The sequence below is a fragment of the Nomascus leucogenys genome, chromosome 12 (genome assembly GCF_006542625.1).
Source record: "Nomascus leucogenys isolate Asia chromosome 12, Asia_NLE_v1, whole genome shotgun sequence".
In the NCBI taxonomy this organism is placed as follows: domain Eukaryota; kingdom Metazoa; phylum Chordata; class Mammalia; order Primates; family Hylobatidae; genus Nomascus; species Nomascus leucogenys.
The window spans coordinates 45,111,394-45,179,619 of NC_044392.1; the positions used below are offsets into that span (position 1 = coordinate 45,111,394).

The following is a 68,226-nucleotide window of genomic DNA, read 5'->3' on the forward strand; positions in this document are numbered from 1 at the left end:
TTTGCCCTCCAGGTGCCAGGCTCACATCTGCTGTGAAGGAAATTTGTCTGGAGTCCCAATGGGACCCTGAGGGTGGACATTAACTTACCCAGAGGGCTGATTCATTCTTGTTGGTGGGTCAGGGACGAAGTGGGTCCAGTAGGGACCCTGCCTCACCCACCCCACCTTTCAGCCAGCCCCTTCCCCATTCAGCAGGTGGCCCCCTCCCCACTCACACATACTTGTTTCTGCCCTTTGTTTTCCTCCCTGGCCAAATCCCCAAGGCTTCTTTGGTCATTAACCTCCTGCTTTAATTAGCTTAGTGGGGAGGAAATCAGAGGCAGGGCAAGTTCAAGGTGGGAGTCTGGGGGGAATCTCATTTCAGTGGGGACAGGAAGGCTCAGCCCAGCTGGTGGCCCCACAAAAATGCCTAGCACACAATAAGTCCTATGCAACTGTTTGCTATTTCTATTAATGTGAAAGATAGTCACCTGGTCCACAAAGCAAAACTTTCTCCCAAAGAGACCCCATGGTCCCCAGTACCACAGTCTCTGCAATCCAGGTTCCTGGGGCATACGGAGGGGACAAGAGGCAGAAACAGCCCACTCTCCAGGGCGCTGTCTCTCCAATTCTTCCTCTTTCACTCTTGCTTGGTGGCAGTAGCATCAAATCCCACAATAAAATTTACTGTTGATCTTATGTTAAATCCCCAGTCCAGGGGGCAAACTTCCCCAACTCCAGGACCCTCCCAGGTTCCTCAGTCAAGGTTCTCCTTCCCTGGATCTTCTGCCTAGCAAAGGAAAAAAAGCCCTCAGTGTGCCAACTGCCCCCCTACCTTCTGAGATCCTCAGCTCAGGTTCCAGCGCTCCCATTAGTGTGCAAATTCACTCTTTCCAAGAAACAGTTTAGGGAACTGGGCTAAACAGCTCAGCCCTCAAGGCCCGACACTGCTAAGTCTGTGAAGTCAATTCATCTGTTTCCTTGCCTCTCAGCAGGACTTTATCTTACAAACTAGTTCAGATTTTTGTTTTTCAAGTCACTCTAGAAAAGGACACCTTACCACTGTGGCTCACCCACCCACTATTATAAAACTCTTTATGGAAGTTCTTCTTCAAGTCTGACCTCAAGCCCTCAAGCTGCAGTGCCATCCCTTCTTCCCTTGGGAAAGATCCAGACATAAAAAGGGTGATATAAAATAAATGCAGAAAATATGGGGTAAAGGGAGAAGAAAAAATTGCATTACACTCCACCTTCCTGAAACTCTAAAAGTGCCTAACTCTCCAAGCCTTAAAAACGTATTTTCATTCTCACCGGATTTCCGGAGTCAACCGGGACTGAATGGTTTTTTTTGTTTGTTTGTTTTGCTTTTGTTTTTGTTTTTTGTGGGGGGGGGACGGAGTCTCACTCTGCGATCTAGACTCACTGCAACTTCCGCCTCCCAGGTTCAAGCAATTCTCCTGTCTCAGCCTCCTGAGTAGCTGGGACTACAGGCGCCTGCCACCATGCTCGGCTAATTTTTGTATTTTTAGTAGAGACGAGGTTTCACCTTGTTGGTCAGGCTAGTCTCGAACTCCTGACCTCTGGTGATCCACCCGCCTCGGCCTCCCAAAGTGCTGGGATTACAGGCGTGAGCCACCGCGCCCGGCCCTGAATAGGTTTTCAATGGCAGAGGGGTGGAGGAAACAGAGTGGAAATCACGATGAGTGCTAAAGAACAGATCACCCCAAGTGTATTCACAGCCCAGACCTGAAGGAAGCCTGGGTTCCCAGTCCATCCCGGTCTCTCCTCCCTCCTTCTGTCATACCCAAAGCTCAAGGCCCTCACCCCAAACGGTTAAGTCACCCCAGGCCTTTAAGACTTTTCCTGCCTCCCCACTCTCCGTCCGACCCCCATTTCTGTCCCTGCACTCCCTCAACCTCCGCACCTCATCACTCCACCGCCCTCCCGACCCCCTCCACCGAGCAGAAGGACGTGAACTAACTCACCTCCCAGTCGGTGCCTCTGAGATCTCCGAGACTGGGGGGGCGGGGGACGGGCGAGGGGAGATGGCTTGCTGTTTAGAGATGAGGGGACCCCATCCTTTGCCAGGGGGTTACAGCCCCAGCCTGGCACCCTTTCCTGGCCCCCACAACGCGCAGAGCCCAGCTCTCCCCCCATCGCTGCTGCGGGCTTTGTCTTCTCTGCCGGGAACCTCTCCCCGCTGCCGGGCTCCGGGATCTACTCTGGGAGAGCGGGAGGGGGAAGCGGAGAGGGAGCGCGGCAGGGAGGGGGAGAGGGGAGCCAGAGAGAAAGCCGCAGTGAGCAAGCGGGGACGGCTCCCCGCCCCCAGCCCCCCCTCATTTCCATAAAAAAGCGGGTCCCCAGGACCGGCCGGCGCGGGGAAGGAGCGGGTCCTGGGAGGGGGCGCGCGGCGTTAGCCAGCTTCAAACCCGCTCCGTTTCCGCATACTACCTCTTCTCCCCGCACCCTCCCCTTACAAAATTAGGGACCTCGACTTCCATCCCACCCCTAGCTTGCCCCAGAGCTGCGAGGAAAGACCGAAGGGCACATCTCTATCCTCCTCGGGTCAAGGAATTTGTCCCCGCGCCCCCAAGGGCGGGAAACTACAACTCCCGGCATGCCCTGGGCGCCCCCGGCGCGCCCCCCTCCCGTCAGTTCCATGCTGCTCCATCCAGTTCATTTAAAACAAAAGAGTTTGAGCGCTGGAAGGGGTGGGCTCTATTGGGGGCCACTGAGCGCCGCTCCCGGACTGGGGCGCGGTGCGGGAGCCTAACGGGGGCGCCTGGACGGCGGGGGCTAGAGACTCCCAGGTCCGAGGCGGGAGGGGTGGAGGCAGAGATCCTGCAGCCCCCCGCCCCCCGTCACCCCCGGAGAGGAGAGGAGATCTGCTTTCTTGGTTTTGCTTCTCTTTCCCCCCACCCCCACCCCGGGGGCTGGGGCGAGGGGAGTCGGGTTACAGGGTGTTTGGGGAGGGGGGCTTAGGGGGAGGGTCTATCTTTCTATCTCGCTTTCTTCCCCCCTCCCCAGTTCTTTGTTCCCCCCTCCCCACACACCCCCTCCTTTCCTCTCTCCTCCCCTCCTCTCTCCTCTTTTCCCTTCCACCACCTCTCTCTCTCTCTCCCTCTCTCTCTCCCCCAGCTTTTGTTTCGCCATGCCTAGTCTAGTGGTATCTGGAATAATGGAAAGAAATGGGGGCTTTGGAGAACTAGGATGTTTCGGGGGAAGCGCTAAGGACCGAGGGCTGTTGGAAGACGAGCGCGCCCTTCAGCTGGCTCTCGATCAACTCTGCCTCCTGGGTTTGGGGGAGCCCCCCGCCCCCACGGCGGGCGAGGACGGGGGAGGTGGGGGGGGCGGCGCCCCCGCGCAGCCGGCCGCCCCCCCGCAGCCGGCCCCGCCGCCGCCGCCCGCGGCGCCCCCGGCCGCCCCGACGGCGGCCCCCGCGGCGCAGACGCCCCAGCCCCCCACCGCCCCCAAAGGGGCGAGCGACGCCAAGCTCTGCGCTCTCTACAAAGAGGCCGAGCTGCGCCTGAAGGGCAGCAGCAACACCACGGAGTGTGTTCCCGTGCCCACCTCCGAGCACGTGGCCGAGATCGTGGGCAGGCAAGGTAAGCGGGGTGCCGGGACCACTGAGAGGGACTGTAGTGGGGGCACCCTCGTCCCTAGCGCGGAAAGTTCATTTCTTCCCTTCTTGCCCGCCTCCGGCTCTGTCCCTTCCCCACAAAGGGGGACCCGCCCCCTACCCTGATTTCCAAGTGCCACAAAGTTCCCTGTTACCCCTAGTCGGGACGGTTCTCCAGATCCTTCCTCCCCCAGGACTCTGCCCTTAGACAAAGAAATATCCTCGCACTGGAAGAGGGAAAGGGGAGGGGATCGGTCTCCCAATCCAGGGAGGCTGTCCTGAGGGGGTGTCCACTCCTAACCAGAAAAACTGACGGAATGTGCAAAGAGTTACTCAGAAGCCCGTACTCTGGTATCTGCTCCTAGGTTGGGGAGGGGGCATCCCTGGGGCCCTCAGCCGCCTGGAGTTACAGACTTTGGGGGAGACCTGGCCCTCGAAGCCAGACTGAGTATCTGTCTCTTTGTTGGGCTGAGTGTAGGAATGGAAGGGGGTGTGGCCCAGGGGAGGGTCCCAGCCTGGGGAAGAGGCGGTGAGGGGGGCTGCTGAGAGGAGGGGGTCCTGTGGTCACCCACACCCCAAAGTTGGACTGTCTCTGGGGTTTTGGAAGGGGTGTCTCCAAGGAAGTGCTACGTCCTGGCTTGGACCTCTCCTCTTCCCTCTCTGGCTTTTGTTCTGGGCTGGCCACGGCCTTGGGCCAGAGGCCTAGAGAGGGTTCTCTGGTAGTGAAAGAGTAGGACAGGGTAGGAGGGGGAATGCTGGGGGGTAAGAAACCTTCACCTGGAAATTTGGTGGAGGGCGTGTGTCTGGATGTGTTGTGAGGGGGTGCAGAATTAATCCAGCGTAGTATGTCTGGTACCACACCCTCTGCTGCTCCAGCATCCCTGGGTGGGTGGGTGGGGGTGTTGGTGAAGGTCCAAATTGAGCAGACGGGATCTTGGGGACCCTTCCCTCTCCTGGTTTCTCAAAGGAGAGTGGGGGGGGCAGGATTTGGAAATTGCAAAGAGGCTGGGCTGGGGAGGTGTGGGGTGGGGGAGGAATGGGGGAGGAGCTGTCCCACAGTGGGGAACAATAGAGGAGCTGCATTCCGGCTGGGAGTGCAGGAGGAGGCCGGCTTCTGGCGGAGGAAAAGGGGAGGCGGGCCAGGGGGGCCCCTACTCCACATCCCACCTCATCCACTGGGAGTGCTGGGGGTTAGGGGGATTTCACGGAGAGATCCAGAATGGAGGAGGGGAAGATGCCACTCCCCTGCACAGCCCTCATCCCCCTGGGGCACTCCATCTCTTGAAATTTCTGATTTAGAAAGTTGGATTTCCTCTTGTCAGAAACTGGGGATCCAAAGCCCTGGAATTGGGTGGGGACGGACATTGCTATCTTTTCTTGGGTGTGGGGGTGGTCTTGGGAGGCCCCGGAATTTAATGGAGTCATTCTTTCCTCTTCTGCCTCCGCATCAGATGGGCTTGTCCCTCATAAAAGTAGGGGGATTTTTTATTCACAAAAGATAAGCCTGCCCCTCAGTCAAGTATATGGAAGTCCTCCCTGTTGTCTAACCTCCCTCCTCCTGCTGCAGTGTTAGTGCTCCTCTGTTTGACCTCTAGGAAGGTGAAGCCCAGTGGGTCTTCCCTTCAAGAGATGCTTCTTTGGGGTTGCAGAACCCAGGAAGAGGCCCACCACCAGTTTTGCACCTCCAGGCCTCTAGCGTTTCTTCTTACTCGATGCCTTGGCCTGTCCTCCTCACCCCAACCCCAACCGCTAAAGATACCTAGCTCTCATTTAAGTTTTTGGACCCAAAACTTAGAGCCAGAACCCAGGTGCCCATCAAACGATATGTGAGTAGAAATGGTAGGAGAAGGGAATTCACTGTTTTGCGACCCTCCATACCTCGAAAATAGAACAATCATTTACGGACATTAAAGCAGCAAGGATGTGGGCTGGACAACAGGTAGGACTTCGTAACTGCCAAGAGGTCTGAAGACAAGAGGGAACAAGCAAATTCTCCTTCTTAAGGTCTTTTAAAAGTGAGGGGAGGGGGTAGGGTGTGGTGGCTCACACCTGTAATCCCAGCACTTTGGGAGGCTGAGGCGGGTGGATCACCTGAGGTTAGGAGTTCAAGACCAGCCTGGCCAACATGGTGAAACCCCCATCTCTACTAAAAACACAAAAAGTTAGCCGGGTGTGGTGGCAGGTGCCTGTAATCCCAGCTACTCGGGAGGCTGAGGCAGGAGAATTGCTTGAACCCAGGAGGCAGAGGTTGCAGTGAGCTGAGATCATGCCACTGCACTCCAGCCTGGGTGACAGAGCAAGACTCCATCTCAAAAAAACAAAAACAAAAAAAGTGAGGGAGGGGCCCCCAACCTACTCTCTTCCCCTCACCCCCTAATCTACCAGCGTTGAAGAAGCAGCCATCTGGAGTGGAGGAAGGAGGAAAAAATGAGCTCACCTCAGGTCTCAGGTTGGAGGGTTGGAGCAGAGGCAGAAAAGTAGGACCACTTGGTTTCGGTTGGAGAGAGAAGGGGAGTAGTGAGTTGTGCTCAGAGATCATGTGAATGGGAGTGAAAGTCATGGGTGTGGGTGTGTATAGGAATGTGCTGTTTGTGTGCTGGGGAGGATGGGGATGGACAGTGGGATGTATGAAAGGCCGAAACACAGGGACTTGATGTGTGTGTGAAAAAGGTGTATAAAAGTGTACATTAGATTGGCCCCATAAGTATTATTTAGATAAAGGCACACTTCTTAGGTACATGTGTGTGAACTCACACACGTGATGTGTGCTTCCCAAAAGGGTATGAGTCTTGGAAGCTCTGTGTGAAGCTAGGAGCAGGGAAGAGGAAGGTGGGTAAGGAGGAGAGGGACTTGTCCAGACCCCCAGGTCAGCAGCTTTTAGAAACAGAGTAGCCCTTACTTTTCTCTCTAGGCTTCTCCCTCTTTGTCTCTCTTTGTCTCATTTTTCTTCTTTCTCTTCCTACCTTTCCCTAACCTCCCAGCTTTAACTCACTTCTACTTCAAAGCAGGAGTGTGGGTCCAAAATACCTCTCCCTCACCATACTCAGCCCCAGCCCACCTCAGCTGTCTTGCCCCCAGGGGACAGGGGGACAAGAGTGACACGGGGTTTGGCACTGTTCCCTCACGCAGAAGTTTCTTTAACTCCATACTCCTCCTTTCCTCCTTGGAATTATGATTGTCAGACCCTTCCCAGTCCCCCAAACTCTACTCGTTGCTGCAAACTCGCTATGAATTTGAGGCCCACTGAGAGAAACTACTGAGTGGAAGGCATGTGGGGTGGTCATAGAGCAGATAGACTTCAGTGGTCCCTAGGTAATTTGGAGGACACTTTTAATGATCAAGGGTCAGATGAGTAGATTGTGAGGTTACTAAGCACAGTGGGGTTCTGTGGAAAGATCAGGGTCAGTGACAGATGTGGGGGGTGATTAAGTGATTTGGAAGTTTGTGAGTAGCCAGGAATCAGTAGAGAAATTGAAGGAAGAGCAAATGTTGGGGGAAAGGAGTGTAGTTTGTGAATGGATTTGAGTTACCAGCTTGTATGGGAGTGTCAGTGATTATTTGGGGGTTTTGAGGAGTGAATGAATTTGGAGGGCCCGGAATGGAACTCAGGGAAAGTTAGTACATTTTGAAATCTGTGGCTGAGAGAGACATTAGGTACATCTGAGATCTGATAAATGGGTTCTTCAAGTCAGGGTGGATTGTGTGTGCAGCAGTGGGCATTTCAAAGGGTAGACTGAAGTGTTCCTGGGAGGCTAGGTATTTGGATGAGGGTCAGGAATTTATTGGTCCCAGCACAAACCTTGCTGTGTGCGTTTTTTTGTCTCTCTCCTTCCCCGCCCTATCCCAGGCTGCAAGATTAAGGCCTTGAGGGCCAAGACCAACACCTACATCAAGACACCGGTGAGGGGCGAGGAGCCAGTGTTCATGGTGACAGGGCGACGGGAGGACGTGGCCACAGCCCGGCGGGAAATCATCTCAGCAGCAGAGCATTTCTCCATGATCCGTGCCTCCCGCAACAAGTCAGGCGCCGCCTTTGGTGTGGCTCCTGCTCTGCCCGGCCAGGTGACCATCCGTGTGCGGGTGCCCTACCGCGTGGTGGGGCTGGTGGTGGGCCCCAAAGGGGCAACCATCAAGCGCATCCAGCAGCAAACCAACACATACATTATCACACCAAGCCGTGACCGCGACCCCGTGTTCGAGATCACGGGTGCCCCAGGCAACGTGGAGCGTGCGCGCGAGGAGATCGAGACACACATCGCGGTGCGCACTGGCAAGATCCTCGAGTACAACAATGAAAACGACTTCCTGGCGGGGAGCCCCGACGCAGCACTCGATAGCCGCTACTCCGACGCCTGGCGGGTGCACCCGCCCGGCTGCAAGCCCCTCTCCACCTTCAGGCAGAACAGCCTGGGCTGCATCGGCGAGTGCGGAGTGGACTCTGGCTTTGAGGCCCCACGGCTGGGTGAGCAGGGCGGGGACTTTGGCTACGGCGGGTACCTCTTTCCGGGCTATGGCGTGGGCAAGCAGGATGTGTACTACGGCGTGGCCGAGACTAGCCCCCCGCTGTGGGCGGGCCAGGAGAACGCCACGCCCACCTCCGTGCTCTTCTCGGCCTCCTCCTCCTCCTCTTCTTCCGCCAAGGCCCGCGCTGGGCCTCCGGGCGCACACCGCTCCCCTGCCACTTCCGCGGGACCCGAGCTGGCCGGACTCCCGAGGCGCCCCCCGGGAGAGCCGCTCCAGGGCTTCTCTAAACTTGGTGGGGGCGGCCTGCGGAGCCCCGGCGGCGGGCGGGATTGCATGGTCTGCTTTGAGAGCGAAGTGACTGCCGCCCTTGTGCCCTGCGGACACAACCTGTTCTGCATGGAGTGTGCAGTACGCATCTGCGAGAGGACGGACCCAGAGTGTCCCGTCTGCCACATCACAGCCACGCAAGCCATCCGAATATTCTCCTAAGCCCCGTGCCCCATGCCTCCGGGGCCCACTCCACTGGGCCCACCCTGGACCTGTTTTCCACTAAGGCCTTTTGGAAAGCGGTGATTTGAGGGGCAAGGTGCTTAGAGATACTCGCTCGCTGGGGAAGGGGGGAGGGAGGCAGTGGTGGCTGGAGGGTGCGCCACTTTCAGAGCCTCTGGTCACCCTGTCCTGGAAAGACTGGGAGGGGGCCAGACTGAAAATTTTACTAGAGTTACAACTCTGATACCTCAACACACCCTTAAATCTGGAAGCAGCTAAGAGAAACTTTTGTTTTGCCAGAGGTGGCCGCTAAGGCATTCTGACGCCCTCTGCCCACCTCCCCAGCTGTGTGTCACTCCACCCCTTTTTCCGAGGAGGGGGTGGGTAAAAGGGAGAGGGATAATTACCACCTGTATCTAGAGGTGCTCTTTGCAATCCCTAAGCCCTCTGGTCCTGACCTCCGACCTCCTAACATGACCCTTTACCCCCCACCCCACCCCCATATCCTGTTTGGGAAACTGTCACCAGTTTCCAGCAGTATAAGGGAGTTGGAGTCCTATCAGAAGTTGCATAGATCTTCTAGGGGTTGGGGGAGAGAAGCATGTCAATCGTTTCTATGGCTGAAAGGCTCAGAAGCCATCTGTCCCCACAAAGCTGGGCTAGAGGAATCTGGAGAGGAGTGCTCCTCTCTGCCCCCGCCCCCCAGTGTTTCCCTTCACTCTCTCCGCCCATCTTCCCTTCCTTTGGGATCTCCCCTTTCCTCAACTCTTTCCTTTCCCTTCAGCTCTTTGCTTTGCTTTCTTTTGGTGGCTGTCACTCCCAGCTCTGTCTTGTTCCTTGTCTTTGTCTTTCTTCCCTTCCCCCTGCCCCTGCCCCTACCAGCCCAGCTTTGGGGACACCATCCTCCTGGGGAGAAGTAGGGGGAGAAATATTTGGATGGTCCCTCTATTCCTCTTCAGGCATCTGGAGGCCCTCTCCCCTACTCCTCCAAAGAAACATCTCAAATTCTTGATGGAATGTATCCCCATTCTCAGTGAAAATGTGAGGAGGGGACTAATACTGGGGTAAAGGGTCAAACCCCCACCTTCATCACTATGGGCATTATATTTAGGGAGTAGTTCTTGGGCTGGATTTTCTGGTTGTGGAAGTGGGGGCGCCAGAGTAGTGTGTCTGCTATTTAAAGGAGCAGGAAAGGGCGTGAGGCAGCAGGAGAGACTGGTGGAGGGAAGAGCTGCTCCTCCCATGCAGTGCCCGACTCCCTGCACCCCTCTCAACCTGACCTGAACCTTTATTGAATCCTTATTAGCTTGAATGCTTATTAGCTTGAATCCTCCATGCAAATCATGGAGTCTGTGTCCCACCCGATGTGGTTGAGGAGAAGCCAGGTCTCAAAGAGGGGTCAGCCTGGGGCAAAGCAGGACTGTGGGGGGGCGGGCAGCAGGGCCTATTCTGAGAATCACATATTGTTACAGGCCTTGCACCCCCTTTGCTGCTTCCCTCCTGCTCATTTGGGGCTGCCACCAGCTCTCCACCCTCCTGGTTCCGCTGGCCGGGCCAAGAGAGGATGGAGGGATGGGAGTCCCAGGAGATCCTTGTAAATAGTGGGGTGGGACTGTTCTGAGTGATCACCGGAGCACTTAAAGCTCCAGAGTCCCATTCTTCCTGGATGGAGCAGGTGGAGGTGCAGAGGGGATTTCCTCCTCTCCTTCCTCCTGTCGAGAATTAACACCTCTCCACAGCCTTCCCCTCCAGAACACCAGCCAGGGAGGGGAGGGGAAGGAGGTCACAGCCAAGAAAACTGCCCTGTGACGACTTCCCTCCTTCCCGCCTATGTGAGCCATCCTGAGATGTCTGTACAATAGAAACCAAACCAAATGGGCACCCTCGGTTGCCGGGGGCAGGTGGGGAGGGGGGTGGGAAGAAGGGATGTCTGTCTGTCGATCCCCCTCCCCCGCTCCACTCTTTACCCACAAAGGCAGAAGACTGTTACACTAGGGGGCTCAGCAAATTCAATCCCACCCTTACCAATTGAGCCAAACCTAGAAACAAACACAAAACACACATAGTGAGAGACAAAATAGAGGAGAGAAAGAGAGCATGAGAGGGAGCAAGACAGGCGACCAACACAGAGGAGAGAAAACAAAAATAGCAAAAAAAAAAAAAAAGCAGTTCTTTATAATTTAATATTCTATTTTAATAAAGGCGTTTATTACCATATAAATGTAGCAAAGAACCTGGGCTAATATGAAAAAAAAGACTTTTTATTAGGTAATTTATTATATGAAAAGGATATTTTATTTTATGATAAAGTGATCCTTAAAAAAATAAAAAAACTTTAGAAGGTTTAGAATATATGTAGGGAGAGAAGAAGAAAAAAATACATTTGTATTCAGAGTTAAATCTTAAAAAAAAGTGTTTTTAATATATGTTTGGGTTTACGTTGCTTTTTTCCCCCACTTTTTTTTTGGGGAGGAATGTCATTTGCTTTTCTTGGGGGAGCATCCCGGGGGGTGAATGGTGGAGAGAGGAGCTGGGGGAACCCGGTCCCTCCTGGGACCCTTCCAGTAGATTGGATTTCACTCCATGGACTCCTCCTCCCCTCTCCCCCTCCCCCTCAGGGGAGCCGGCAGAGCCAAACAAAGAAAGGGATTAACAAGAAAGGAAGAAGCTGTAGGACTAAGGACTGAGGATCCTGGGGTGTCCCCCACCACTTTCCCCTGCCCTGTCCCAGGGGCAAGTGAGGAGGGGGAATCCAGAATTAAGGCCTAGCAGGCCTATAGGAACCCTCAGAGATGTGTGAGATTTAAGAGATCTAGATTTTTTTTTTAACCAAAAACGAGAGAAAGAGAAGAAAAAGAGAAACCGAGGGGTTTAAAAGAAAAGAATACTACAAAATAATAATTATTAATAATAATAATTCAAATTTATTTCATATAATCCTAGAGAGAGAAAGAAACAATTACTAGTTACTTAGTAGACAATATTAAGATAGCTTAAAGTTTAGTAGCATTGAGGGCCCCTGGGTCCAGTAGAATGTATAAAAGTCGTAAGGAAAAGATACATAGAGGAGGGAAGTGGCTGAGTCCACCCTGAGTTGCCCCATCTTCAGATATCAGGGTTGGAGCAGGTTGCTAGTTTAAGATTGGGAGCTTCCAGTCTGCTGGGGTTGATTCTGAGAATCCTTGGATTTTTAAATTGTAGGACAAACAAATGAGGGGTTCATTTCCCAGGGTCTTGGAAAGGATGCACACTGATCATCTCAATAAGACAGGGGCTGGGCTGGGGGCAGCAGAGGAGGCCAAGCACATTCACCTGCACCCCTAGTACCTGGGCAGCCCATTCTCCAATGTGGTATGTCCTCTCTTGGGGCTCCCAGCTCGAACCCTCCCATGCCTGCTTCCCCCAGGCCTAACTGAGGAAGTCCTTCTTGAAGTGTGACCTCGGTCCACTTCTCTACAGATTGATTTAAGAGCCTGGGAAGTCATTCCACAAACAGACACACATGCACACACGCTTCTCACCTTCAGAGCTTCAAGAGCACTGAGGGAATCAGTCCCCTACCCCTATTCCCATCCAGCTTTCCACTTAGCTTTGACCTCCACGGCAGCAGTAGCGGTAACAATCTCAGTAATTGTTCTTTAAAGCTGACTGGTTCTTCACCTACTTGCAAAGTGCTTTCTTGTCTCATAAAAGTTAGATTCCAAGAAGGACTTCCCACAGAGTGGAGTGGAGACACTGTCCTTGAAGGCCTGGGAGAAAGGCATCCCCATGGGCACAGAGGCAGGAGAAAGGCACAGGGACTTTGGGTGACCCCAACCCTAACCCTCTGCTCCAGTTCACCTCCATCTGTATGTGTTCAGGTAGGGGTCATATATTGTGCCCTGGCCTGGGAACACATAGCCCTCTCCACCCAAAACTGGGGGGGCTTGGCTTCTGCATGTGAGAAATCAAAATTTTTAAAGCACTTGCCTTCTACCAACCCCAGCTTGCAATCACTGGGCCTTCCCCTCCTATCCAAGGGGGTGGAGGGGCCCCTTGGCTCTCCTTTTGGCAGGAGGAGCTTGCTTCATTACACCAATGACTCTGCCATGCCCCTCCCTGGCCCTAGACCCCAAACACATCTCCCTCTACCCAATTTACTCATCTCACCCCACCTAGGGACAGATTCCCCCTGCTCTTTTTGTCCTAGAAACCCCGCTAGTTTGGGATGGTAGCGTCTGGGGTGGGGAGGGCTTCCCCTTCCCCACTCGAGGGTGCGGGTGGGGAAGGGGGGGTGGGTGGAGACAGCCCTGGGGCAGGGAGGATGGTCTCTCCACTGTAGAAAGTAGAGTAGGATTGTGGTCAGACTTAATTTGAGGCATCTAGTGAAGACACATACAAATCCACCAAGGAAAAAGATTTCAAAAGCAAAATAAAAGCGGGAAATAAAACAGACCCAAGAATAATCAAGTCAAAGTGATGTTGCACAAAATGCAGAGAAACCAAGAAGGGGGAGGGTTAATGTATTAAATGTGCTATTAAGAACTTAATTTTATTAAAAGTACTATTACTTAAGGCTCTGTCTTCGTTCTCTGCATGTGAGTCTGTGCCATCTTGGGGTGAGTGGGAGGATCTGGGTGGGGATTGCAGCTTGGGGTTTCCTCTAGTGTAGCTTTGGGCTCCCTACACACCTGTGAGTAGTGGATGTCTCCAGAGTTCCTTGCCACCCTTAAGCTTCCCCTCTCAGCTTTCCATAGCTCTGCTTGAGTCTCCAAGCTCTTAATCCCCTGCCTTTTCTCTCCATTTACTCCCTTCTCTTCTTTGGAGGTGCAGTCAGGCCTTGTTCCACCCTGACCTGAAGAACAGAGGAAGGTGACTGGGCGCAGTGTCTCATGCCTGTAATCCCAGAACTCTGGGAGGCCAAGGTGGATGGATCACTTAAGGCCAGGAGTTCAGGACCAGCCTGGGCAACATAGCAAGACCCTGTCTCTACCAAAAATACAGAAAATTAGCCAGGCATGGTAACACGTGCCTATAGTCCCAGCTACTCGGGAGGCTGAGGCAGGAGAATCACTTGAACCCAGGAGGCGGAAGTTGCAGTGAGCTGAGATCACGCCACTGCACTCCAGCCTGGGCAACAGAGTGAGACTCCATCTCAAAAAAAAAAAAAAGAACAGCCGGGCGCGGTGGCTCACGCTTGTAATCCCAGCACTTTGGGAGGCCGAGGCGGGCGGATCACGAGGTCAGGAGATCGAGACCACGGTGAAACCCTGTCTCTACTAAAAATACAAAAAATTAGCCGGGCGTGGTGGCGGGCGCCTGTAGTCCCAGCTACTCGGAGAGGCTGAGGCAGGAGAATGGCGTGAACCCGGGAGGCGGAGCTTGCAGTGAGCCAAGATGGTGCCACTGCACTCCAGCCTGGGCGACAGATCGAGACTCCGTCTCAAAAAAAAAAAAAAAAAAGAACGGGGGAAGGTGAGGCAGGGTGACAGAGATGCTACCTGGACAGCCATCTCCTAGGCTCCATGGAAAGGGGGCAGAGAGCTAAGAGACAGGGACCCTCCCGATTTACCCCACCAGATTCAATCCATCCCTCTTCTTTGGGATCAGGAAGAAGACTGGATGGGCTCAAGTTTGTAATCCCAGCACTTTAGGAGGCCGAGGCAGGCTGATCACCTGAGATCAGGAGTTTGAGAGCAGCCTGGCCAACATGGCGAAACCCCGTCTCTACTAAAAGTACAAAAATTAGCCAAGTATGGTGGCGGGTGCCTGTAATCCCAGCTGAGGCTGAGGTGGGGAGAATTGCTTGAACCCGAGAAGTGGAGGTTTCAGTGAGCCGAGATCACACCACTGTACCCCAGCCTGGGCAACAGAGTGAGACTCCATCTCAAAAAAAAAAAAGACCGGATGGAAGACTTGGACCTTCCACCTCTCAGGCTTAAAAACCCCATCCCCAGTACACACCTACAGGACTGGCCCCAAATCCCTCTTCTCCCCTTGTATCTCCCGCTGCCTCCTCCCCTTGCCCCTGGCATTGGAGTGACCTCAGTTCTTGGCACCAGGGCCCTCAGCACCAGATGGTGCCCGCCGATGGTTTCCTTTGTCTCGCCTTCCAGATACCCCCTCCCCTCCGTGCTCTCCTCCCTCCCCCACCTGCCCTGGGGGTTGGCAGAGGGAAGGGCAGGCACCTCCCATCCCCTTGGCACTGTCCCCAGACCACAGAACTCCAGAGGCAGCTGGCCCTGAGGGGCAGTAGGTATGGTGGGGAAGACAGAAGAAGGGGATTAGGGACTCAGAGGAGGGGCCAAAGTTGAAGGGGAGGCACAGACAAGGAGAAGAGGGAGGAACAGACAGGAGGCAGCAGAATGACCAGGCATTGATATAAAACAGCTTTATTTGAGGGTCCTAGTCTGTGAGGGGTGGACAGATAAAAGAGGTATTTGTGATAGGGCATGAAGACCTTAAGACCCTGAGGGTGCTGTGAACAGGGAACAGTCTGATATCTGGAACCAAAGGGCAAGGAAAGGTCCTGGGGCTGAAGTGGGGACAAGGGGCACCAAAAAGCCAGTGGGGGCAGGTGGTGCTGGCCAAGGTCAGAGGCTGATGCAACAGGCTCTCTTCTCCCCAGGGCCAGGCTCTTGCCCAGCCTGGGCACTGCCCAGAGTGATGGCATTGGTCCGGATGCTGTTCTGTCTCTGCTTGGACACCTTCGCAAAGATTTCTGTGAGGGCAGAGGGCAGTGATCAGGCCAGAAGATTTAGAGCCCATGCTCCCTCCTCCCCAACCCCCCATACATACTGCATGCCCCTTCTGAGCATGGGGGTGGCCACACTTGCAGGAGGTTTTGCAGGAAGGAAATGAAGTGTGTACATAGGGGTCCTTTCTACTTACTTGGGTGGAGAAGGAACCAAGAGTCAGCCCCATGGGGAGTGTGGCCTGTTCCCTCCCTGAGCTCCAGGTTGAGAGGAAGGCACTGGGGAGGGACTGAGGGGGACAGGCAGTGGTGCCAGGACCCACAGAGGAGCTGAGAAATTAGCTGGGGTGAGGGCTGAGTGTCTGCATTCCTACTGCTGCCTGCAGAAGCCACGGGGATGGAATAGGGGTACAGAATAAAGGTAGGCTCTAACCTTTCAGGACAGTCTCAAAGGCTAGCTCAACATTGGTAGAGTCCAGGGCTGAGGTCTCCAGGAAGAGCAGTCCATTGTTTTCTGCCAGGAAGGGAAACACACCATTAATTGTGGGAGTCAAAGGCAATAATAATAATATTAATGTTTGCTATATACATTTGCCATGTGCTAAACTCTTGGCATGTAGCAGATCATTTAATCCTTAAAACAACTTATGAGGTAGGTTCATTTAGAAAACTGAATCCAGAAACACAAAGAAAACAAATAAGGGGCCGGGTGCGGTGGCTCACGCCTGTAATCCCAGCACTTTGGGAGGCTGAGGTGGGTGGATCAACTGAGGTCAGGAGTTCAAGACCAGCTTGGCCAAGATGGTGAAACCCCGTCTCCACTAAAAATACAAAAATTAGCTGGGCATGGTGGCAGGTGCCTGTAATCCCAGCTACTCGAGAGGCTGAGGCAGATAATTGCTTGAACCCAGGAGGCGGAGGTTGCAGTGAGCCAAGAACGTGCCACCGCACCCCAGCCTGGGTGACGGAGCGAGACTCCATCTCAAAAAAAAAAGAATAAGGAAATTGCTCCATGTCCCACATTTAGTAACTGGCCAACAGCAGATGGGAGACTGGGCCACGGGACTCCAGAACACCCTTAACCACCATATTGTGCTGCCTCTAAACCCAGAAAACTCCTGGGAAGCCTATCCTCTCCATAGGATCTTTGAGCATTACAGGGTGGGGCTGCCTTAAAATTAACTATGGGCCGGGCACAGTGGCTCACACCTGTAATCCCAGAACTTTGGGAGGCCGAGGCAGGTGGATCAACTGAGGTCAGGAGTTCGAGACCAGCCTGGTCAACACGATGAGACCCCATCTCTACTAAAAATACAAAAATTAGCCAGGCGTGGTGGCGCCCGCCTGTAGTCTCAGCTACTCAGGAGGCTGAGGCATGGGAATCACTTGAACCCAAGAGGTGGAGGTTGCAGCAAGCCAAGATCGCACCACTGCACTCTAACCTAGGCAACAGATTGAGACCCGGTCTCAAAAAAAAGATCAATAAAGACAATCTCAGGGCAAGTGGTGGGACATCATGGGAGACACAGGGTCCCAAAGGGGAAGTGCTGGGAAATCCTGAGGAAGAGGGGATGGGGTAGAGGACTGTATGGAGGAAGGCCAGGCTAGGGGCTCTATGGGTGGGGGCAGGGCCTGGGAGGCTGCAAGGGGAAGGTGGGGTAAGCTTGGAGGAGTCAGCCTGGGTAGTGGCAGGTTCTCACCAGCAAACATTCGGGCCTCCTCAGTGGGCACTTCCCGGGCCTGGCTGAGGTCACTTTTGTTACCCACGAGCATGACGACGATCGTGGCTTCAGCATGGTCATAGAGCTCCTTCAGCCATCGCTCCACCACAGCATAGGTCTGGTGCTTGGTTAGGTCAAACACCAGGAGGGCCCCCACTGCACCACGATAGTACCTGGGTGGGAATGAGAAGGATGGACAGAGATACAATCAGAGGTATCGGACCCAGCCATGAGCAGAGCCATCAAGCTGGAACACCCGGAATCAGAGTACTAGAGATCAGGAAATACAGAAACTTGCCTCCAGGGGCCCAGAACCCAACAGAGCAGCCCAAGGCTCCTCTGCCTTCCAGGGACACTAGTCTTGGAGCCTCTAAAGTTTCACCTCCCTCAGCCAGGCACGGTGGCTCACGCCTGTAATCCCAGCACTTTGGGAGGCCAAGGCGGATGGATCACCTGAAGTGAGGAGTTCAAGACTAGCCTAACCAACATGGAGAAACCCCATCTCTACTAAAAATACAAAAATTAGCCGGGCATGATGGCGCATGCTTGTAACCCCAGCTACTCGGGAGGCTGAGGCAGGAGAATTGCTTGAACCCGGGAGGCGGAGGTTGCAGTGAGCTGAGATCGCTCCATTGCACTCCAGCCTCGGCAACAAGAGTGAAAATTTGTCTCAACTAACTAACTAAATAAAGTTTCACCTCCCTGCTCTAAAATCTCCATTGGCTTCCTCACAGCCAGCCCCTCTACTTTCTCAGGTTCTGGTCCTGATTTTAGCCCCTACTCTCCACCAATGCACATCTGAGCTTTAGCCAACTCTGCCACCTTCAAGATCTTCCTCACATGGCTCCTTAACAGTGGCCTCTTCTCTCCTGTGGCCATCTTTCTAGGATTAGCTGAATGCCTACCTCTTGCAGCAGTCCCTGGCCTGACCATTCAAGGCATCACGGAAAGCATCCAGTCTCCCTCTTGGAGTTGGATGGGATGTCTTCAGACTAGTGATGTCTAACTCCCAATTTATTGATGAGTCAACTGAGGCTCATAAGAGATCAGGTAACGAGGAGCGTGTGTAACCAAAGCCCCTGACTCTTGCTTCCTGTCCCCGGCAAGTGCTATCCACCCCATACACACACAAACAGACCCCATTTTACATGCTTAGGCCTTACACTGACTGGAAGACACTTTTTTTTTTTTTTTTTTTTGAGACAGAGTCTTGCTCTGTCGCCAGGCTGGAGTGCAGTGGCACGATCTTGGCTCACTGCAACCTCCACCTCCCAGGTTCGAGTGATTCTCCTGTCTCAGCCCCCGAGTAGTTGGGGTGGGGCGATTTCGGCTCACTGCAACTTCCGCCTCCCAGGTTCAAGCCATCCTCCCGCTTTAGCTTTCCAAGTATCTGGGGCTACAGGTACGCACCACCAAGCCCAGCTAATTTTTCATATTTTTGGTAGAGACAGGATTTTGCCATGTTGCCCAGGCTGGTCTCAAATTCATGAGCTCAAGCGATCCACCCACCTTGGCCTCCCAAAGTGGTGGGATTACAGGTGTGAGCCAACACACCCAGCCTAAGAGACACTTTGGATGTGGTGTCAGGAGGCCTAACCTCCTGTGTGTCCTCTGAGTCTTCATAAAATGCAGATGCCAGGTTCAGCTTTTGGCCATCTGTGGTTAGATGAAAGTTGCCAAGTGCAGAGCATTGTGCGGAAGTGAGGGGGCGCTCTGGATCCGTGCAGCTCGCCCCCATCCTAGCTCCACCCTGATTTCACCTTGCTTGTATTTATACATAAATTAATTAATTATAGCACTTTACTCCTGTGGTACTTTAAGGGTTACATAAAATGCCAAATGTAAAGTGCCTTGTTCCTTCCTGGACACATAGCAAAGGCTTAGTAAGTGGCAATGATTCCTGCTTTTAGTAGTACTAGTCAGTGTTACTATATCCTGGCTTGTGCTGTTTCTGTTTACAGTACCTTTTACCTTCTGTGATCTCCATCCCCGCCCCCCAGAGCCCACTGCTGAGCCCCCTTGCCTCCTCCTCCCCAACTTCTCCTCCAGAAGTGTTCCTTGACTTCCCCAGAACTCCCACCACCCAGCAGCCCCCCGGGCCCGGGCTCACGCCGAGGTGATGGCTCGGTACCGCTCCAGGCCAGCTGTGTCCCAGATCTGAGCCTTGACAGCAGCGGTGCCCAGCATCACAGTGCGGGTGGAGAACTCAACCCCGATGGTGGTGCGGCTGTCGTGGCTGAACTCATTGCGCGTGAATCGGGAGAGTAGATTGGTCTTCCCCACACCTGATTCGCCGATCAGCACCACTAAAGGAGTGGAGAGATAAGGGCTGAGCATGGGGTAGAGCAGCTCCAAGCCCACCTGAGCTTGGAGGGTCTGCCCAGCAGAAAAAGGGAACTGAGCTCAGAAAAAAGATTAGGGAACGGAGTCTCCTGTGAGACTGGAGTCTGCAACTCTGCATAATGCATCTGTCCTGGTGGGCAGGAAAGCCAAGAGTTTAAAACAAACAAAGGGACTTGACGGGTATAGCCTGGTCTGTTGATACATGGTTGCAGAGTCAGCCTGCATCTCTGGTGAGAGAGTGACATCTGTGGGCTCTTTATGAGTGTCATGCAGAGACATTACTGTTGTGTGTGAATATGGACGGGGATGGTGGGAGGTCGGGGGGTGCACAGTTCTGGACTAGGACTTGGAGTATGAGAACATTGCGCTTGTCTCTATATATATGAGCTGGGAGGACAAGTGGGAGGTTTGGTGTGTGTGTGTTTGCATAAGGAACAGAGGTGTGAATCGAAGTGTGGGTAAGGAGAAAGTTTGGCAGTTGACACATCTGTGGGTGAGAGGAAGGCATGTGTGCTCATGTGTGTGTAAGAAGTTAGGTTCCAGTTGTCCCTAAGGAGGGGCAGTCCCGCATGGTTAAGAGCATGGGGCTGGGTGTTAGACCCGCTATGTGTTCCTTCAGCAAATTATTTAACCAATCTGAGCTGTTCTTTTCATATGAAAAATGGGGAAGACATTAGTATCTACCTTAAGGGTTATTGTAGGAAGTAAGTGAGACGTTGCCCAGGATATAGTAAGTGTAAAAATCATGACTGGTATGATTGTTGTTAGCACGCCAGAGTTTTCCCTTTGGGTTTTCAGAGACAAGGATCCACCTGAGGGGCCATGAAGACCCTTTAGACTGGTGGGCAGCATCTAGGGCCCAGTCTTACCCATCGTGGATGAGCTGGGGGCTGGGGTAGAGTGTAGGGGGCTGATGTGAGTACAACCCACAAATTGCACTGGCACTGAGCTGAGCACACAGAATTAGAGGAGGCCACCCAGAGTGGTTCTGGAAAGGCAGGCTGGCACCCAAGGACTGGGAGTCACATATTGTGGGCTCTGGTCCCTGCTCAGCTTCTAACTAACTGTGTGAACTTGAACAAGTGACTCACCTTTTCTCAGTCTCAGTTTCCTTGCTTATACAACTTATAAAGGCCTCCTCCAACTTTAAAAGTTCCTTAGCTGGGTGTGGAGGTTCACGCCTGTAATCCCAGCACTTTGGGAGGCCAAGGCGGGAGGATCTCTTGAGCCCACAAGTTTGAGACCAGCCTGGGTAACACGGTGAAACCCCATCTCTACAAAAAATGCAAAAATTAGCTGGGCATGGTGGCATGTGTCTGTAGTCTCAGCTAATTGGGAGGCTGAGGTAGGAGGATTGCTTGAGCCCGGGGGGAGTTGCAGTGAGCCGAATTTGTGCTACTGCACTCCAGCCTGGGTGACAGAGTGAAACTCCGACTCAAAAAAAAAAAAAAAGAAAAAGAAAAAAAAATTAGCCAAGTGTGGTGGCACATGCATGTAGTCCCAGCTACTCGAGAGGCTGAGGTGGAAGGATTGTTTGAGCCCCGTAGGTTGTGGCTGCAATGAGCTGTGATGGCATCACTGCACTCCAGCCTGGGTGACAGTGAAATTGTGTCTCAAAAAATAAAAATAGGCTGGGCGCGGTGGCTCAAGCCTGTAATCCCAGCACTTCGGGAGGCCGAGGCAGGCGGATCACGAGGTCAGGAGATCGAGACCATCCTGGTTAACAGGGTGAAACCCCGTCTCTACTAAAAATACAAAAAATTAGCCAGGCGTGTTGGCAGGCACCTGTAGTCCCAGCTACTGGGGAGGCTGAGGCAGGAGAATGGCGTGAACCCGGGAGGCGGAGCTTGCAGTGAGCCGAGATCGCGCCACTGCACTCCAGCCTGGGGGACAGAGCAAGACTCCGTCTCTAAAATAAAATAATAAAATAAAATAAAATAAAATAAAATAAATATATTTAAACATTCCTTATTTGCAAAGGACAGTATGGAAAAGCTGGAAATAATATGGATATGTGTGGGTAAGAGGATGTGTGTGCGTGCGTGTGTGTGTGTATATGTGTGTGTGTGTGTTCCTGCCTCTCCCCTACTGGGTACATCTCTCTCATCCCTCTCAGTGGGTAGGCTCTCAGCCCTAGCTTCATACCGCAAAGGTGCTTAGGGCAAGGGCATTGAAGTCAGACTTTGTGGACTTTTGTAAACTACTTTGCCTCTAAGTCTCAGTTGTAAAGTGGAGATACTAATGGTTCATGTTTACAGTGTACTGAAGGCTTACTATGTGCCAGGCAGTGTCCTTAAAGGCTTTACACATATTACCTCATTTAATCCTCATAACAATTCCATGAATCCCATTACTATTTTCCCTGTTTTTACAGACAAGGCGTTTTGGGGTCAAATGACTTGCCCAAGATAACAGGGCTAGTGTTGTAAACACAGAGATGTGCTGGCCAGATCAGCCTTCAAGGAAGGACTTGCCCCAAGCTGCAGACAGGCTCCAGCTATCAGCTCCTTCAGCGTCTGCCTCTGGTGCAGAGAGCAGCCTCACTGGAAGTCATGCCTTTTCTGGGCAGCCTACACCCAGTGCTCAAGCAAGGTGAGGCAATCACAGAGCTCCTCGCCATTGACCCAGGTTTTGTCCAGCCTGTGTTGCTGTTTGACTTCTCCCTCTGCCTAATTATGTTTCCTCTCCCTTCTTTTCACAGGTGCTGACTTGTAAAAAAACATTGAGCTGGGCTCGGTGGCTCACGCCTGTAATACCAGCACTTTGGGAGGCCTAGGAGGGCGGATCACAAGGTCAAGAGATCAAGACCATCCTAGCCAACATGATGAAACCCTGCCTCTACTAAAAATACAAAAATTAGCTGGGCATGGTGGTGCACACCTGTAGTCCCAGCTACTTGGGAGGCTGAGGCAGGAGAATCACTTGAACCCAGGAGGCGGAGGTTGTAGGGAGGCGGAGATTGCAGTGAGCCAAGATCGCTCCACTGCACTCCAGCCTGGGCAACAGAGCGAGACTCCGTCTCAAAAAACAAACAAACATTGAACACCCCAACTTCTCAGCGTCTGCTTCTAGGGACCCCAACCCAACCCTCAATACTTTTTTTTTTTTTTTTTAGACAGAGTCTTGCTCTGTTGCCCAGGCTGGAGTGCAGTGGCACAGTCTCGGCTTACTGCAACCTCCGATTCCTGGGTTCAAGTGATTCTCCTGTCTCAGCCTCCCGAGTAGCTGGGATTACAGGCACGTGCCACCACGCCCAGATAATTTTTGAATTTTTAGTAGAGACAGGGTTTCCCCATGTTGGCCAGGCTGGTCTGGAACTCCCGACCTTAAGTGATCCGGCCGCCTCGGCCTCCCAAAGTGCTAGGATTACAGGCGAGAGCCACCGCACCCGGCTGACCAACCCGCAATACTTGTAAGTGGCAGGGCTGAGATCTGAACCCAGTCTGGCTCCTGACCACAATGTTACACTGCCCCTCAAAATAAAATATGACTTTTGGGGATTGTTATGGTATTAATGAGGTAGTGGCTGGTACATAGTAAGTGCTCAATAAATGGTAGTTCCTCATATTATTGCCCCAGACTATTGCTAACCCTTTCCTTCCTGGAAAAGATGCCAGTAGTACAGGTTCCCCAGCTCAAGGGCGGGTTCTGGAGTGAGAGTCCCAGCACAAGGGAGGGGCCGTGCTGAGGTTGGGAGAGGCAGAGGGGTAGGGTGGCTGGAGAGTCCACCCTGCCCTAAAGGAAGTATGAAGGTGGGGCTGGGAAACAGCCAAGGGACCAAACACAGGGGCTAGAAAGATACATGCATGCTTCCAGGGACAGCCAAGTTGAGCCCAGTGCCTGGTATGCAGGTCCAGTGAGTCAGCCAAGGGCCAGGAAGACGAGGCTACAATCCTAGGAGTCCTCCGGATTCTATCAGACTCTGCGGCAAACTCATGATATTTTCTGTCTTCCCTATGTATTTATTGCCCAACCCTGTAATGGGTATGTCTCTTCTTTCTCTCCTTCCCTGTACACCTGCCCAGAAAAGATGACTTTCTTCCTCTTGTTTGCTGGTTTCCCTTTCTTCTCAAGGGAGAAGTCCTGGCTGGGTGTGGTGGCTCATGCCTGTAATCCCAGCACTTTGGGAGGTCGAGGCGGGTGGATCATGAGGTCAGGAGTTCCAGACCATCCTGGCCAATATGGTGAAACCCCGTCTCTATTAAAAATACAAAAATAAGCCGGGCGTGGTGGCAGGCACTTGTAGTCCCAGCTACTCGGGAGGCTGAGGCAGAAGAATCGCTTGAACCCAGGAGGTGGAGGTTGCAGTGAGCTGAGATCATACCACTGTACTCCAGCCTGGGTGACAGAGCAAGACTCCGTCTCAGAAAAAAAAAAAAAGAGGGAAGTCCTTTCTGAAGTCTGACCTCCATCTCTTGTGCTGCACTGGCTGACACCAGGGATTTGGGTTTCTATTAGGAACGGGGCAGAGGAGCCTAACTCAGCACTCTTAAGGAGGAATCAACATCATTATTTACCACAGTAGAGCATACTCAGAAGCTCCCTGACTTTTGCCCCTGCAACCAGACCCTCCCCCACTCCCTGCAGCTTTATTCTGAAGGAATGAGGAGCCCCAGGAGGTCTTGGTAAGAGATAAAAAACAGGAGGGGGCCCTCTCTGGCTCTATTCAATCTCTTTCTGGGTCTCTCAGGCTTCCTCTTGGCTTCAGGGAACCCAACTCACCCTTGAAGACAAAGTTATAATCTTCCTCAGTTCCATTCCCCATCTTGGCTCCGCATGGAGGGTGCAGGTGTCTTCGGGGACAGAGGTGACAAGTCTGTGTGTTGGCTCAATGCCCTCAACCCTCAGTTCTCAAAAGATCTGGTCCTGCCCCTCCTCTCATTGGGGGTAAGGGGACTTCTGCAGCCAGAGGGATTGGGGGCCAACTCAAGGTTAGGCAGGGCCTAGGAAGGATCAGCTTTGGCAGGTGGGGGTGCTGTAAGGAAGCTGAGAGGACGGAAGCTGAGAACAGGAAGAGCGGGGTGGCTGGAGACCTGGGGCCCAGGTGGGTGGAGAGACGATGACGTCAGACAGGTTTGACAGGTTGGGTGTCTGCTCTCAGCCTGGGCTCCCGCAAGCCGGAGAACCAGCTCCAGCGCAGGGGCGGGGTGGGGGGCGGGAAGCTAAAAAGGGACAGAACTTTCAGAGACAGGACCTTCAGAGACAGCCCACTGAGGGCTGAGTGTGCATTGCTGGGCTTCTGGAATCTGTGGTGAGGGCCGGTCCCCCAACTAATGAGCAAGAAATAGCCCCTCAGAAACCCACTTGAGGCCAGGCGCGGTGGCTCACGCCTGTAATCCCAGCACTTTGGGAGGCCGAGGTGGGCAGATCACCTGAGGTCGGGAGTTCGAGACCAGCCTGACCAACATGGAGAAACCCCGTCTCTAACTAAAAACATACAGAATTAGCTGGGCGTGGTGGCACATGGCTGTAATCCTAGCTACTAGGCTGAGACAGGAGAATCGCTTGAACCCAGGAGGCGGAGGTTGTGGTGAGTCGAGATCGCGCCCTTGCACTTCAGCCTGGGTAACAAGAGCGAAACTCCATCTCAAAAAAAAAAAAAAAAAATTAGCTGGGCATGATGGTGGGCGCCTGCAATCCCAGCTACTTGGGCGGCCAAGGTAGGAGAATTGCTTGAACCCAGGAGGCCGAGGTTCCAGTGGGCTGAGATCGTGCCACTGCACTCCAGTCTGGGCAACAGAGACTCCTCAAAAAAAAAAAAAAAAAAAAAAGGCCGGGCGCGGTGGCTCACACGTGTAATTCCAGCACTTTGGGAGGCTGAGGCGGGCGGATCACAAGGTCAGGAGATGGAGACCATCCTGAAGGAATGAGGAGCCCCAGGAGGTCTTGGTAAGAGATAAAAAAACAGGAGGGGGCCCTCTCTGGCTCTATAGTAGAGACGATGAAACCCTATCTCTACTAAAAATACAAAATATTAGTCGGGTGTAGTGGCAGGTGTCTGTAGTCCCAGCTACTGGGGAGGCTGAGGCAGGAGAATGGCATGAACTCAGGAGGCGGAGCTTGCAGTGAGCCGAGATTGCGCCATTGCACTCCAGCCTGGGCGACGGAGCAAGACTCTGTCTCAAAAAAAAAAAAAAAGAGTCCTGGTGCAGTGGCTCCCACCTGTAATCCCAGCACTTTAGGAGGCCGAGGCCAGCGGATCACGAGGTCAGGAGTTCGAGACCAGCCTGACCAACTTGGTGAAACCCCATCTCTACTAAAAATATACAAAAATTAGCCAGGCATGGTGTCACACGCCTGTAATCCCAGCTACTCAGGAGGCTGAGGCAGGACAATCACTTGAACCCTGGAGGCGGAGATTGCAGTGAGCCAAGATTGTGCCATTGCACTCCAGCCTGGGTGACAGAGCAAGAGATTCTGTCTAAAAAAAAAAAAAAGAAAGAAACCCACTTGGCCTGCTTTTCCTTCAGAGCTGGCAGGGGGGTACACTGGGGGAACCAGAGTAAGGGATATTGGACCAGGGGCTGATAGAACACCAGTCACCCTGCTGCAATGCAGAGCTGCGGGAGCTGCATCATGGCCACAGTAACTTCTGCCCTTCCTTGACAGCCCAGGGCCTGGGATGGGCAGTGTTTCTCATCTTGGGTGGAGCTGGGACTCCAAACCTACCCACTTCTCTGGGATGGGTTCCTTTATATGGCACTGGGGAAGGGGGCTGGTAGCTCCCTATACAGACCTGCTTTAAGGATATTGGGTAGGCAGAGACCTGGGGCAGAAACAGACAGCTGGGGTGAGTGGTCTGAGTGTAGGAGCAGGATCTGGAGATGAAGGCCTTTGGGAGGTCTGGGTTATTTCTACTCCCTGTACAGGACCTGAGGCCTCACAGCAAAGGCCTCTTGTCTACAAACTGCTTCAAGATCTGGGGAGGGTCTGTGTAAGCACATGAACACCTGGAAGAAGAGGAAAGGGATAGCTTGTTCTAGGCTGTTAGGGGCACCCTCCCAACCCCAAGAATAGAAAAGGCACTCACTGGCCAGTCGAAGTGGTTCATATCTATAATCCAAGCACTTTGGGAGGCAGGAGGATGGCTTGAGCCCAGAAGTTGGAGAACAGCCTGAGCAACATATTGAGACCTCATCTCTACCAAGAACAACAACAACAACGAAAAACAAACCCTAAAAAACACAAAAAACAAAAACCCAAAAATTAGCCAGGCATGATGGTGTGTGCTTATAGTCCAGGCAACTCGGGAGGCTGAGGTAGAATCACTTGAGCCTGCAGTGAGCTGAGACTGTGCCACTGCATTACAGCCTGGGCAAGAGGGAGAACCTCTCAAAAAAAAAAAAAAAAAAAAAGGCACGCACCCCACCAAACCTGAAACGATAGACACTAACCTCTCAGGGCCTTTATATTCTCTGTGCAACACAACCCCTACCAGACCCTTGCACCTCTGAGCTCACTCCCACGGTTTTGCCTATGAGGTGGGTAAGACTCTGTTCTGAGCGGCAGGGTCTAGGTGAGGTAACGCCGTTGGTGAGGACAAGGACTATTTGGCCTAACTGCCAAGAACCATTGTTCGCCGGAGGTCATGGTGAAGGGGTGGGTAGAAGTCCATCCTTGCAGAACATGAGGAATCCTAGAAGCGATGCCTGCTTCTTCCTATCTTCTCCGATTCCTCCCATCCAAGAAAGTAGCCAAGACACATGACAGGAGTTGAAGTTTATTCTTGGAAAAAACAAAGTCCCACCCTCCCCCCATTGTGTAAGAAGGTTCTTCTAGGAGGCCCCGCCCCTCCAAATGGTCATTTCTCTTTTCTGACCCCAGCTTCCACCAATGCCATTAAGATGCCGCCACTTGGGTGAGGGGCTCCTCCAAGTACTGCACCAAAGCCTGGGCCTGCAGAGGGAGAACAGGAATCAGTCTCGCACATGGCCTGGCACTAGGGACCCTAAATCCAGGTCTGCTCCCAGTGCCATAGGGAGCAACCAGCCCCCAACCCCCACCTGCTCTTGGGAGCTGGCCCACACCAGAAATGGACTGAGTAGACATGAGGACTCTAGAAACAGGGTCCTGGTGGGAGTGAACACAGTGCAGAAACACAAAGGCTGGGCCCAGGGCTATGGAGGGATGGGCACATACACACCTTGGCCTTGAGCATTCCAAAGCCCACGGTCTCCTTGGCATACATACACAGCAGAAGGTTGGCCACTCGGGTGATGGCTACACGGCCTTCCTGGTGGGGGTGATATGATGGGATATGATGTTCTGCTTGGCATCCTTAGCACCCTCCTTCCCCAAAGGCTTCTCTGGCCCCAGAGAGACTATATCTTCCTCCCATGCCCTGGGCACAACAGGAGGTTCAGCGGAAAAGCTTTTGGCCACAGCCCTGAACATGGGGTTCTGAGCCCAGGTTTCAGCCTCAGCACAGCCACCTACTAACCATGTTATTCTGGGAAACTTAGTCTCTCAGAAATTCAGTTTTTCTTTCTGTAATCCCTACCTTATCCTAGTTGGTGAGGGTGCTAATACCATGAAATTTCAGATCTGCCAACAGTTGTCCAAATGAGTGATGTTATTACTATGAGCTCACCCCACACACACTGAGAGGGGCATGGGAGCAGTAACCCAACTGATATTTCTCCTCTTTTCCCATGGTAATGTTTTTCAAATTGCAGATTTGACCCCATGGTTAGGAGATAAATTAAGAAGGTTGATCAGCATTAAAAAACAAAAAAGAAAAAATGAAGTATATTACATGTAGTAGGAAAAGTATTGTTTCATGACTTTTGTTTTAGTGGGTCTATGTGCGTGTTGAGCTCTGACTTAAAATGTCTTTCTTAAAAAATTTTTTCCTATTTATTTATTTATTAAAATTTTTTTTGTAGAGATGAGGTCTTGTTAGGTCACCAAGGCTGGTCTTGAATTTTGGCCTCAGATAATCCTTCAGCCTCAGCCTCCCAAAGTGTTGGAATTACAGGAGTGCAGCACTGTGCTCAGCCTTAAAATGTATTTCTTTTTTTTTTTTTTTTGAGATGGAGTCTTGCTCTGTTGCCCAGGCTGGAGTGCAGTGGCGTGATCTCGGCTCACTGCAACCTCCGCCTCCTGGGTTCAAGTGATTCTCCTGCCTCAGCCTCCTGAGTGGCTGGGATTACAGGCACGTACCACCATGCCCGGCTAATTTTTGTATTTTTAGTAGAGATGGGGTTTCACCATGTTGGCCAGGCTGGTCTTGAACACCTGACCTCGTGATCCGCCTGCCTCGGCCTCCCAAAGTGCTGGGATTACAGGCGTGAGCCACCCGGGCCCAGCCCCTTAAATTGTATTTCTTATGGCTGGGTTGCGGTCAAAATGTTTGAAAGCTATTGCCCTATAGCACCAGCTCTAGGCATCCAGTAGGAGTCATACGTTGAACTAAAAATGGCATTGGTTGTGCAGGGGGTAGGGGAGAGTAAGCAGTTGAGTTACAATGAAGATCCTTCCTGGAGAGTTCACCCTCTGGCCAATTTGAAAAAAACAAAAGTAAGTTCAGCAAACTTTTACTAGGTATTTATTGTATGCCAGGAACCAAGCACTGCACTCCCTGCCTCTCTGACCTCATCTCCTACTACCCTCCTCCATTCTCACGCAACTCCAGCCATACCAACCAACCCTGTTGATCCTTGAGCAGGCATAATTCTGCCTTAGGGCCTTGGTACTTGCTGTTCTGTCCAAAATATTCTTCCCTCAGATAGCCACATGGCTTGTCCCCCACCTTTCTTCAGATCTTTGATCAAATGTCACCTTTTCAGTGAGACTGTCCCTGACACATACGCCCAACAAACTCATACTCTTTCACTTCCCTGCCTTCTCTCCATTGCATTTTCAATACCTAATATATACTACATATTTTATTTATTTTAAAAAATGTGGTCGGGCACAGTGACTCGCGCCTGTAATCCCAGCACTTTGGGAGGCCGAGGTGGGTGGATCTCTTGAGCCAGGATTTTGAGACCAGCCTGGGCAACATGGCAAAACCCAGTCTGCAAAAAATGCAAAAATTAGCAAGGTGTGGTGGTGCATGTCTGTAGCCCCGGCTACTCAGGAGGCTGGGGCAGGAGGATCACCTGAGCCCAGGGAGGTCGAGGATGCAGTGAGTTGTGATCGTATCACTGTGTAAGATTTATTAGGGCTGGGGGTTTTGTCTTTCTGTTTGCTATTTTTTCCCTAGTCCTGAGAATACTGCAAGGACCTAAATACTTGTAGACCGAACAGATACTAAGAAGTTCACAATCTAATGGAGACTTCCCCTTTCTGGACTTCATTTTCCTTTCTTTGAAAGCTTAAGGGGTTGGACTAGGGTCTGGAGACTGCCATGGTTCTCTGAGTCGGTGAAACTGGGATGACAACACTTTGTGTTTGCAAGTCATTCTAATGTTTATACCCATTATTTCATTTGACCTTCACAACAACCCATGAGGGGAGCGGGGAGAGGGAAATTGTCTTCTCCTTAAACATGAGGTAAGGAAGCTGAGAGAGGTTAAGCGACTTACCCAAGGTTCCACAACTGATAAGTGGATGGCTGAGACCAGAACCCAAGTCAGACCTCTCAGGTCCAGGGATCCTTCCTCACCACCACTTGATGAATAGGGTCCTGCCTATTACAAATGCTGCTGCAGACCAACTCTTAGTAATCTTCTGGAGATCCTGTCCCTGCCCCTCCAACCATCCAGGATGGGGTCCAGGTCGCCCCCTTGGGATCCCCTTGGGGGACAGGGGAAGTCTGGCTCCCCTCTCCATACCATGCAGTCCATGAGGATGAATTTGAGATTGTCTTCATTAAACGCTTGGTTCCCGTTCCGGTCGTAGGCGGCCCAGATGTTACTGGCTATGGCAGCGGTGACCCGGGCGTCAGTGTCCCCGTAACCAGAGTAGGCCAGCAGTGATCCCTCGTTATTCAGCAGCCTGGTGAGGGGCGGGGAGGGATAACGCTGTGCTCAGAGCGGGGAGTAAAACGTCTGGGTTTCCATCCCAAGTCCCACCAAGGGCACATCCAGCAAGGCTCTGGCCTGAGTGTGTCCCGGAACGTGCCCTAAGCACCCAGCACACCGGCTTCCCTTTTCGAGAGGGGACCTCCCGGCTGGTACCCCCAGCCGCTGCCGCCTCCTCCCTTCCTGATGATCCTTTCCCACCCCTCCCTCAGAGAGCCGCGCGCCTCCCCACTGCAGCGCTCGCCGCTCGGGTCCGTGGTCCGCACTCACAGGGTGCTCTGGACGCCTCCAGTGTTGGCTTGGCTTAGCACCTGGGTCAAAGCCTTGGGGCGCAGCATGCCTACGGCTCCTAACCCTGGGCTTTTGCACCCAGATCTCCGAGGTGCCTCCCGCGGGCCGCTACCCGCTGCTTCCCGTAGTCCCGTTGGCCTTCTCCCGGACGTCCTGGGAGTTGTAGTTTCCTCGCCTGGCTATTATGGTTCCGACTCAACCCCGCCCCACCGCGGGGGACTCTGGGAATCGTAGTTCCTTGTAGCCTCGCGAGGCACCCTGGGAACTATAGTTCGCCTTTCCAGGCCGACCACGCGGTTGTTGGGGGGCGGAAAAGAGCGGGAGTGAAAGGACAGCAGTAGCTCTGGAAGGACATTTAACCCCTTCGGGGAGAAAGGAATCAACGTGTCCGCTTGGCAGTCCATGATTCAGTAATTATACTACATCCTCATATTTGTCAGGCACACCTTTGGTTACTTTCAAAACAGTTTTCTCCGTTATGCACAATTCTGTGCGATGAGACGAGAGGTACTATTATTATTATCTTGAGGAAACCAAGGCTCAGAAAGGCCACGCAGCCAAAACCCAGCTCCCTGGAACCGTTCTTAACAGACCATTCAGGCCGCGATCCTCGGGGCTATAGGGTCAATCCCAGAGCTGAGATCCTAAGTGGACGTGCTTGGTGGGAAAGCCCAACCTCCAAGTCGGGAAAGTCCCCTGGCCTGGAAGGGACTTGGGCTTCCAAGAAAGACCAAGTTATCACAGGGAACGGAGATAAAGCGGCGACACAGAAAGTCCTTTGTCCCGGAGCCGAGTTAGCCGCGGAGGGGGTGGGGAGGCTTTGGGCTGGAGGGGACCGCAGCACGGCTCAGGCGGGCAGCGTTGGGTCGCGGTCTCCCGGGGGAGTCCGCCGTCGCCCCCGCAATGAAGGGCACGCCCCTTCCCACGCCCAGAGGCCCCCCAGGGGCCCCCGCCTGGCTAGACCGTGGCCGGGCTCCGGACCTGGGGCTTGGCCCTGGGCGGACCCCGCTGCAGTGGCCCCCCCGGTCCGCCCGGGGCGCTGTGGCTGCGGCTGGTCCGGAGGGGGCGGTGAAGCCTCGGGGAGGGGAGGAGAGGAGAGGGGAGGGGAGAGAGGGGAGGGGAGGGGAGAGGTGGAGAGAGGGGAGTGTTGGAGGCGCAGAAGCCGAGCCGGGCCGGCCGGGCGGGCGGGGAGGAGGAGGAGCCGGGCGGGCTGGCGGGCGGCCGGGTGGCGGCGGCGGCATGGCGGAGCCGAGCGGGGCCGATCCGAGGCCCCCCATTCGGGTCACCGTCAAGACCCCCAAGGACAAGGAGGAAATTGTGATCTGCGATCGAGCCTCGGTCAAGGAGGTAGTACAGCAGGCGGGGGGCGGGGGGAGCGCGGAGGAGGGGTCTACGAAGAGATGGGGGGCCTCTCTGACGGTCTGGCGTCCCAGAGGGCCCCAGAGAGGAGGGCGGGGGCCAGCTGGGACTCCGAGGAGCTGAAGGGAAGGAGAGGCGGGTAGGGGACGCCCTGCGAGGGGAGATCTGGGGGAGCGTGGCGCGTGTTGGGGGGCGGGTTTTGCCTTGTGGCCTGGGGGCGTGGTGGAGAGTGAGGAGGGGACACCTTGCACCGGGAAGGGGGAAGGACCCTGGGTTTGAAGGGAGTGTGCCGGAGTGGGGGCCCGGGCTAGGTGCTAACTGAGAGAACGGGCCGGGGGCAGGCGGAGAGCGCCGGCGCCTACTCTGTGCCTCAGAGAACGCCCAGTGTTCTCTGAGCGACGGGGCTGTCGGGGGAGGATTTCCCTGTGCCCAGATCCTTCCCACTCTTTCAAATCGACGTGGTTACATTTGGTTCTCAGCTCTTCTGAGATTTACACAGTGTGCAGTAGGTGCTCAATAAAATCTCGTTGAATGACGGACTGTTGCCTGTGTTCGCCACCCCCTGTGGCCGCTCCATAATTTCACATAGGCGGGGCTTAAGATAGGCCATCTGGTTGGAAGAGAGGGATCTGGAAGCTGCCTCTGCTTAACAAGTGCACTGTTTTTACTTAAAGTGTGTGTTGTATTTTCTTTTGTGTTGTGTTTTGGAGGAGCTGGTAGAATTTGGGAAGTCTAACTCCATCCTTGCTCCCTCCCTAACCACATAGAATTACTAAATTTCAGAATTTAAATACTGTACTGTTCCCTACAAAGCTGAATTTGAAAACGGCTCTCATTGAGAGGCAGTGTGTTTAGTTAAGAGCCTGGACTTTGGTGTCAAGACCTGAGTTCTGGTCTGCCTGGGGCAAGTTACCTTACCTCGCTGATCCTCAGTTTTCTCATCTTTAAAATGGAGATAAGGCTGGGCGTGGTGGCTCACACCTGTAATCCCAGCACTTTGGGAGTCTGAGTCTGGTGGATCACCTGAGGTCACGAGTTCAAGACCAGCCTGGCCAACATGATGAAACCCCACCTCTACTAAAAATACAATTAGCCAGGCATGGTGGTGCGTGCCTGTAGTCCCAGACACTCAGGAGGCTGAAGTAGGAGAATCACTTGAACCCGGAAGATGGAGGTTGCAGTGAGCCAAGATTGCACCTCTGCACACCAGCCTGGGCTACAGAGCGAGACTCCGTCTCAAGATAAAAATAATAATAAAATAAAATGAAAATAATAATATACTATATCTTTAACTGGTGAATAGGTAGTGCTCAATAACTGGCATCTATTTGTTGTAGTTGTTAAGAGAATACTGGGAATAGAGAGGAGAGAAAATTGGGTCTCAGAAGGCTGAAGGTCCAAAGCTGTTGAAGGAGTTGGGATGGGAGAAGGCTGCCCTGCCTCACAGAGAACTAGGTGGAGGGACTGAAGCTGGGAGGCAGATAGCAGCAAGGGCTTTCTAGGGTGGGAGACTCTGGGATGGAGCTGAGAGAAGAGCCTCTCACTGGTTCATCTCCTTTGTTAAGAAAGGAGATGCTTATTGCAGCTGGAGGAATGGCGTCGAGACTACAGAAAGGACTTCCCATGACTAGAGATGAGAGCAAGAGAGTGCAGAAGCTGTTGAAGAAGAGTCAGGGTCCCTGGTAGGGGCAGTCCAGGCAGCCTCCACAGTGACCTCTGCCTCTTGATCACAGTTCAAAGAGGAAATCTCCCGGAGGTTTAAGGCTCAGCAGGATCAGCTGGTCCTGATCTTCGCAGGCAAGATCCTCAAGGATGGGGACACACTGAACCAGCACGGAATCAAGGACGGGCTCACTGTCCATCTGGTCATCAAGACCCCTCAGAAGTAAGTTCAGGAGCAGAGCAGATCCAGCTTCTGATTGGGCCTCCCCATCTGATACTTTCTCACTCATTGCTCAACTGTACCCAGAGGGCCTAAGCTGAGGCCTAGGCAGGTAGCTCCTGGATGAATATGATCTCATCTCTAGGGGAAGGGAACCTGATTTACCACTCCCAGAATGCCCCGAAGACAGATAATACTAGCTCCTTTCTCCCTCTGCTGGTTTACTGACTGCCCTCCCGCCATCAACCAACTCCAGCCTCAGGACTGCTCAGGAGGGGGCTTGGGTTAAAATAGTAGTCCCATAGCAAGCACAGAGATTTTCGCGGTACCTTCCCTCTTCTAGTGCTCACTCCAACAGGATTCTCCTTTCTCTGTCCTCAGGGCTCAAGATCCAGCTGCTGCCACTGCTTCTTCCCCCTCCACACCTGACCCTGCCTCAGCACCCTCCACCACGCCTGCTTCACCCGCCACCCCTGCCCAGCCCTCCACCTCTGGCAGTGCCTCTTCGGATGCTGGCAGTGGAAGCCGGAGGAGCAGTGGTGGGGGGCCCTCTCCAGGGGCTGGGGAGGGATCCCCCAGTGCTACTGCATCCATACTCTGTAAGCCCTCAGAGAGGAGAGCACAATCTTGTTTGGGGTTGGGGAGTTGGGGAAAGCCAAGAGGAGGGAGAAACAGGAGTTCCTGCTCCTGGTTTGATGGGGATAGGGGACCCCATGACATAGAGTTCCAGACATTGATACTTGATTCAAGCTGGGGAAGAAACTAGTCTGAGCAGTTCTCAGAGGTGGGGACCATGGCTAAGGGTTAGGAGTGAGGGGAGAAATGGGGTTGGGGATGTGGGGAACCCTAGGTAAAGGGAATGGAAGACCCTGTGAGTCTGGGGAAAAGTTGGATCCAGCAGTAGCCAGATGGGCCACTCATTCAACAGACCATTGCTGGTTGCCTTCTCTCTGCCCACTTCTATGTTTGGCACAGCCTCAGCCTTCAGAGAGGCCTCAGTCTAGTAGGCTCACATTTTTTTTGCCAGCAGTGGATCAGGGCCAGGCTGTGGGAATGACTGGAAGAGGGACATGTGAGAAGCATTTGGGGCGTGTCCTGGAGATCTGAATTCAGTGGCTCTGGCTAAGTGAGGACAGGGCTCTTGTGGCAGACTGTGACCCTGCCCCCTTCCCACAGCTGGCTTTGGGGGCATCCTGGGGCTAGGCAGCCTGGGCCTGGGCTCTGCCAACTTCATGGAGCTGCAGCAGCAGATGCAGAGGCAGCTGATGTCCAATCCTGAGATGCTGTCGCAGATCATGGAGAACCCCCTGGTCCAGGATATGATGTCTAACCCTGACCTGATGCGTCACATGATTATGGCCAACCCCCAGATGCAGCAACTGATGGAGCGGAACCCCGAGATCAGCCACATGCTCAACAACCCTGAACTCATGAGGCAGGTGAGTATGAGAGGGCTGGAGAGCTGGAGGACACTGGTGCCCAGCCGTGCCCTGCCCAGCCTTTCCTACCTTGTCCTACATTGATTTGTTCATTCATGTATTCAGCAGTTTTGAACACTGGAGGTACAGGGATGAAAAGACAGGCCTAGCTTTTCAGGAATTCCAGGTGTCAAAGGGAAGTGGGACAAGTAAACCGGCAATTAGAATACAATGTGGTCATTGCTATCATAAGGATAATCACAGGATCCTCTAGGAGCATAGAGAAGAGCTCCTGACCCTACCCTGAGGCTTAGAGGAGGCCTCAAGAAATGTCACCAAGCTGAGACCCAAAGGAGGAAGACGAACCGGGGGAGAGGAAGACGAACCGGGGGAAAGAAAGAGAAGAGCATTCAGGGCCGAGGGACAGCAAATATAAAGGCCTGGGAGTGAAAGATAGTAGGTTGTTTGGGGAGCACTGTGGCTGGGCAGGGCCCAGTTGGGAATGGAGAACCAGGGGAGACTGTTGTGATGTTGCTCTTTGGGAGTTCCAGCTCATGGTCCGCTCCACCAGAGGACCAAGGTAGCCAATCTTCCCAGCAGGGCTGTGGACACCAGTGCTGGACTCACCAGAAGATAATTTATGTAAGGTCAAGTACTTGTGAGTGTTTTGTTCACTGTCTAGAACAGTGCCTGGTGCGTGGTAGTCATGCAGTAAATATTTATTGAATGAATGAATTACAGGACAAGAGATCAGAGTTCTGGGAAGCTGGGCGTATCAGTTATAAAGGAGTCTTAGAAAAGGCAAGTGTGGAGCACATTTGGGAAGGAGAGGGAAGGTATTCCAAGTTGAATGGGAACAAGTAGTTACACTTATTTTTCTGTGATGAACTCCCCTGGGGTTGACATAGCCACCCCTTGTTGAGATTGTGCCATTGGCTCCATAGAAGAAAGCCCCCATCTTCAGTGTTTCTCAAGGTTCAGGCAGGCCAAAGACTTGGGCGTGGAAATTACAGGGTGTCAATAGCTTTATTCCAGCTTGAATCCTTTCCTTCCCCAACTTGCAGTCATTTACCAGGAATCACGGTATGGTCTTGGACAGACCAACCAACCTGGCTTTGAATACTGTCTTCACCACTCAGTGACTGTGTGTCCCAGGGCAGCAAGTCAATTAACATCTCTGAGCCTATTTGCTCATCTGCAAAATAGGGACAGAAATAAACACCTGAGATGGTTATTGTGGAGATTACATGACTTGAATTCCGTAAGCTACTTGGCCCTGTGCCCATATACAGTAGGTGCTCAGTAGATGTTAATTTTCTCTTCTGCCTCCTCCCCTTTCTTTCTGTGTCTCTTCTGACTCAGTTTCCTTGTGCACCCTGACACTTCTTTGGACACTCTGAGCCTAAGGGAGGGAAGCTGCTGCCCTCACTTCAGCTGGGATCATTGTCCTCCACTAGAAAAAGCCAACCAAAATACCCACAGGGAGGCAGGCTTGGAGCCAAGATTACAGTAGAGGAAGGAAGTCCAGTTTACTCTACTCCCTGTCACTGTGGGGCAGTTCCTGGGCCCTGGTCCTGATCCTGATACAGACCCCCTTCCTCAAGGCCCACCTTTTTCCTAGGTTGGTGCTCCCCTGATTCCGGGGCCCATTTTATCTCTCTCTCTTGATCAGACAATGGAGCTTGCTCGGAATCCAGCCATGATGCAAGAGATGATGCGGAACCAGGACCGGGCCCTGAGCAACCTTGAGAGCATCCCTGGAGGGTATAATGCCCTCCGCCGCATGTACACGGACATCCAGGAGCCCATGTTCAGTGCTGCCCGGGAACAGGTGGGATCAAGGGCCAGGGTAGTGGGTTGGGCTGTCTGGGCTTGAGATTCCCTACCCCCACCCCAGGCAAACCTGGGTCTGCTCTTCTTTCTTTCCCCAGTCCCCTGAGGGGTGGGCCTTGGCTTGAAGGCAGTTCTCAACAGTACATATCTGGGGATGGTCCAATTTGGCATGGACAAAAGATAAGCAGAGGTCCTTGTGGAAGTGGGTGAGGCATAGCATCCAAGGAACTTGACATCCTGACAAACTTCTTGTACCAGGGGCTCAAAGGTCACGTGGCAGGCCTGAGGTCAGACGCCAGCCCTGATACAGCATGTCTCAAGTATGGTCCATGGATCACCTGCATCAGAATCACCTGGGGAGCTTGTTGATCATGAGAATCCTGGTCCCCACCTTTGAGCTACTTACTGAATCCATTTCTGGGGTTGGGCCCCAGGATTATACACTTTTAAAAATGCTTTATGAATCCTATTCAAGTACACACAAAAAAATAGATAAAAATATAACATTCTTTTTTTTTTTTTAATCAATGTTGCCCTAACATGCTGCCATATATAATTTCAGTGCCCTTTTGGTTCTTTCTTTCTTTCTTTTTTTTTTTTTTTTTGAGACGGAGTCTCGCTTTATCGCCCAGGCTGGAATGCAGTGGCGCAATCTTGGCTCACTGTAACCTCCGCCTCCCGGGTTCAAGCAATTCTCATGCCTTCTCCCTGGTAGCTAGGACTACAGGTACATGCCACCATGCCCAGCTAACTTTATATATATATATATCTTTTTTTTTTTTTTTTTTTTTTTTTTTGAGACAGAGTCTTGCTCTGTCGCCCAGGCTGGAGTGCAGTGGCGCAGTCTCAGCTCACTGCAAGCTCCGCCTCCCGGGTTCACGCCATTCTCCTGCCTCAGCCTCTCCAAGTAGCTGGGACTACAGGCGCCCGCCACCACGCCCGGCTAATTTTTTGTATTTTTAGTAGAGATGGGGTTTCACCGTGGTCTCGATCTCCTGACCTCGTGATCCGCCCGCCTCGGCCTCCCAAAGTGCTGGGATTACAAGCGTGAGCCACCGCGCCTGGCCAACTTTTTACATTTTTAGTAGAGATGGGTTTCACCATGTTAGCCAGGATGATCTTGATCTCCTGACCTCATGATCTGCCCACCTCGGCCTCCCAAAGTGCTGAGATTACAGACGTGAGCCACTGCGCCTGGCCATGGTTCTTTTTAAAAATTTAATTTTACGTTAAACACATTCTATGTTTGTGTGTTTGAAAATGCAAAAGTTGGCCAGGCGCAGTGGCTGACGCCTGTAATCCCAGCACTTTGGGAGGCTGAGGTGGGCAGATCACGAGGTCAGGAGATCGAGACCATCCTGGCTAACATGGTGAAACCCCATCTCTACTAAAAATAAAAAAAATTAGCCGGGCATGATGGCACACACCTGTAGTCCCAGCTATTTGGGAGGCCGAGGCAGGAGAATCGCTTGAACCCGGGAGGCAGAGGTTGCAGTGAGCCAAGATCGTGCCACTGCACTCCAGCCTGGGCGACAGAGTGAGACTCCATCTCAAAAAAAAAAAAAATTCAAACGTTACACAAAGTAAACAAAAGGGTATTCCAAAAAAGTATGGAAAAGTATACAGGCTAAAAAAAGGTTTACAGAAGGGATCCCTCTGTTTCCATCTCCCAGCCAGCTCTTTTCTACCTCAGTGGTAACTAATGTTGTTAGTATTTTGTTTATTTTCCCAGACATATTTAATATTTGCAAATAAGACATAGGTAGAGTTGTAGCCTTTACAAACCCCTCCCCTCTCCTTTTTCTCTCCAGAGGTAACTACTACGCTGAAGTTGAAGTTGGGGTTTATCATTCTGATTCTTTTATTACCTATGTATATGTCTATAAATGTCTATATGTTATCGTATTTTTAAATATGGGGTGGTACCATACTGGTCTGCTGGTCTTATTATTTTAACTTGTTTGTTTTTTTTTTTTTTTTTTTTTTTTTTTTTTGAGACAGTCTCACTGTTTTGCCCAGGCTGGAGTGCAATGGCGTGATCTCAGCTCACTGCAACCTCCACCTCCTGGGTTCCAGCGAGTCTCCTGCCTCAGCCTTCGGAGTAGCCAGGACTGCAGGCGTGCACCATCACGCCTGGCTAAGTTTTGTATTTTTTAGTAGACACGAGGTTTCACCATATTGGCCAGGCTGGTCTCGAACTCCTGACCTTGTCATCTGCCTGCCTCAGCCTCCCAAAGTGCTGCGATTACAGGTGTGAGCCACCGCACTTGACGGTTTTTTGTTTTGTTTTGTTTTGTTTTGTTTTGTTTTTGTGAAGGAGTCTCACTCTTTCACCCAGGCTGGAGTGCAGTGGCGCGATCTCGGCTCACTGCAGGCTCCGCCCCCTGGGGTTCACGCCGTTCTCCTGCCTGAGCCTCCCGCGTAGCTGGGACTACAGGCGCCTGCCACCTCGCCCGGCTAATGTTTTGTATTTTTAGTAGAGACGGGGTTTCACCGTGTTAGCCAGGATGGTCTCGATCTCCCGACCTCGTGATCCGCCGGCCTCGGCCTCCCAAAGTGCTGGGATTACAGGAGTGAGCCACCGCGCCTGGCTTTTTTTTTTTTAATACAACTTTTAAAAATATTTTGTGTTTTTGGTTTGTTTTGTTTTTTTGAGACAAAGTCTCCCTCGTTGCCCAGGCTGGAGTGCAATGGCGTGATCTCAGCTCACTGCAACCTCCGCCTCTCGGGTTCAAGTGATTCTCCTGCCTCAGCCTCCCGAGTAGCTGGGACCACAGGCGCCCGCCATCACGCCCAGCTAATTTTTTTTTGTATTATTAGTAGAGACGAGGTTTCACCATGTTGGCCAGGCTGGTCTTGAACTCCTGACCTCAGATGATCCACCCACCTCGGCCTCCCAAAGTGCTGGGATTATAGACGTGAGCCATTGTGCCCGGCCTAAAACCGAGAAACTTTTAAAATATTTATTTCATTTAAAAATGACAATTTATTACAAGTTGGCGGGGCGTAGTGGCGCATGCCTGTAATCTCAGCATTTTGGGAGGCTGAGGCAGGTGGATCACCTGAGGTCAGGAGTTTGAGACCAGCCTGGCCAACATGGCGAAACCCCATCTCTACTAAAATTACAAAACTTAGCCAAGCGTGGTGGTGGGTGCCTGTCATCCCAGCTTCTCAGGAGGCTGAGGCAAGAGAATCGCTTGAACCCTGGAGGCAGAGGTTGCAGTGAGCCGAGATTGTGCCATTGCACTCCAGCCTGGGCAGCAGAACGAGACTCCATCTCAAAAAAAAAAAAAAATTTATTACAAGTTAACATAAATAACATTATTTTGAAAAACAACTTTATTTTCCAAAACAAAACTGTAGAGGAAAGTGTGGACTTGTTTTACATTTTTGTAGTTCTCTTTGATATCTAGCTTACTACAAGACAGCTGGTTCTCAGATCTGCATTCAGTTTGCAATGTCACATGTCATGTAGACTTTGGAAAACACTGTATCCTCATGAGAGAATAAGAGTGAAAAAGACAAATTCATGTCTTAGAATTATGAAAACAGTTTTAATGCTTGCAGGGGTCCCAGGACCATACTTTGAGAACTGTTGTATTAGAGGAGTATTATAAGCATTAGAATAAATGTGTCAGGCACATAGTAGGTGCTCAATAAATGATGGTTGTTATCACTGTGGGTAGTTCAGGAAAAGAGATTTCATCCTTAGAGTGTACCAGGAAGAATAAAGCGAGCCCAGAACAAGGTGGGGTGAGGTGCTAGGCAGGTATCAGAACAAGAAATCTGAAACAGGCACAGAGGCTGAAACCATGGTGCATGAACCCTGGCCTGTGAGCTCTGTTATCTGAACAGGATCTGGTGAGGTGAAGGAAACAGCTCAGAGTAGGAGAATCCTCGGTTAGCCCCAGTCCCCATGACCCAGTTTGAATAAACAGGAAAAGCAGCTCAATATGAAACCCTATGGTGGGGAGGGGCTGAGGTAGGACCACCTGGGAACTCAGGAAAGGGAGCTGCTGAGCTCTTAGACCGCGAGAAAGGCTGAGCAGGGAAAACTGAGTCTGGGACTCCCTCAGCCAGAGCTCTGTGCTAGGTGCTGGAGGGGAGGAGGTTCCAGTGTTGCCTTTGGGAAGCACACCATCCCATGGGGTATGGACCTGAGATATCCTGGGGAGCACAGTGAGGAGCATGGTAGGGCGAGGGGGACCAGAAGTAAACTGAGGCCTGTTCATCTGAAGTAGCCAGTGTGCAGAGGTAGGGTTTGGAGCAGGAGGGGAAAACCTAGAAAGGGCATATTCTGCCAGAGGTGTGTTCTGCTAGGGGCCGCTACACTGTGGCGTGCCTGGATGGACAGAGAATACCAGGTAGGGGACCTGGGGAGTGAGGGAAAGGTTCTGGGGAGCTAGAATTAGTCCAGGGAGGCTGGGGAAAGGGAAGATCGGGGTTCAAGTAGAGAGCCAGCTTTGACAGCCCACTCCCATTAAGCCAGTAGTTAGTTATTGAGCACCTACTAGTGTCGGGGCTGGGGGTGCACAGGCAAATCTGACATTGTCTCTGCCCCTTGAGGTACAGGAACACAAATATTTGGCTACACAATGGGAAAACTGTGTGTAAAGTGCAGTGGGTTACATAGGAGATGATTAGAGACCAAATATTGAAAGCCACCAGTGGGGATGGGAAGTTTTCAATTATCTGAGAGGTTCAGTTATCCAGTCACTAGCATCAGCTAGCCCGCACCCTGTGGAGCAAGGAAGGAGCTATCCATTGTGGGGCAAAGAACTGAACTGAGGACCTCCAAGGTCTTAGATCTCTCTCCCTTTTCTGGGGAAGGGGAGGCTATTAAGTGAGAGGAGAGAGTGGGCCTAGCCCTTGTCCCTGATTTGTTTCAGTCCTTAACCCAAAACCTTTCCCTCCTCCCAGTTTGGCAACAATCCCTTCTCTTCCCTGGCCGGGAACTCCGACAGCTCATCCTCCCAGCCTCTGCGGACTGAGAATCGAGAGCCCCTCCCTAACCCCTGGAGCCCCTCGCCCCCCACCTCCCAGGCCCCCGGGTCCGGTGGGGAGGGCACCGGAGGATCGGGGACCAGCCAGGTGCACCCGACAGTCTCGAACCCCTTTGGGATCAATGCGGCTAGCCTGGGGTCAGGTATGTCCTAGGATGGAAGGAGCTTAGTGGGGTCACCAGGGCAGCCCCTCTGCCCCAGGACTGAATGGGGTTCATACTGCTCCAGGATTTTGAAGACAGAGGTGAGACTATCGAGGCCACAGAGGGGGCTCTGCCGTCTGGGATAGTGACCGGGTGAGGGCTGGTTCTGGCCATGTCCTGTTATCCCTGGGAGTGACCTAAGTAATAGCTCATGAGTAAATCAGGCCCCGCTTCCTAAGCTCCATGAGCACCTCTGGTATTATCCAGTGTAAAAGGATCAGACTGCTGTGGGGAGAGGGGGCTGGAGAGGAATCAAGGCAGACCTGGGGAGAGGCAGATGTGAGGCTGAGGGAAAGGGATGTGCAGGGCTTGCCATGTACAGAAGAACAGGTTATGCACTGCACAACCCTAGAGGATGCTCCATTTATCTGGACTATGACTGTACACATGGCCTGGGGGATGTCTTCAGCAGATGCTCTAATTTCTCTGCACTCTGGGGGATATCTTGATTGGGAAAGTTCCTTCCCTCTGTGTGTTTTAGTTTCCTTATTTGTAAAATAAAGACTGGAACTTGATCCATGATTTTAAAATTGTGCTCCTGCATCCTGGAAAGGTCTTCATCTCCAGGATGAGGAAGGACACAATGGGAGAGGCTGCAGCCCTCCTGCCCCAGCTCCAGCCAGACCATTAACATACTTGGTTTCTGAGTGAGATTTGGCAGGAGGAAAGGGTCTCTGCTGCTAAGACAAGTTTGATCTAGATGATATTTAATCATTTCTTTCCAAACTGGACATAATTTGAGCTTATGGCAGGACAGTCCAGAGAGGCATAAATCAGACCCAGTTCCTAGCTGGCTTGTCCTTATCAAGTAAATGGAAAAGGGGCCAGGCCAAAGCAGGGCAAGATGACCTTGGACTTGGGAGAGACTTGGACTCATGCCACAATCCTAGGGTGCCCACTGGACCATTGCTTTTCTGAGTTTTGTAGTCATTCGGTGTCTGAAGTAAGGTGATTGAAGTGAGGCCTTTGGTTTCCATCTGGACCCTTTGTCTCCTGTTTTCTTTTTTTCCACCTTGTCCTAGGGATGTTCAATAGCCCAGAAATGCAAGCCCTCCTCCAGCAGATCTCTGAGAACCCCCAGCTGATGCAGAATGTGATCTCAGCGCCCTACATGCGCAGCATGATGCAGACGCTTGCCCAGAACCCTGACTTTGCTGCTCAGGTATCATACCAGCATGAGGAGAGTATTGTTGGGGAGAGAGTTCCTCTTGGTTGGGGGCAGTTTCTTGTGGTCAAAACACTGTGGAGCCAGACTGCCTGGGTTTGCATCCCAAGCTCTGCTACTTCCCAGCTGTGTGAGCTAAGCAAGTTACTTAGCCTCCCAGTTTCTTTATCTATAAGATGATAATAACAATAGTTCCTACCCCCTATAGTTGTAAGGATTAAATGAGTTAATACACGTTAAGTGCTTAGAACACAGCGTGTGACAGAGTAAGTTCTGTATACCTGGAAATGTTAGCTGTCCTCATCATCATCAGACCCAGGGCTGAGCAGCCTGACTCCTCATACTCTTCATTGCCCAGAGCATAGTTCCATTTCCTCTCACTGTCCCACTTAGGCCTTCAGGATTCTTTGAGATCCCTGGAGAAGCTGGCCAGACTTCCTGCAGTGGTAGGGGGTGCCGAGGGAGTCTGAGGCTGTGGGGGAATTCTTAGGGTGAAAAGGCCCAGGTCTCCCCCTGCTACCTTCACCCTGGCAGATGATGGTGAATGTGCCGCTCTTCGCGGGGAACCCCCAACTGCAGGAGCAGCTCCGCCTGCAGCTCCCAGTCTTCCTGCAGCAGGTGAGTGAGGAGCCTAGATGGGTGGAGGTTGAAGGCAAGGGGTAGTCCCTGAAGCCCAATGGGTGGAGATGAAGTTGGGGCAGAGCTTGACTCTGGACTCCTAGTTGAGGTTGTCTCCTCTTTCCTGCCACCTCTTAATGCCTTTCTCTGCTTATTTCCCACCAGATGCAGAACCCAGAGTCACTCTCCATCCTTACCAATCCCCGAGCCATGCAGGCATTGCTGCAGATCCAGCAGGGACTACAGACCTTGCAGACCGAGGCCCCTGGGCTGGTACCCAGGTGAGGGTAGGGGGGGCAGGATGGCAGCAAGGTTCTGGCAACTTCTCTCCTTCAACTCTTCTCTCTGCCACTTTCTCAGCATCCTTTGTGTCTCTGAGGGTCTGTTTTCCTGTTTCTTCCAACTGCTTTTCTTTCTGGATCTCACATTCTCATCCCTTTCTTAGATGCCATCTCCTACCTCTTGGTCTCTCTTGCCTACAGCCTTGGCTCCTTTGGAATGTCCCGGACCCCAGCACCCTCAGCAGGCAGCAACACAGGGTCTACGCCCGAGGCCGCCACTTCCTCACCAGCCACGCCAGCCACATCTTCTCCAACGGGGGCTTCCAGCGCCCAGCAGCAGCTCATGCAGCAGATGATCCAGCTTTTGGCTGGAAGTGGAAACTCACAGGTACATGAGGCAGTGGGGGTAGGTGCTGGGAGCACCACTTTGATCCTGGGAGGTTTCAAGGGAAGCAATAGAGTAGAGGCAGTAGGGCAAGCTTGGGAGTCAGGTCCTGTTCTGCCACTTGCTAGCCTTGGGCAGGTTACCGATCCTCCCTGAGTTCAGTTTGTGCAGATGTGAAATAGAGATGAGAAGAGTAATGGTACTTACCGTGTGCTACGTACTGTTCTAAATGCTTTAGATTTCAGAGCTCATTTACGACTCATTTACCACATTCCTCACAATAGCCTCATGAGAAAGCTATTATTATTTCTATGTTAAAGATGGGGAAAACTGAGGCCCGGAAAGGTTAAGTGGCTTACTCACTTACATAGCTAGTAGATAATGAAGCCAAGACTCAAACCCAGGCATTCTACCTCCAGAATTTACACTATACCATTTTTGCTTATATCAAAGGATCCTTTTGATAATTAAAGCAGCCCCCATCTCCGAGACTCTGGGGAGGGGGATTCTGTGAGGTAACCAAAGCCCTGGGAAAGTCAGGGCCAGGGGCTGGCAGGAGGGGCAGGGATGACCTGCCTCGAGTGAGCCTCTTAACCTTTCTCTGACCTCTGTGACTCATCTGGAAAAGCCATTCAACCAAAATGTATGTTTACCCAGCTTTGTGCAAGGCACGAGAGAGCTAAACTAGGTGGTGTCCAGTCCAGGTGCAACCCAAGTTAACTTCTGTGGACTGGCCGGGCGCGGTGGCTCACGCCTGTAATCCTAGCACTTTGGGAGGCTGAGGCAGGCGGATCATGAGGTCAGAGATCGAGACCATCCTGGCTAACGTGAAACCCCATCTCTACTAAAAAATAAAAAAAAAAAAAATTAGCCAGGCGTGGTGGCAGGCGCCTGTAGTCCCAGCTACTCAGGAGGCTGACGCAGGAGAATGGGGTGAACTTGGGAGGTGGAGCTTGCAGTGAGCCAAGATGGTGCCACTGCACTCCAGCCTGGGTGACAGAGCGAGACTCCATCTCAAAAAAAAAAAATTGTATGGACTGTGATGGGAAGCAACAAGCAGCACTGGAAAGGGCTTTCTTTTTTTTTTTTTTTTTGAGACAGAGTTTTGCTCTTGTTGCCCAGGCCAGAGTGCAATGGCGCAACCTCTGCCTCCCAGGTTCAAGCGATTCTCCTGCCTCAACCTCCCGAGTAGCTGGTATTACAGGCACGCGCCACCACACCCGGCTAATTTTTTTGTATTGTTAGTAGAGATGGGGTTTCACCATGTTGTCCAGGCTGGTCTCGAACTGCTGACCTTAGGTGATCTGCCTGCCTCGGGCTCCCAAAGTGCTGGGATTATAGGCGTGAGCCACCACACCCGTCCAGAAAGGGCTTTTATACTGCAAGTCAGGGGGCCTAAGTGACTGACTTTCTCTGTGACCCCAGGCAAGTCCTGTCTTTTCTCTGGATTGAACATTGTTCCTTTCAACACCAGGTGGACAGTGCTTGCTGGTCTCTTTCTAGCTATAAGAGTCTTTTGTTCATAATCAAGGCTTGTGCTTTCCAAATACCCCTTGGGTAAACATTTACAGGAGATAATTAGAGGAATGACAAGAATGAAAAGCCAGGCTAGCCAGGCGGTGGCTCACTTCTGTAATCTCAGCAATTTGGGAGGCCAAGGCGGGCAGATCACCTGAGGTCGGGAGTTCAAGACCAGCCTGACCAACATGGAGAAACCCCATCTCTACTAAAAATACAAAATTAGCTGGGTGTCGTGGCGCATGCCTATCATCCCAGCTACTCAAGAGGTTAAGGCAGGAGAGTCACTTGAATCTGGGAGGCAGAGGTTGCAGTGAGCCGAGATCATGCCATTGTACTCCAGCCTGGGCAACAAGAGCGAAACTCCATCTCAAAAAAAAAAAAAAAAAAAAGCCAGGCCAGGAGTGTGGCTCATGCCTGTAATCCCAGTGCTTTGGGAGGCCGAGGCAGGGGACTGCTTGAGGCCAGGGTTTCGAGACCAGCCTGGGCAACGCGGGAAGACCCAGTCTGTAAAAATTTTTTTCTTTTAAAAAAAAGGCTTAGTGCAGGCTGGGCATGGTGGCTCATGCCTGTAATCCCAACACTTTGGGAGGCCAAGGCGGGTGGATCACTTGAGGCCAGGAGTTCAAAACCCACCTGGCCAACATGGTGAAACCACGTCTCTACTAAAAATACAAAAATTAGCCGGGCTTGGTGGCATGCGCCTGTAATCCCAGCTACTCAGGAGGCTGAGGCAGGAGAATCGCTTCAACCCGCGAGGCAGATCATGCCACTGCACTCCAGCCTGGACGACAGAGCAAGGCTCTGTCTCAAAAAAAAAAAAAAAAAAAAACCTAGTGCGGTGGCTCATGCCTGTAATCCCAGCAGTTAGAGAGGCCAAGGCAGGAGGATCACTTGAGACCAGCCTGGGCAACATAGCAAGACCCTTTCTCTGCTAAAAAATTTTTTTTCTTTATTTTTTATTTTATTTTTATTTTTTTTGCGATGCAGTCTCACTCTGTCCCCCATGCTGGAGTGTTATGGCACAGTCTTGGCTCACTGCAACCTCCACCTCCCGGGTTCAAGCAATTCTCCTGCCTCAGCCTCCTGAGTAGCTGAGACTACAGGCTCCTGTCACCACGCCCAACTAATTTTTGTATTTTTAGTCTCGGGGTATCACCATGTTGGCCAGTCTGGTCTCGAACTCCTGACCTCAGGTGATCCACCTGCCTCAGCCTCCCAAAGTGCTGGGATTACAGGCATGAGCCACCATGCGCTTTTTTTTTTTTTTTTTTTAAAGATGTACTCTGTCGTCCAGGCTGGAGTGCAGTAGCGCAATTTCAGCTCGCTGCACCTCTGCCTCCCGGGTTCAAGCGATTCTTCTACCTCAGCCTCCCGAGTAGCTGGGACTACAGGCATGCGCCACCATACCTGGGTAATTTTTTGTGTTTTTAGTAGACATGGGGTTTCGCCATGTTGGCCAGGCTGGTCTTGAACTCCTGACCTCAGGCAAACTGCCCATCTTGGCCTCCCAAAGTGCTGGGATTATAGGCATGAGCCACCATGCCCAGCCAAAAAAAAATTTTTTTTAATTAGCTGGGCAAGGTGGTACACATCTGTAGCCCCAGCTACTCAGGAGGCTCAGATAGGAGGATCACTTGAGCCCAGGAGATAGAGGCTGCAGTGAGCTATGATTCGGCCACTATATTCCAGCCTGGGTGCAAGACCCTGTCTCAAAAAAAAGGAAATACTTCTCTTTTATAAATAACTGTTGATCAGTGAAACAAAATTAAATAGCTTCTTAACTGGAACCCTTCTCTAGCCTTTCATATGGCTGTACGTGTGATGACTATTAGGAGGGGCCTTGGAGGTCATGCTTAGTATGCATCTTATTTGACCACAGAGCATTTGGCTTTTGGAGTGCCTGTTAACATCTCCAGTGTTTATGGAAAGTAATGAGGAATATATGCTGATCTAGGCCTATCAATTATCTTGAAAATCTAAAAAAAGATACCCGCCTGCCATATTGTTACACAGTTTTGTTTGTTTTTTTTTGTTTTTGTTTTTGTTTTTTGAGACAGTCTGGCTCTGTTGCCCAGGCTGGAGTGCAGTGGCGCGATCTTGCCTCACTGCAAGCTCCGCCTCCCAGGTTCACGCCATTCTCCTGCCTCAGCCTCCTGAGTAGCTGGTACTACAGGTGCCCAACACCATGCCCGGCGAATTTTTTGTATTTTTAGTAGAGGTGGGGTTTCACCATGTTAGCCAGGATGGTCTCGATCTCCTGACCTCGTGATCCGCCCACCTCAGCCTCCCAAAGTGCTGGGATTACAGGCATGAGCCACCGCGCCCGGCCATTACACAGTTATTTAGGACTTGGGACCTAGGCTCCTGGGCCCCCACTTGCAGCTCATCTTCCCTGCCCTCCTGATTGACTCTGAGGATATTAGAGAAGACCTGCTGGTCTTAGAAACCCTTAATTCAAATAGGGCCCCCAAGATTGGTCCTGTGCCCACTTCACAAGGCCTGTCCCCTCCAGGTGCAGACGCCAGAAGTGAGATTTCAGCAGCAGCTGGAGCAGCTCAACTCCATGGGCTTCATCAATCGTGAGGCCAACCTGCAGGCCCTGATTGCCACAGGAGGGGACATCAACGCAGCTATCGAGAGACTGCTGGGCTCCCAGCTCTCCTAATCCCTCGGCCCATGCCTCCTGCCTCTCCCCTCCCTCGATGTCAGCATTTGGTTCTTCTATCAACCCTTACCCTCTGCAGCTTGTCATCCCTTCCGTCTTCTCCCTCATCCTCTCCAAACAGCAGGGTGACTTTAGAGGCATGGGCTCCAACCCCTTAGCTCTGTCTGAGAATTATGGTTTTACTGCTACATCTCTAACAGAATCTTCTCTCCTGGTGTCCTTGAGCAGGGCTACTTAAACAGTTTTCACAGTTTCATTGATTGACTCTACCTCCTTGCCCCACACCACCTTTTGCAATCTTTAAACTTTCAGTGGCTGTGCAGAGTCGAGGGAGGAACCAGCTGTCTGGTTTACTGGAACATAGTCTTCCATCTATACCACTAGGGTTTTGTCTTATGTTTACTTTTGGTAACTCTCTTCCTTCTTTTTCTCCCTACCCCCCAACCCCTAGCCCAACCAATGCTAGAATTTCTCGCTCTGAAGGAGGAGCAGGTGAAACAGGTGGTAATTTTCCTCCTCGGCCCCTATTCTGGTTCATTCAGCACTTTTTGGTAGGAACTGTTGGAAATTCCAGGGTAAGGAGGAAGACGCCTGTTCTCCCTGTCTGAAGAGGGAGATGAGACAGCCCTCTGGACAGGAATTAAACCCTGGACCAGCCCAGTGGAAATTGGTGTGAAAGAGGAGGGAATGAGATTATTCAGAGGAAGGGAATGGGGGAGACAGCCTGAGTAAAAAGGCTTGGAAGTTGGAATTAACAGTGGGGAGCAGAAGCACTCATAGCTCTTTTAGGCAGAAGAATCCAGGCCCAAGCTGGCAGAAGAGACTTAGAGATGCTAATGGAAATTAAACTGAAGAAAGGAGCTCAATGAAACTAAGTGCCACGCCCCACAAGGGGTCATATTGGCTTTAGTTCCTCAAACACATGTGCTTGTATGCACACACACACATTCCCATGGACCCAGGACTTGCTTGTGTCCGCAGACACCAGTAATTTGAGCCCCCCTTAAAAGACATGAAGGGGGTTGGGGTCTGTGTGAGTAGTGGGGAGGTGCGTGTGTATCCGCATGTGTGCATACACTCTTAAGTTGGGTGGGAAGTGGATTCCTTGTTGGTTTCTGGTTCAGAGTGCTCTCCCACCACCAGACACAAGTGGGTAAAAGGGTCAGTCCATTGCAGGAATACATATCCGGGAGAGCTAGGTCGCTTGGGGCTCTGGATACTGGGTAACCCAGAGATAATGTGGGTACCCTTTCTGAAGCTGTCAGGGCTGTGACTAGCACCCTTATCACCCCTCACTGCCTTGTGGGAATAGTAGAGGGTTTTTTTCCTCCAGAGCCCCTGGTCTTTCAGTTCTTAACTATTTCCCTCCAGGCCAGAAAGTTTTCTTTGAGGAAGGAGAGGAGAGGGTGGCAATGATGCCTTTGATCTGGAATTGGACATTGCTCTGTCAGAGCAGAGAGGAGGCTCATATCACCTCTTCCCTCTCCTACTTGGCCCAGCTGCTTGGAGGACTGACCCCATGGCTGAGAATATGACGGCAAGAGGAACAGAGTTTGCTCCAAGTGGGAAAGGGTCCCAAGCAGTCTAGAGAAGATGTCTGTATGGCTTTCCCTCCCTACCTCCCCCAGCTCCCACACTGGCCTTTGTAAATAAATGGCGTGGTCTTTGTTGTGAGAGTGTGTTGGCGTTTGTTTTTTTGAGGAAGAGGCTGGCTGACGACAACTTCTTGGTTTTCCAGGGCAAGAATTGTGATCTAGAGGAATTTCAGGTTTGGTTCAGTTACTACAGATGTTAAGAAATATTAAAAGTGGCTGAGATCATGCCATTGCACTACGGCCTGGGCAACAAGAGTGAAACTCCATCTCAAAAAAACAAGAAATATTGAAAGGTTTTAGCCTGGCAACATAGGGAGACCTTGTCTCTAAAAAAAATTTAAAAATTAGCCAGGCATAGTGGTGTGGGCCTGTAGTCCCAGCTACGTGGGAGGCTGAGGCAGGAGGATCACTTGAGCCCAAGAAGTCAAGGCTCCAGTGAGCTGTGATTGTGCCGCTGCACTCCAGCCTGGGTGACAAAGTGAGACCCTGTCTCAAAAGAAAAAAAAATTATATGTAGAAGGTTAAGGGATAACTGATGATGGAAGTATCAATAATATATGACTTGGGAACGGGGAGGATTGCATTCTTCCATTGCCCATCCTTAGACCATTGGGTATCTGAGATCTCTTCCCCCACTTCCCCATAGGTCAGGTGTGGTAGAGGAAACTATGAATTGTAAGATTATTGCCTCCATCCTCTGATCTTTTGGCGAGATTGCCCTCCCCTTACCTTAGGTTAAAAAGCAAAACAAGGCTGGGCACAGTGGCTTACGCCTATAATCCCAGCACTTTGAGAGGCTGAGGTGGGTGGATCACGAGGTAGGAGTTCAAGACCAGCCTGGCCAAGATGGTGAAACCCTGTGTCTACTAGAAACACAAAAATTAGCCAGGCACGGTGGCACGCGCCTGTAATCCCAGCTACTCAGGAGGCTGAGGCAGGAGAATCGCTGGTACCGGGGAGGCAGAGGTTGCAGTGAGCCAAGATTGTGCCATGCACTCTAGCCTGGGGGCAACAGAGCAAGACTCCGTCTCAAAAAAAAAAAAAAAAGTAAAAAAAAACTCTTGCAGTCAGGTTTTATGCAAGTGAAGTTTGGTAGTTATTAATCTTGAGCTCAGACTAAACCTGGCATTATCACTAATCATGTAAGTTTGAGGAAGTCTTTTCACACCTATGGTTTTATCTTTTGTACAGTGAAGTTATGGACTACAGTTCTGTGGAACATGAATAAGCCAAGAGTGGGAGGTTCCACTTTGATAATGGTAGACTAGATGCCTGAGACCAATACTCTCACTAGAAATTTTAAAATCTGGGAAAAATACATAAAAAATCTAAAAAGCATCAAAGAGTGAATAAGACTGACTGGGAACCCAGAGGGGAAAGAAACTAAAGACTGGCTGCCTTTGACCTGGAGGCCAATTAGGAAAAGGTTGCTGAGAGGCTGAGCTGTGGTTTTTTGTTTGTTTGTTTTTCGGTTTTTTTTTTCTTTTTTTTTTTTTTTTGAGATGGAGTTTCACTCTTGTCACCCAGGCTAGAGTGCAGTGGTGCAATCTCGGCTCACTGCAACCTCCCCCTCCCAGGTTCAAGTGATTCTCCTGCCTCAGCCTCCCGAGTAGCTGGGATTACAGGTGCCCACCACCACACCCAGCTAATTTTTTGTGTTTTTAGTAGAGACAGGATTTCACTATGTTGGCCAGGCTGCTCTCAAACTCCTGACCTCAGGCGATCCACCTGCCTCAGCCTCCCAAAGTGCTGGGGTTGCAGGCGTGAGCCACCGTGCCCAGCTGATTTTTGTATTTTTAGTAGAGATGGGGTTTCACCTTGTTGGCCAGGCTGGTCTCGAACTTCTGACCTCAGGTGATCTGACAGCCTCGGCCTCCCAAAGTGCTGGGATTACAGGCGTGAGCCGTTGTGCCCAGCCCATGCCCAGCTAATTTTTATATTTTTTTGTAGAGACTGGATTTCACCATGTTGCCCAGACTGGTCTCAAACTCCTGGGCTCAAGCAAGGAAGGAAGGAGCAAGCAAACGGGATGTTCAGAGAGATAAAGTGGGATAGGGATTGAATACATCTAGCAAAAAAAAAACAAAAAACTGGAATCATCAGGCTCACACATGCCATTCACAAAAATAAAATGTGCTTTATTTCTAAGCAGAAGGATTACACTCTCTGCTCATCTGGCTTCTGCCCAGAGCTTTCCTTGGAGCCCCATAGAGATCTGGACCATCACCCATTAGTGAAGCTCACAGCTGAGTCAGTCTCACCCGGGCTCCTCCTTGCTCCAGAGTCGGATGCCTTGTTTTCCTCCACTGACTTCTGCTTCCTGTGGCAGCAGCTACATAAGTATTGGCAAAACATGGACAGACTCCAGCCAGACAACCTGGTTTCATTGGTGGATAAGCTCAAGCTACTTTCCAAGATGCTCAGGTGCTCCTTGTGCCTCACTTGGCGGATTCTTGAGTCCGGGCATTGCCTCTGTCCTGTCCTAGGTGATTGCAAAGAGGTAGGGGGCCCCTCTGCCTGGTCCTCCTCCTCTTCCTCATCCTCCTTGTCCTCCTTGTCTTCCTCTTTCACCTCATTTTTCCTCATCTGGAGAATGCAAACCTTGTTCTGCTTCCACCTCTTCGTCTGAACAAGGCTGGGATCTTCTTCCTTTGGGGAATCCAAGAGCAAGGAATGAAGCATGCTCGCCACCGACCCATCCTGTTACATATGGGACTTTGCGTCTGTCGTTGGGGGGGGAGGCAAAGTGCCGCAGAGAAGCATGGAGATCAGAGAGCAAACCTAAACCAAGCGCCCATCCGTCTGTGAGAACTGAGCAGACAGCAGAGGTTAAAAAACACTGTCCTGGCCCAGAAGACACGTTCACTTAAAATACTAAAGACAAACTACAAAGCAGTATCTGCAAAGGATACACAGGCATATCCTGAATGCACTAAATGTTCATTCTTTTTTTTTTTTTTTTCTGAGATGGAGTTTCACTCTTGTTGCCCAGGCTGGAGTGCAGTGGTGTGATCTCTGCTTACTGCAACCTCCACCTCCTGGGTTCAAGTGATTCTCCTGCCTCGCCCTCCCAAGTAGCTGGGATTACAGGCGTGAGCCACTGCGCCCGGCCAAATGCTCATTCTTTTCAAAGGGTTGTAATGCAAATGTTTAGGTTAAATAAAGACTCATTTTGGCCAGGCGCGGGGGCTCACACCTGTAATCCCAGCACTTTGGGAGGCCAAGGCAGGGGGATCATGAGGTCAGGAGTTCAAGACCAGCCTGCCCAATATGGTGAAACGCCTATCTCTACTAAAAATACAAAAACTAGCCAGGCATGGTGGCACATGCCTGTAATCCCAGCTATTCAGGAGATTGAGGCAGGAGAGTCGCTGGGCTGCAGAGCAAGACTCCATTGCAAAAAAAAAAAAAGACTCATTTTGGAAGGCAAATAATCGCCCATTAATTTATCTGCTCTAGAAATCCTGCTTATTCATATTTGAAGGTGATAGATACATTTGTTATCTTCATTGTGGTGATGATTTCATGAGTATATATATATGTCAAAACTTATCAAATTGTACACTTTAAATATATACAGTTTATTGTGTGTCAGAGCTCAATAGCAAAAAACAGCTAGCATTTAAACCCTCCCCCAAACAGACAATTAAGAAGTTCCTCCATCCTGGCTAACACTGCGAAACCCCGTCTCTACTAAAAATACAAAACAAAAAAAATTAGCCAGGCGTGGTGGCATGCGCCGGTAGTCCCAGCTACTTGGGAGGCTGAGGCAGGAGAATTGCTTGAACCCGGGAGGCGGAGGTTGCAGTGAGCTGAGATCGCGCCACTGCGTTCTAACCTGGGTAACAGAGCGAGACTCCATCTCAAAAAAAAAAAAAAAAAGAAAAGAAAAAAAAGAAGTTCCTATGCCACGTGCGTTTAAGAGCATATAAATATTGAAAGGATATTATGAAGGACTGATAAGAATCGAGTGGCTAACTGGGAGGTGGTTCTTTTGTGTGTGAACTCTTGAGCCAAACTGAGCTCAAATTCTAGCATCTTTGGTTTCTACTTATGCGGTCTTGGGAGAGTTATTCAACCTGCCTGTGCCTGAGTTTGTTCATCTGAAAAATGGGGATAATAGTAGTACCTGCCGCCGGGCGCAGTGGCTCACGCCTGTAATCCCAGCACTTTGGGAGGCCGAGGAGGGCGGATCACAAGGTCAGGAGATCGAGACCATCCTGCCTAACACGGTGAAACCCCATCTCTACTAAAAATACGAAAAATTAGCCGGGCGTGCTGGTGGGTGCCTGTAGTCCCAGCTACACAGGAGGCTGAGGCAGGAGAATGGCGTGAACCCTAGAGTCGGAGCTTGCAGTGAGCCGATATCACACCACTGCACTCCAGCCTGGGCGACAGAGCAAGACTCCGCCTCAAAAAAAAAAAAAATAGTAGTACCTGCCTTAGAGGATTGTTATGATATTTAAATGAGATGTAAATTCTTACAAAACAGCATGTGGTAAGTACTCAATAAATGTAAGCTATGATTACTATTATTGTTGATATTACTATTATTATTGGTGGTGGTATTTTTTTTTTTTTCTGAAAGTGGTAATTCTGTTTTGTTTTGAGGCATGATCTCCCTCTGTCACCCAGGTTGGAGTGCAGTGGGGCATTCACAGCTCACTGAAGCCTCAACCTCCCAGGCTCAAGCAATCCATCCAACTCAGCCTCCAAAACTGCTGGGATTACAGGCGTGAGCCACCAAGTCCAGCCTCAAAGCAAATTTGAGCCAAGTTTTAGTAAAGATACGAATCAAAAGCATGTAGAGAATGCATGGGAGGTTGCCACAGTATGTCTTAGTGAGCTAAACTGCTCAAATGCTGGTAGAACAGGGGTGCAAGACCTGAGGGATGGGAGGGATGCAGGGTGGGGCACTTACACTGGTCAGCTCCTGACTTCCTTGGTAGCCCAAGTCATCAATAAAGCTGTTGATGGATGTCAAGGATACAGCAGATTTGTTAAAGGAGCGATTTTCTTCCCCTGAAGCCCCCCAAGCTTCTTTGATCTCCTAAGGGAGAGGTGGAGAGTCCAATTAAGAACGGAACAGCCCATAGCTGGGCGTGATGGTATGCGCCTCTAATCTTAGCTACTCAGGAGGAGTTAGGAGAATCAATCAAACCCAGGAGGTGGAAGCTGCAGTGAACCAAGATCACGCCACTGCACTCCAGCCTGGGCGACAGTACGAGACTCTGTCTCCAAAAAAAAAAAAAAAAAAAAAAAAAAAGAATGGAGCAGCCCATATCCTGAGAGTGACACTGTAAAATAAAAAAACACCAAGCAGAACTTCAGGAATCACCCTGCCCTTGCTCCTGGCTGTGTCCCATACCCTGCCTGCTTTGAGAGTCAATAAAGACCCATTCTCTTTCCTTTTTTTTTTTTCTTTTTTCTTTTTTTTGAGACGGAGTCTTGCTCTGTCGCCCAGGCTAGAGTGCAGTGGCACTATCTTGGCTCTCTGCAAGCTCCGCCTCCTGGGTTCACGCCATTCTCCTGCCTCAGCCTCCTGAGTAGCTGGGACTATAGGCGCCCGCCACCACGCCCGGCTAATGTTTTGTATTTTTAGTAGAGAGGGGGTTTCACTGTGTTAGCCAGGATGGTCTCAATCTCCTGACCTCATGATCTGCCCGCCTCGTCCTCCCAAAGTGCTGGGATTACAGGCGTGAGCCACTGCGCCCGGCCTGGACCCATTCTCTTTCTTCTTCATTATCATAGAGCTCTATGATCACTAATGCCATGAGACTGGCATGTCCCCCTCCCTCCCTCACCACACATTCACAGTTCTTTACTCCCCGAGTCCTCACAGAAGTGGTTGTCATAGCAACAGGAGAGTGGGGTCCTGGGCCCATGGGTTCAAGGACGGCTCTTCTGAAGGATGTGAGAGGTCACATGTGCACATGCATGCACACACACACGCACACACACAGATGCACATGCACACACACTTGCACGTACACACACACGCGTACACACTCCTTCCTCACTCTTCAGCAAGAGGAGGCTGGGCCTGCTCAACCCCTCCCCCAGCTCCCACCTGGGCTAATAGAAAGGGAGAAGAGGAGACGGTGGTCAAATTCTGAAAATGGGATGAAACCTCAAAAGACATCAAGACAGCAGATATAGATTCCAGAATCCACCTTGGAATTTGCGTGTGTTGGGGAGAAATTTGACAAGAAGCAGAAAATAGTCCTCCATCCACTTTCAACTTGGTGTGGCCAGGTCTGTCCAAGATTTTCAAGTGATCCCAGGACTTAGAAAGGACCCTTCAGAGTCTGTTTCAGGAGCTCGAGCTCTTTCTGAGCCTTCTCTGCTCCTCTTTCTGCTCATCCTCTCAGTAGCCAAAGTTCTTCTATCTACCATGCATTTCTCGTTTTTCTCCATGCTGTCTCTAGGGGAGAAGCTCATTTGGTTTAGTCTAAACTTTATTGGTCAAATACAATGCTGTAATATGCAATTCTTGGTTGAATTCTTGTTTTCTTTTGAAAGTCATAAAGAAGCTGGGCACGGTGGCTCATGCCTGTCATCCCAGTACTTTGGGAGGCTTAGGTGGGCAGATCACGTGAGGTCAGGAGTTCGAGACCAGCCTGGTCAACATGGTGAAATCCCCGTCTCTACAAAAAAATACAAAAATTGGCCGGGGGTGGTGGTAGGCTCCTGTAATCCCAGCTACTTGGGAGGCTGAGGCAGGAGAACCGCTTGAACCCAGGAGGTGGAGGTTGCAGTGAGCTGAGATGGCGCCACTGCACTGCAGCCTGGGCAACAAGAGCAAAACTCTGTCTAAAAAAAAAAAAAGGGTCGTGTGCGGTGTCTCACGCCTGTAATCCCACCACTTCGGGAGGCCGAGGCTGGCGGATCATGAGGTCAGGATATCGAGACCATCCTGGCTAACACAATGAAACCCCGTCTCTACTAAAAATACAAAAAAATTAGCCAGGTGTGGTGGTGGGCACCTGTAGTCCCAGCTACTCGGGAGGCTGAGGTAGGAGAATGGCGTGAACCCGGGAGGCGGAGGTTGCAGTGAGGCGAGATCGTGCCACTGCACTCCAGCCTGGGGGACAGATCGTGAGACTCTGTCTCAAAAAAAAAAAAGTATATATGAATGTGTATACAACCAGCCCTCTGTATTTGTGAGTTCCACATCCATAGATTAAACTAACTGCAGATTGGAAGTTATTATTATTATTTTTGAGACGAAGTCCCGCTCTGTTGTCCAAGTTGGAGTACAGTGGCAAGATCTCGGCTCACTGCAACCTCTGCCTCCCAAGTTCAAACCATTCTCTTGCCTCAGCCTCCCAAGTAGCTGGGATTACAGGTGCACACCACCATGCCCGGCTAATTTTTTTTTTTTTTTGAGACGGAGTCTCGCTCTGTCACCCAGGCTGGAGTGCAGTGGCGCAATCTCGGCTCACTGCAAGCTCCGCCTCCCGGGTTCACGCCATTCTCCTGCCTCAGCCTCTCCGAGTAGCTGGGACTACAGGCGCCCGCCACCACGCCCGGCTAATTTTTTTGTATTTTTAGTAGAGACGGGGTTTCACCGTGGTCTCGATCTCCTGACTTCGTGATCCGCCCGCCTTGGCCTCCCAAAGTGCTGGGATTACAAGCGTGAGCCACCGCGCCTGGCCCATGCCCGGCTAATTTTTTTATATTTTTAGTTGAGACAGGATTTTGCCATATTGGCCAGGCTGGTCACGAACTCCTGACCTCAGGTGATCTGCCCACCTTGGCCTCCCAAAATGATGGGATTACAGGCATGAGCTACCTCACCTGGCCAGAAAATTTTTTTTTTTTAATTTAAAAAAAAATAGAGACAGAGTCTCACTATGTTGCCCAGGCTGGTCTTAAACTCCTTGTCTCAAACAATCCTCCTGCCTCTGCCTCCCAAAGAGCTGGGATTATAGGCATGAGCCACTGCACCTGGCCCAGAGATTATGTAAAGTGTATGGTAGGCCCAGCGCAGTGGCTTTCGCCTGTAATCCCAGCACTTGGGGAGGCCAAGGTGGGCGAATCACTTGAGGTCAGGAGTTTGAGACCAGCCTGGCCAACATGATGAAACCCTGTCTCTACTAAAAATACAAAAATTAGCTGGGGGTGGTGGCGCACGCCTGTAATCCCAGCTACTCGGGAGGCTGAGGCAGGAGAATCACCTGAACTTGAGAGCCCCAGATTGCACCACTGCACTCCAGCTTGGGCATCAGAGTGAGACTCCATCTCAAAAAAATAAATAAATAGGCCGGGCGCGGTGTCTCACGCCTGTAATCCCAGCACTTTGGGAGGCCGAGATAGATAGATCACAAAGTCAGGAGATCAAGACCATCCTGGCTAACACAGTGAAACCCTGTCTCTACTAAAAAAATACAAAAAAAATCAGCCGGGCATGGTGGCGGGCGCCTTTAATCCCAGCTACTCGGGAGGCTGAGGCAGGAGAATGGCGTGAACCCGGGAGGTGGAGCTTGCAGTGAGCTGAGATCGCGCCACTGCACTCCAGCCTGGGCGACAGAGTGAGACTCCATCTCAAATAAATAAATAAATAATGCTGGGCGCCGTGGCTCACGCCTGTAATCCCAGCACTTTGGGAGGCCGAGGCGGGTGGATCACGAGGTCAGGAGATCGAGACCATTCTGGCTAACACAGTGAAACCCCGTCTCTACTAAAATTACAAAAAAATTAGCCGGGCGTGATGGCGGGCGCCTGTAGTCCCAGCTACTCGGAGAGGCTGAGGCAGGAGAATGGCGTGAACCCGGGAGGCGGAGCTTGCAGTGAGCCGAGATCGCGCCACTGCACTCCAGCCTGGGCGACAGAGCGAGACTCAGTCTCAAAAAATAAATAAATAAAATAAAAATAAATAAATAAATAAATAAATAGTATATGGTAGGGGCCAGGTGCAGTGCTTCATGCCTGTAATCCCAGCACTCTAGAAGGCCAAGGCAGGAGAATCGCTTGAAGAGTTTGAGACTGACCTGGGGCAACACAGTGACATTCTGCTCAACTTTATTTATTTATTTATTTATTTATTTTTGAGACGGAGTTTTGCTTTTGTTGCCCAGGCTGGAGTACAATGGCGTGATCTCGGCTCACTGCAACCTCCACCTCCTGGGTTCAAGCGATTCTCCTGCCTCAGCCTCAAGTAGCTGTAATCCCAGCTACTGTATCCCAGTAGCTGGGAATACAGGTGTGCCCGGCTAATTTCGTATTTTAGTAGAGACAGGGATTCTCCATGTTGATCAGGCTGGTCTCAAACTCCCAACCTCAGGTGATCCGCCTGCCTCGGCCTCCCAAAGTGCTGGGATTACAGGCATGAGCCACCATGCCCGGCTGCTCTACTTTATAAAAAAAAAAAAAAATTAACAAAAAGAATAAAGTATATGGGAGGATATGCATAGGCTATATGCAAATATTCTGTCATTTTATATAAAGATAATGAGTATCTACAGATTTTGGTATTTGCAATGGTCCTGCAACAAATCCCCTAAGGTTGCCAAGGGACAACTGTACATATACAGTCATGCATCACTTAACCACGGGATACATTCTGAGAAATATGGTGTTAGGTGATGTCGTTGTGTGAACATTGTAGAGTGTACTTACAAACCTAGATGGCGTGGCCTATTATACACCTGGGCAGTAGTATGGTACAGCCTATTGCTCCTAGGGCACAAACCTGTACAGCACATTACTGTACTGAATACTGTAGGCAATTGTAACATATGATATTTGTGTATCTAAACATAGAAAAGGTACAGTGAAAATACAGTATCATAATCTATGTGACCGCCATTATATATACAGTCCATTGTTGACCAAAACATCATATGTGGCACAAGACAGTGTATACATATATTAATTTACATATAGAGTGAGAGCAAATGGGCAAAATGTTAGTGACTGATAAATCTAGATGAAAGGCATACAGGTGTTAATTCAACCATTTTTTCAAGTTTCTATAGGTTTGAAGTATTTCAAAATAAATAATTGTGCGTGGGGCACTGTTCTTAGCTCTGGAATCTGGTGTCCTTTTCCAGCCAAGCCTGACCACTGAAGGGTCAGCAGCAGTGATTTTCCTCTCCCTTCATGGCTCAGTTATGCTCAGTGACTACTTACGGGGAAGCCATTCCACAAACACGAGGTGTGTCCCTGCCCTCTAGGTACTCACAGTCCAGGGAGGGGAAACAGCTGGGACAAGTTGTCTGACTACAGCGTGGTGGATGCACTGGCAGAGCAGGAGCACAGTGCGGAGGCTCGCCGACACTGCCAGCGTCCCCTAGTGTCTGGCAGGAGACTGAGCGCACACAGCTCATTGTGGAAAAGAAAAGAGACCCCTTGGTAGCTGGTTGGTAACACACATAGACTCCTGGCCTGGGCGGTAGGATGTGCATGCATGCCCTTTCTCCCAAAGTTGTCTTCCAGAGCCAGCCTGGAGCAGATACCCGGAAGTCCCTTTTCACAAAGGACCCTTGCCTTGTTCTTATCTACTTTACCACTTTTTTTTTTTTTTTTTTTTTTTTTTTTTTTTTTTTGAGAGTCTCCCTCTGTCGCCCAGGCTGGAGTGCAGTGGCACCATCTCGACTCACTGCAACCTCCACCTCCTGGGTTCAAGCGATTCTCCTGCCTCAGCCTCCCAAGTAGTTGGGATTACAGGTGCCCGCCACCATGCCCAGCTAATTTTTTTTTTTTTTTTGAGGCGGAGTCTCGCTCTGTCACCCAGGCTGGAGTGCAGTGGCGCAATCTCGGCTCACTACAAGCTCCGCCTCCCGGGTTCATGCCATTCTCCTGCCTCAGCCTCCCAAGTAGCTGGGACTACAGGTGCCCGCCACCACACCCGGCTAATTTTTTGTATTTTTAATAGAGACGGGGTTTCACTGTGTTAGCCGGTATGGTCTCGATCTCCTGACCTCGTGATCTGCCCGCCTCAGCCTCCCAAAGTGTTGGGATTACAGGCGTGAGCCACCACGCCCGGCTAATGCCCAGCTAATTTTTGTATTTTTAGTAAAGACGGGGTTTCACCATGTTAGCCAGGCTGGTCTCGAACTCCTGACCTCCGGGGATCCACCCACCTCAGCTTCTCAATGTGCTGAGATTACAGGTGTGAGCCACTGTGCCTGGCTACTTTCCCACTTTTAGTTGGAGCCCTACTTCTTCCTGCTGCTGCCTCTTGGGTGAGGTCGAGGAGACCCCTGTTTCTGGCCTCCTCACTGACGTCGCCATTCCATCTTCAGAGTATGATATCTACAACCAAACCAAAAAGTCATGCTCTCGCTCTCATCCTGAGAGACTGCCTCTCAGGATGATGTGCCCTTATGCTAAAATGGCTCCTCATTACTGGCTGTGAGGCTGGAAGGGAACAAGAGGGTGAAGGGGCTGAGAGGACATAGACATTCTTCATGTGTGGGGGGGGAAGGGGGATACCATGTGCTTTGCATACCTAGAAGCATCTACCTCAGGAATGTGTCTTCCCTGAGTTCAGACATTCAATGGGGTCAGTCAAGATTTGGAGGTTTTTTGGGGACTCACCGGGAGCTGTCCCACATCCCGTGCCTCAGACCCAAGCTTTCCCAATGATGGAGGAAGAATTGTTTCAGAGAAAAAGCAGAGAAAGTGCTTTCTGAGTAGCAAAATGCTGGGCTTTTGCATTTCAAAAGCCAAAGTCCAGACATGTGTCAGAGTACACTAGAGCTGTGCTGTTCAATACACTAGTCGCATGTAGCTATTCAAACTTAAATTGAAATGAGTTAAAAAATGAGGCCAGGCATAGTGGCTCACGCCTGTAATCCCAACACTTTGGGAGGCCAAGGTAGGTGGATCACTTGAGGTCAGGAGTTGGAGACCAGTCTGGCCAACATGGCCAAACCCCGTATCCACCAAAAATACAAAAAATTAGCCAGCTGTGGTGGCACTGTCTGTAGTCCCAGCTACTTGGGAGGCTAAGGCATGAGAATCACTTGAACCCGGGAGGCGGAGGTTACAGTGAGCCGAGATCGCACCACTGCACTCTGGCCTGTGTGACAGAGTGAGACTCTGTCTCAAAAAAATTAAAAATCAATAAAAACAAACAAAAAAGAAATGAGTTAAAATGAAATAAAATTAAAAATTCAGTTCCTCAGTCTACCCAGTCACATTCCAAGTGCTCAATAGCCACATGTAGTTGGTGGCTACCATGTTGGACAGTGGAGATATTATAGAATATTTTCATTACCACTGAAAGTTCTACTGGACAGTGTTGCATTAGAAAGGCATAGGATTTTGTCTTTTTTGAGAGAAAGGTAAGGAGATTTGTCTGTTTTGTCCACTGCTATTGCCCTAGGGCCTAGAACAGTGTTTAGCACGTAGGAGGATAATCAGCAAATCTGTGTTGAATTAATACTAGAGAAGTTAGAGCCAGTTTTCCATCACATCTGCCTCTTTAACCAAGATGGGTACAGTTTGTCCAAATTGGTGAGGCAGGAAGATCACTTGAGCCTAGGAGGTCAAGGCTGCAGTGAGCCATGATTATGCTGCTGCACTCCAGCCTGGGTGACAGAGTGAGAACCTATCTAAAAAAAAAAAAAAGGTTAAAATGGTCAATGTTGTGTTATGGTGTTATGTATTTTTTTTTTTTGAGACGGAGTCTCGCTCTGTTGCCCAGGCTGGAGTGCAGTGGCGCAATCTCGGCTCACTGCAAGCTCCGCCTCCCGGGTTCACGCCATTCTCCTGCCTCAGCCTCTCCGAGTAGCTGGGACTACAGGCGCCCGCCACCGCGCCCGGCTAATTTTTTGTATTTTTTAGTAGAGACGGGGTTTCACCGTGGTCTCGATCTCCTGACCTCGTGATCCGCCCGCCTCGGCCTCCCAAAGTGCTGGGATTACAAGCGTGAGCCACCGCGCCCGGCCTGGTGTTATGTATATTTAATCACAATAAGAAATTGGCCAGGGCCGGGCACAGTGGCTCACGCCTGTAATCCCAGCACTTTGGGAGACCGAGGTGGGTGGATCACTTGAGGTCAGGAGTTAGAGACCAGCCTGGCCAACATGGTGAAATCCCGTCTCTACTAAAAATACAAAAATTAGCCAGGCATGGTGGCATGTGCCTGTTGCCTGTAATCCCAGCTACTGGGGAGGCTGAGGCAGGAGAATCTCTTGAACCCGGGAGGCAACGTTTGCAGTGAGTGGAGATGGCGCATTGCACTCTAGCTTGAGTGAGACTCAGTCTCAAAAAAAAAAAAAAATTGGCCAGGCACAGTGGTTCATGCCTGTAATCCCAGCACTTTGGGAGGCCGAGGCAGGAGGACTGCTTGAGCCCAGGAGTTCAAGATCAGCCTGGGCAACAGATGAGACCTCGTCTCTACAAAAAATTTAAAAATTAGTTGGGCGTGGTGGCAAGCGCCTGTGGTCCCAGCTACTCAGGAGGCTGAAGTAGGAGGGTTGCTTTAGCCCAGGAGTTCGGGGCTGGAGTGAGCTGTGATCATGTCACTGCTTTCCAGCCTTGGCCACAGAAGGAGACCTTATCTTAAAAACAAAAACATAAAAACAAAACAAAAAATAAAACACAATAAAAAAATCAATGTAGGCTGGGCGCGGTGGCTCACACCTGTAATCCCAGCACTTTGGGAGGGCAAGGAGGGAGTATTGCTTGAGTCCAGGAGTTCAAGACCAGCCTGGCCAACATAACAAGACACCATCTCTACAAAAAACAAAAAAATTAGGCATGATGGGGCATGCCTTTACTCCCAGCTACTAGGGAGAAAGGATTGCTTGAGCCCAGGATGTCGAGGCTTATTGAGTCACTGCACTCCGGCCTGGGTGACACAGTGAGACCCTGTCTAAAAAAAAAAAAGAAAAAAAAAGGCATGAAACCTGTTATACCATCCTAAGGGCACAACTGACACCACAGGTGGCCTCACACTGGGTCTGTACACCTCTAATCCTGGCACACAATTCCTGCTCATCTAACAAAGTCCTACTCAATCTCTTGGTTTGGAGTCCCCTTGAGGATGGCAGGAAGCATTGGTATTCTTTTGGAGCTCTTTCAACAGAAACACTTCCTTCAGCAATTGACTCAAAATCTCTCTACTCTAGTCAGAATGAATTCCAGCCAGGCGCGGTGGCTCACGCCTGTAATCCCAGCACTTTGGGAGGCCGAGGCAGGCAGATCACAAGGTCAGGAGATCGAGACCATCCTGGCTAACACGGTGAAACCCCGTCTCTACTAAAAATACAAAAAATTAGCCGGGCAAGGTGGCAGGCGCCTGTAGTCCCAGCTACGCGGGAGGCTGAGGCAGGAGAATGGCGTGAACCCCAGGGGGCGGAGCCTGCAGTGAGCCAAGATCGCGCCACTGCACTCCAGCCTGGGTGAAAGAGCGAGACTCTGTCTCAAAAAAAAAAAAAAAAAAAAAAAAAAAAAGAATGAATTCCAGTAGGGAGATTGAACAGAGATGATGTGTCCTCACCAGCCCATCCCTTGTCTGAGACTTTCTGATCCACAGTGAGATATGTGAGAGTTCCGGGGTGAAATGATCTGTTATCACAGCATTTTCCCAGGTTCTCTCTAGTTCTAGAGAAAAAAAGAAAAAAATCAATCTATACTAAATCCAAGAGATTTTCTTGACAGACTCACTTTGACATAAGTCACTTTGGCGGATGTTTCCCATCAACTATATGGGGGATGTGCCACCCCACCCAGCTAATTTTGTATTTTTAGTAGAGACAAGTTTTCTCCATGTTGGTCAGGCTGGTCTCGAACTCCTGACCACAGGTGATCCGCCTGCCTCGGCCTCCCAAAGTGCTGGGATCACAAGCATAAGCCACCGCACCCGGCCCATGTGTTTTGTTTTGAGACAGGTTGTTGCTCTGTCACCAGGCTGGAGAGTAGTGGTGCAATCATAGCTCCCTGCAGCCTCAAACTCTTGGGCTCAAGCAATGCTTTCACCTCAGCCTCCTGACTAAGCTGGGGTTACAGGCACATGGCACCATACCTGGCTGCTTAAAAATTTTTTTTGTAGAGACAGGTCTCGCTTTGTTGCCAAGGTTGGTCTCGAACTCCTGGCTTTAAGCAATCCTTCCTTCCAAGGTGCTGGGATTGCAGGTGTGAACCACCTTGCCTGTTTTTTTTTTTTTTTTTTTTTTGAGGAGTGCTTGATACCTCATTTGTCTTTTCTTTTTTTTTTTTTTTTTTTTTTTTTTTTTGAGACAGAGTCTCCCTTTGTCTCCCAGGCTGGAGTGCAGTGGTGCAATCTCGGCTCACTGCAAGCTCTGCCTCCCGGGTTCACGCCATTCTCCTGCCTCAGCCTGTCCGAGTAGCTGGGACTACAGGTGCCCGCCACCACGCCCGGCTAATTTTTTTGTATTTTTAGTAGGGACAGGGTTTCACCGTGGTCTCGATCTCCTGACCTCGTGATCCACCTGCCTCGGCCTCCCAAAGTGCTGGGATTACAAGCGTGAGCCACCGCGCCCGGCACTCATTTGTCTTTTCATTATGGTTAGGACTATAGGTCATCCTCCTTGAGGGCAGGCACCATATCCTATTTTGTATCTCTCTTTTTTTTTGAGATGGAGTCTCACTCTGTCACCCTGGCTGGAGTGAAGGGGCACGATCTCGGCTCACTGCAACCTCCACCTCTCAGGTTCCAGTGATTCTCCTGCTTCAGCCTCCCGAGTAGCTGGGATTACAAGGGTGTGCCACCATGCCCGGCTAATTTTTGTATTTTTAGTAGAGACGGGGTTTCACCATGTTGGTCAGGCTGGTCTCGAACTCCTGACCTCGTGATCCACCCACCTCGGCTTTCCAAAGTGCTGGGATTACAGGCATGAGCCACCGCACCTGGCCCTATTTTGTATCTCTTATAGTGACTATCACAGTGCTTGACATGTAATAGATGCTCAAAAAATGAATGCTAAATGTACTAATGAAAGAACAAGTGACTCGGATGGGATAGAGGCAGGAAAAGGGTCAGTGTATAAGTGGGCAACCCAAAGATGAAGACATTTCTCTTCTGGACCTAGAAGTGGCTACATTGTAAGGTGTCCAAACAGTGTGTGCTAAAGATACATTGCTTTCGGGTGCAGCAGAGTCTGAGAAACAAGAACACCCACACTTGCCATCTTTCCAGTCCTGGAGAAATGGTTATAGAAAGCAATATTTGAGCAAACAAGGTGGCTCATGCCTGTAATCCCAACACTTTGGGAGGCAGAGATGGGTGGATCACTTGAGCCCAGGAGTTAGAGACCAGCCTGAGCAACATGGCAAAACTCCATCCCTAAAGTAAAAAAAAAAAAAAAATTACCGAGGCATGGTAGGATACACCTGTGGTCCCAGCTAATCAAGAGGCTGAAGAGGATCAGCTGGCCCAGGAGGTTAAGAATGCAGTGAGCCATGTTTGTGCTACTGCACTCAGCCTGGGCAAAGGGTGAGACTGTCGAAAAAGAAAAAAAAGGAAAGAAAGAAAAAGGAAGGAAGGAAGGAAGGAATAAAAATTTCTCCAATTGGCTGGGTGTGGTGGCTCACACCTGTAATCCCAGCACTTTGGGAGGCTGAGGCGGGCGGACCACAAGGTCAGGAGATCAAGACCATCCTGCCAACACAGTGAAACCCTGTCTCTACTGAAAATATAAATAAATTAGCTGGGCGTGCTGGCATGTGCCTGTAGTCCTAGCTACTTGGTAGGCTGAGGCAGGAGAATCGCTTGAACCTGGGAGGCAGAGGTTGCAGTGAGCTGAGATAGTGCCACTGCACTCCAGCCTGGGCAACACAGTGAGACTCTGTCTCAAAAAAAAAAAATTTCTCCAATGAGCAGACGTTTCTTGAGCACTTTCTTTGCTGTTGAAAAAGTGTACATTGCAGGAATGGACCTAATCATTAAGGTACATTTTTCTTTTTCTTTTTTTTTTTTAAGACGGAGTCTTGCTCTGGCACCAGGCTGGAGTGCAGTGGTGCGATCTGGGTTCACTGCAACCCCTGCCTCCTGGGTTCAAGCGACTCTCCAGCCTCAGCCTCCTGAGTAGCTGGGATTACAGGCATACGCCACCACACCCAGCTAATTTTTGTATTTTTAGTAGAGACGGGGTTTCACCATGTTGGCCAGGATGGTCTCCATCTCCTGACCTTGTGATCCACCCGCCTCGGCCTCCCAAAGTGCTGGGATTACAGGCATGGGCCACTGTGCCCGGCCTAAGGTACATTTTTCAAGCCAGAAACAATTAGAGGAAAACAAATAAACTGTTGCGCTGTAAAAGAGCAATCAAAGCCAAGGAGGGCTTCCCAGAGAGGACGAGACCAGAACAGGGTCCTGAAGGACTGGCTGGATTTGGATAGGAAAGAGGGGCAGTAGGACATTTCAAGGAAGCCACACACCAAGGCCTGAAGTCAGAGCAGATTGGAGGTTGTATGTAGAGAAGTCATTATTAATTCCTGGACTACTTCCTGTGTGCTCAGGCAGGACACTAAGCAATGGGAAATGGACAACCTTTTCTCAAGAAGCTGCAATCTTGGAGGTGGAGAATGGAGGGACAGATACTAAGGCAGATACAGGCAATGTGTATTATGCTAAAAGAATGTAACCCCCAGAAAGTAGAAACCATATCTGTCCTATTTATCACTGTGTCTCCAGAACCTACAGCAGCACCAGGAACAAAGTAGGTGCTCAGTAAACGCATATTGAATGCAGGAATGCTACAATGGAGGTATAGAATAACAGCAATACTGATAGTTACCATTTACTGAGCACATACACGTGCCAGGCACTGTACTA

At 51.1% G+C, this 68,226-nt stretch overlaps 4 protein-coding genes across 6 annotated transcripts; 2 read left to right on the forward strand and 2 right to left on the reverse strand.

Moving 5' to 3' along the window:
* Positions 1-2,666: 2,666 nt before the first annotated feature.
* Positions 2,667-13,105, forward strand: MEX3A (mex-3 RNA binding family member A). Its single transcript, XM_003259082.3, has 2 exons — positions 2,667-3,584; positions 7,446-13,105. Exons 1-2 carry the CDS (start codon positions 3,131-3,133, stop codon positions 8,549-8,551), a joined length of 1,560 nt encoding a protein of 519 aa, XP_003259130.2. The 5' UTR covers positions 2,667-3,130; the 3' UTR covers positions 8,552-13,105.
* A 1,791-nt stretch (positions 13,106-14,896) lies between these two features.
* On the reverse strand, positions 14,897-24,294 carry RAB25 (RAB25, member RAS oncogene family). Its single transcript, XM_003259444.2, has 5 exons — positions 24,011-24,294; positions 19,056-19,251; positions 16,925-17,118; positions 15,658-15,738; positions 14,897-15,251 (listed from the first exon to the last, which is right to left on the reverse strand). The coding sequence occupies exons 1-5, from the start codon at positions 24,051-24,053 to the stop codon at positions 15,124-15,126; spliced, it is 642 nt and encodes a 213-aa protein (XP_003259492.1). The 5' UTR covers positions 24,054-24,294; the 3' UTR covers positions 14,897-15,123.
* A 2,696-nt stretch (positions 24,295-26,990) lies between these two features.
* LAMTOR2 (late endosomal/lysosomal adaptor, MAPK and MTOR activator 2) lies at positions 26,991-30,757 on the reverse strand. Of its 2 annotated transcripts, XM_003259442.2 has the most exons (4): positions 30,526-30,757; positions 30,067-30,229; positions 27,432-27,521; positions 26,991-27,184 (listed from the first exon to the last, which is right to left on the reverse strand). In XM_003259442.2, exons 1-4 carry the CDS (start codon positions 30,591-30,593, stop codon positions 27,128-27,130), a joined length of 378 nt encoding a protein of 125 aa, XP_003259490.1. In that variant the 5' UTR covers positions 30,594-30,757; the 3' UTR covers positions 26,991-27,127. The 2 variants fall into 2 exon arrangements, with proteins under 2 accessions (XP_003259490.1, XP_012366440.1); XM_012510986.2 differs by lacking the exon at positions 27,432-27,521 and having other exon boundaries at positions 30,526-30,733.
* A 907-nt stretch (positions 30,758-31,664) lies between these two features.
* Positions 31,665-53,460, forward strand: UBQLN4 (ubiquilin 4). Of its 2 annotated transcripts, none has more exons than XM_030824235.1 (11): positions 31,665-31,893; positions 33,639-33,790; positions 34,169-34,386; positions 34,964-35,226; positions 36,878-37,036; positions 41,959-42,184; positions 43,267-43,406; positions 43,944-44,027; positions 44,193-44,308; positions 44,510-44,696; positions 52,627-53,460. In XM_030824235.1, exons 1-11 carry the CDS (start codon positions 31,786-31,788, stop codon positions 53,101-53,103), a joined length of 2,130 nt encoding a protein of 709 aa, XP_030680095.1. In that variant the 5' UTR covers positions 31,665-31,785; the 3' UTR covers positions 53,104-53,460. The 2 variants fall into 2 exon arrangements, with proteins under 2 accessions (XP_030680095.1, XP_030680096.1); XM_030824236.1 differs by lacking the exon at positions 52,627-53,460 and adding an exon at positions 48,727-50,553 and having other exon boundaries at positions 31,695-31,893.
* Positions 53,461-68,226: the final 14,766 nt, after the last annotated feature.

Bases quoted from the DNA above. Each gene is read 5' to 3' on its own strand.
- MEX3A (XM_003259082.3), top strand. From the start codon at position 3,131: ATGCCTAGTCTAGTGGTATCTGGAATAATGGAAAGAAATGGGGGCTTT. The intron at 3,585-7,445 runs GTAAGCGGGGTG...GCCCTATCCCAG, and splicing joins CGAGATCGTGGGCAGGCAAG to GCTGCAAGATTAAGGCCTTG.
- RAB25 (XM_003259444.2), bottom strand. From the start codon at position 24,053: ATGGGGAATGGAACTGAGGAAGATTATAACTTTGTCTTCAAGG. The intron at 19,252-24,010 runs GTGAGTTGGGTT...CCACTCCTTTAG, and splicing joins TTATAACTTTGTCTTCAAGG to TGGTGCTGATCGGCGAATCA. The intron at 17,119-19,055 runs GTGAGCCCGGGC...ATTCCCACCCAG, and splicing joins TACCGAGCCATCACCTCGGC to GTACTATCGTGGTGCAGTGG.
- LAMTOR2 (XM_003259442.2), bottom strand. From the start codon at position 30,593: ATGCTGCGCCCCAAGGCTTTGACCCAGGTGCTAAGCCAAGCCAACACT. The intron at 27,522-30,066 runs GTATGGAGAGGG...CACCCCCACCAG, and splicing joins TCATCCTCATGGACTGCATG to GAAGGCCGTGTAGCCATCAC. The intron at 27,185-27,431 runs GTGTGTATGTGC...CTCCCTCTGCAG, and splicing joins TTGGAATGCTCAAGGCCAAG to GCCCAGGCTTTGGTGCAGTA.
- UBQLN4 (XM_030824235.1), top strand. From the start codon at position 31,786: ATGGCGGAGCCGAGCGGGGCCGATCCGAGGCCCCCCATTCGGGTCACC. The intron at 42,185-43,266 runs GTATGTCCTAGG...ACCTTGTCCTAG, and splicing joins TGCGGCTAGCCTGGGGTCAG to GGATGTTCAATAGCCCAGAA. The intron at 44,697-52,626 runs GTACATGAGGCA...ATTTCTAAGCAG, and splicing joins CTGGAAGTGGAAACTCACAG to AAGGATTACACTCTCTGCTC.